This window comes from Triticum urartu, chromosome 4A (genome assembly GCF_056163025.1).
Source record: "Triticum urartu cultivar PI428250 chromosome 4A, HENAU_Tu73, whole genome shotgun sequence".
In the NCBI taxonomy this organism is placed as follows: Eukaryota; Viridiplantae; Streptophyta; class Magnoliopsida; order Poales; family Poaceae; genus Triticum; species Triticum urartu.
The window spans coordinates 560,137,802-560,209,890 of NC_141876.1; the positions used below are offsets into that span (position 1 = coordinate 560,137,802).

Below are 72,089 nucleotides of genomic sequence, written 5' to 3' on the forward strand. Positions count from 1 at the left end.
TACCATTTCTAGTTTGCACGGAGCATTTCCCTCATTCGCAAAAAAAGAAGAAGCATTTCCCTAATAGAAAAAAAAACTTTGCACGAAGCACGACTTTGCCTCCTCCTCGATCCCACACTCACAGCCCAGCCCATTGCCGTAGGTGACCAGCCACCCACACGCGACACGAGTCCTCCCATCGAGGCGAAAAAGGAAAAACCCAACTCCACTTCTCTCCCAATCCCAAAAGAAGAGAAGAAAAGTGGGGAAGAAAAGTGCAGACCGCGGCGTCTGTCTTCCACCTCCGAATTCGCCCCCCAAACCAAAACCAAATCCCTCGACAAAATCCCCAATCCCCGGCCATGGCGCGCCGCGCCCCCCGCCCCCGCCGGACGCTGGAGCTGCCAGACGACGTCATGGAGGAGATCTTCCTCCGCCTACCGGCGGACAACCCCGCGAGCCTCGCCCGCATCGCCGGCGGCTGCAAGAGCTGGCGGGCCATGGTCTCGGACCCCAACTTCGCCCCCGCCTACCGCAGGCTCCGCGACGCGCCGCCCATGCTGGGCTTCCTCTACAACTACCGCTCCACCGACGACGAGGGAGCGCCCTACTGGACGTCCCACTTCCGCGCCGCCGCGGCCCTCCCCCCGCGGGTGCGCCGCGACCGCAAGCACTGGCGCGCTCTCGACTCCCGCCACGGCCTCGTCCTCTTCGACACCCCTGACGGTGACGGGCACCTCGTCGTCTCCGACCTCGTCACCGGCGAGCGCTGGAAAATCGACGGCCACCTCACGTTCCCGGATGCGTGTAATGCTGCAGTGCTCTGCGCCAGGGACGGATGTGACCACCGTGATTGCCATGGCGGCCCTTTCCTGGTGGCCTGCGTGGACTCCGTCGTGGCAGGGGACCGGAGGATAGCCAGCGCCATGGTCTACTCATCAGTTACTGGCAAGTGGATCGACCCGACCTTCCTCGAGCACCCGAATGTCATCGATGGCAGGGGGCACAGTGCTGTGCTGGGAAATAAGGTCTATGTCCCCTGTGTGGAGAGTGGCAGTGTCGTGGAGTACAACACGCGTGAGAACAAGCTATCTGTGATCAAGGCGCCATTTGAGGTCCAGCACCACAAGATTGAGCTCATGGGGGTGGAGGATGGAATGCTGCTGTTTGCGTCTGTGGTGAAGCCTAGGCTCTACCTATGGTCGATGGAGGCTGGTCCCAGAGGAGCTGCGGGACGGGCACGAAGCAGGTTCATCGAGCTCGGGCCGTTGCTCCCTAGTACTGCCCTCGTGGACAACACCGAAGTGTCGGCGGTTGGTTTTGCGGAAGGTGTTGGTGTCATCTTCATCAAGACAAGGGTTGGGTTGTACACCATTCAGCTCAAATCAGAACAAAGCAATCAGGTGCACAGAGGGTACATCAATAAGGTCATGCCCTACGTGAGTTTCTACACTGAAGGTACAGATAATTGCTTCCAAACATGCACATTAAGTCAAGAACGCTAAGCACACCATCGACTACTATTATTGCTTGTAGCTTAGATAGTTGAATAATTTAAGGCTGAGAGTTCCTAGTGTGGTATGTGATTCCTAAACGTCGGTGACTATGTAGAGTTTTTCTGCATAACTAGATAGATATCTGTATGTGGGTCTGCTCGCGTTTTTCTGGTTTTTGGGTGATTTGTAGAGATTAGGAAGTAGGAACCCATTCTTTGTGCTGTTATACTATTCATTCAGGTGTTGAGTCGTGCTGCAGACCTGGGTGATTATACGCAACCATGAGTAACCCGTGATTTTTCATGCCATGTTGTCTTTGTGTCTATAGAGGCCAGAGAAAAAGATACAGTAGTCGTGTGGAATTGGCGTTGGGCAGATTAACTAGGCAGCTGACTAAAGAATTCCATGGTGGATGTATAATTGGTGATTTATTTTTCATTGGCTGCGCTATTATATGTTATGCTGATTGGATTTACTAGCCGGTAAGCCTTAGTTAAACTTTGCTGATCATGTCCTAAGATTGGCAAGAGCAGTTTGCAAATCGGTCAAGTGATCAGAGCTTTGCTGTGAGCCAAGAGGTCTCTGGCACCCAAACACCCATGTAGTGTTTCGGATAGGATAACCTAGTCCCAGGCATGCACTTGTCCATGAGCCTGCTCGAATGAAAGAGATGATTTCATTGTTGCGTACTTAGAGCATTGTAGGTCCAGATTGAACCGTGTTGTGATGTGGATGCTTACTGCTATCGCTTCGTTGATTTGGTCAGCTAGAAATGAAATGACTTTGAGAGCAGTGTGCTCCTCTCTACTCATCATGTCATCTTATGAAGCCTTGTCTCTACATGAGTTTCTACACTGGAGGTACAGACACGCACATTAAGTCATGAACACTAAGCATACCATCGACTACTATTATTGCTTATAGCTTAGATTGTTTAATAATTTAAGTCTGAGAGTTCCTACTGTGGTATGTGATTCCTAAATGTCAAAGAGTATGTAGAGTTTTTTCTTCTATTTTTCTGCACAAGTAGATACATATCTGTATGCATGTCTGCTCCTTTTTGTCTAGTTTTTGGGTGACTTGTAGAGATGTACTAGGAAGTAGGAGCCCATTCTTTGTGCTGTTATACCATTCAGATGTTGAGTCGTGCTGCATACCTTGGTGATTATAGGCAACCATGAGTAGCCTGTGATTTTTCCTGCCATCTTTGTCTTTGTGTTGATAGAAGCCAGAGACAAGGATACAATAGTTGTGTGGAATTGGCGTTGGGCAGATTAACTAGGCGGCTGACCAAAGAATTTGATGGTGGATGTATAGATTTATGTTTCATTGGCTGCTCTATTAGTCTATTATATATGTTGCGCTGATTGGTGTTACGAGTTGGTACGCCTTAGTCAAAGCTTTGCTGATCAGGCCCTAAGATTGCCAAGAGCAGTTTGCAAAGCAACTAAGTGATGAGAGCTTTGCTGTGAGCCATGAGGTCTCTGGAACCCAAACATCCTTGTGGTGTTTTGGATAAGATAACCTAGTCCCAGGTATGCATTTGGCATTTGCCCACGAGCCTGCCCAAATGAAAGATACGGTTTCATTGTAGCATTGCACGTAGGTCCAGATCGAATCGTGTTGTGATGTGGATGCTTCCTGCTATCACTTTGTTTATTTGAACAGCTAGAAATGAAATGATGATTTACAATAAAGGACTGTGGGGTTTTTACCCTACAGTAAATATTCAAAAAAAATGAAATGATTTTTGAGGGCACTCTCTTGTCATCATGTCATCTTATGAAGCCTTGTCTCTTATGGTGCAGCATGGGAGCCTTTGCCAGCATCTGATGAAGCTTAATGCGCAGTTGTTGATGCTACAATGATATGACCAAATGGCGTCAGGACCTGGGTTTACTTTTTCTGCCGAGGAAGAATTTGAAGTGAACTTGAGCCTCATTCACTGCCGGTTGTGTTGAACAGTTTGTTTAGTGTGGATGTGCTTTTGTCCTATTTGTGCTTGTGCCATAAACTTGAGTTCGTTCATTCGTCCGGGTTGGGTGCGGCTCAAACTGTCCGTCAGGAGAAATTTTAGCGATCGGTTGACGGTTTTGTGGCATGAATTGGTGCAGATTTCTCCTTCTCTATCTTTGGCTGTTAGAGACGATGTTGGTGTCTTGAAAGGTCACTCTCCTGAGATTTATGGTGTGGAATCTCTCTATTCTATGCAGTAAGAAATTTCAGGGAAGCTAAAATCCCCACCAGGGTTCATTTGTTTCTGTCTGTGGCTTCACGCTATGGACAATTTCTCACTTGTTTGTTGAATGGCCTGTGGTCAAGCTGTTATTATGCCTTGTAGAGCTGTACTGTGGACTCTTTGGAAACATCGCAGTGATCTTCACTTTGACCCTTTGAGTAAGGTGGTGAACACAGGAGCATCGCGTACTCGGGAGGTGGAGGCCGCTGTGCCTGGAGAAAAAAAGGCAGCCCCTGACTCTGATGAAGATGGAGAAAATGCCCTGATGAGGTGAGTCGAACGCGGTTGTGGATTCAGTTTTTCTTTTTCTTTTCTTTTTGAGAATAGTTTCTGCAGTAGCAATTCCCCACGACATTGCATCAGCTGAACCTGTGTTCTTTCTGGATGTAAAGACAGATTTCATTCAAAGGATATGGTCCTTTGAGTAAGCAAAAATATCATTAGGTAGCCTTTCGTTTCGTCCTGCAACTCACCTTTTTTTTTTGCGAATAACTGACCGCTAGTGCTGCTGCACAACCAGGCATCATAAGCGTTGAATAGTTGATGTGCCGAACTCGCTCATTAGCGCTCGGCAGTCATCTATGGAGCACCGGGCCCGATGCTCCATAGTCGGAGGAGGTTCAGAATTGCTTGTACCACTTCCAGGGAATCACTTTCAATCATGATGGGAGTTGACACCCTCTTCTTGGCCCAGTCGTAAACCGAGTAACAGGGACATCAATCACGTATTGCTTGAAACCACAGGAAGCCACTGGGCCCAACCCCTCCCGCGATGAGCCCGCCACCTCCGACACAGCGTGGCTGCAACTCGCCGCCGGCGCTGGTCGACGACGCGATGCGCGAGATCTTCAAGCGCGTCCTCCCGGACGACCCCAGGAGCCTCGTCCGCGCCACCGCCGTCTGCACGAGCTGGCACGGCATCCTCTCCGACGCCGACTTCGCCCGCGAGTACCGCGCCTTCCACGGGGCGCCGCCCGTGCTGGGCTTCCTCCACAACACACGCCACAAGAGGCCGTGCGAGAAGGGGAGAATCAGAGACTACGAAAAGGAGCACGTGGTCTCCAACTTCGTCTCCACCGCGTCCTTCCGCCCGCCGGCGTGCCACGAGCGCCGCCACTGGCGCGTTCTCGACTCCCGGCACGGCCTCGTCCTCTTCCACACACCTAAAAGGGACGAGGACTTCGCTATCTGCGACCTCGTCACCGGTCGCCGGTGGGGAGTCAAGGCTGACCCCGACTGCGCTGACATCATCTGGAATGATTGGTCTGAAGAGGATGAAGACGAGGGCATAACCTGGAATGCCGCGGTGCTATGTGCTAAGGACGGCTGCCATCACATCTACTGCCATGGCGGCCCTTTCCTGGTGGCCCTCGTCGGCTCCGACGAGGAAAAGACCTTTGCCACCGTCTACTCATTGAAAACTCGTAAATGGAGTGACATTGTCTCTGGTGAGGAACCTCATGCCATCGAGACGACGGGGCACACTGTCGTTGTGGGAAACAAGGTCCATTTCCCCTGTGAGGAGACCGACAGTCTTGTCGAGTATGACATGGCTGGGCAAAAATTGTCGGTGATTGCGCTAGCTGAAGAAGAGGATGATGACCTGCCGTGGCTTCACCTCATGGGTGTGGAGGACGGGATGCTGATGTTAGCGACTGTGATGAACTTTACACTCTGCCTATGGTCAATGGAGGCTGGTCCTAGCAAAACTGCAGTATGGGTGCGAGTGTGCGACACAGGGTCATCGAGCTCGTACCGTTGCTCCCTGCTAGTGCCCTCATTGGCGTGTCGGTGGTTGGTTTTTGCGGAAGGTGTTGGTGTCATCTTCGTGACTACAAAGGCTGGGCTGTACACAGTTGAGCTCAGTTCAGGCCGAAGCAAGAAGGTGCACGGGGAGACTTTTTTCAGAGAAGTGATGCCCTACACGAGCTTCTACACTAGAGGTGCATACTAGCCTCATACTGTTTTTCAAACATGCACATTAAGTCATCAACACTAAGCACACCATCGACTGCTATTACAGTTCTTTTGCTTGTAGCTTAGATTTATAGATCATTTTAGTTCGAGAGTTTCCAAGACAATGTGCGATTTCTAATCATTGATGAGTATATAGTTTTCCTTCTCATGTTTCTGCATAACTAGATATATATTTGTCTGTAGGTCTGCTGATTTTTTTGGTTTTCTGGGTGATTCTAGATATGTAGGCATCCTCCTTTGTGATGTTATACCATTCTGATACATACAAGTCAGAGGGAAAATAAATATAGTAGTTGTGTGGAATCAGCCTTAGGTAGGTTAACTAAGCAACTGACCAAAGACCTTCATGGTGTTGGGGATGTACGCTGCACTGACTGCTCTAGCATAGATGCTGTGTTGATCAGGTTCAATGAGTAGGTTAACTTCATCGGAGCTTTACTAATCAGGCCCCTGTAACACTAGGTCATTACTGCCTAGAACAGTTTAATTATCAGAGCTTTGCTCCAAGAGGATTAGTGTACCCATAACCTAGTCCCATTGCTGATAAATTAACCGAAGGAAAAAAGATGGTTCCGTTGCTATGTACCTCCAACGGGATGCATGCTCAGTTGCTCCTATGGCTCGGTTGATTTGGCCAGCTGAAAATGAAATGATATTTTCTCGAAACATAGACGACTTTTTTGACTCATCCATTAATTAACAAGAAGAGAGTTGCCCAGTTAATTGACGGAAAACCGGGCGAAAACCGTCATAAACTTGCCCACTCATGGGAACTACTCCCTAACTATGGAGCCACAGGACCCCCAACAAACACACCCAACACAGAACAACTGCAACCTCCAAAGACCCCCCAACAAACACACCCAACACAGAACAACTGCAACCCCAAAGACCCCCAACAAACACACCCAACACAGAACAACTGCAACCCCCAAAGACTTGGGTCACACTAATTGAACCCCATCGACCAACAACAACTCGAGAAGGACATAACAACAGAGACAACAAACACATCTGATCTGAGCCCACGTTTGCAGCCTAGACAATTATGTCATGGAAGCACCTGCGCTTCCCCATTATCGCTCTTGCCATTGCACTTGCTAAATTTCTTCTTGCGGATGCCAACTTGAGGGCGAGCATCATCCTTCTTGCATTTGTCCCTCGATGTCTTCTGCTTCAAGAGACATCCAATCATTTTTCCGATTTAGCATCCAAGTTAGATAGCTATTCAACAAGCTTGATGGCGAAAATGTTTCTGAGGTTAGGCACTGAAGCTCCGACCACAAGAACATCATCCCGCCCGATGGACCCAGGCGACTGCGTGCCAGCAACTTCTAGAGCAGCACCGTCCTCATCAGTGGCCACCTAGCAAGGCTCCAGAGGAGGTGAAGTGGGCGCCCAAGCCACGAGTGAGGGCACAAGTGAGTCCACCTTCTTGGTGAAGTTGTCATCAACCAAGTGGCTCCCAGAAGCAAGCAGTACATGCCGGCTGCAACAAAATCATGAACAACATATACTACAACCACGATCAGGCGCCTCCAGTTGCTCACATGACAGAGGCGAATAATCTCCCTCGCACGAGGTCGTCGGTGAATTCACCTTCATATGCTCCACTTATGGAGGCGTAGTAGGGCTTAGACATAGCTCCTGAAGTTCAGGCATGATTGCAGCACCAAAGCCACGAGAACAGCGATGGGCTCACCCTCAGAACACAGTGGACAAGGCAAACATCGACGAATTATCGCCAAGACGAGGGGGAAACAACCATAAAGCCTTGCCCCCTTGTCTTCCGTGGAGCCAACACCTGTAACACCAGGAGTACACGATGTTGGAGCAGTTTACAACATAGCCGGCATGGGGGAGAGCCTGCTCAGAGTAGCCTCCACCCCCTCCAGAATGCTCCCAACCTAGGCTAGAAGCCTCACAGCAGCTTGGACTGATCTTCAAGACCCACAGTGAAGCGCGTCCGAGGGAAGCGTGAACTTCATCGGACCTTCACAGGAAGCTGGACCTTGATGATGTTCGATGTCGATGTTAAGGCGGGACATGCACACAACAAGGAATGCCAATGAGCTAAGTGGACACTAGGGGTTGCGGCACTCGCGCGCATGGTGACCGTTCTCCAAACAGTGGGAGCACCGTAGGCTGCAAACAACCGCACGAGTGCCCAAGAGCTCTGCAGCATCTACCATGAAGCCAAGCGAGGATGAGATGCGGAGCCATTGTCAGGGCCAGCGATGCCAGACGCCTCGGACCATGCCGTGACAGCACATACCGCCAACGCCCGCTTGTCACGGTCTCATGTCTCATGCCCCATACGAAGCTGAGCGGATGGAGCAGAGTATTTGGTAGTTGGTGGCGTCTGTGGGACTAGCTCCTCATCGTCACTAGCGAGGGAGTGCGAGCCGCAGCTGAGGGCGGCGTGGCAGGCGGTGGAGCTGGGTTGGCTGTCACCGGAGGGAGATGGTCATGGGGCCGCTGCTGGAGGGCAGGCGGCGGCGCTGGGATGACTATTTGCTGGAGGGGGCTGTGTGCCGGGCTTCTTCATCCGCCCTCCGATTGCATCAAGTCGGCCAACTACAGGGGGGCGGAGAGAAGCCTTGTCTGGTGGCTGGTAAGTTCCTCTCCCCCCTTATTTTTTTCTTTCCCCTCTCCCTCTTTTTTTCCCTAGAGTTAGACTGTGTCCGTGTACATAGAGTCTAGGGTTCTTGATTTTAAGTTAGGTTACCCCATGTAAGACTCCAAAATCTAACCCCTTGTAGCTACTTTCATGCATACTGACATTGAACAACTTTCATGCACACTGGTATTGGACTTCCAGAATATGTATAGTGTGTGCATACATTGGTGTCCACCAGATGTCGTAACTTTTTATCTGAAATTTGACTTCCCTAGAATGCACCATGATAAATGCTTATGGGATGAGAATTCCAATAGCTGTACACCATTGATACTTCACCCTCTGTTACAGTCAACTATTTTTACAGTAAGCTACACATATTGTTATTGAATAGATCTAAGCATCTGCTATGTATGCTTACATTCAGTGACACATATTGAACACTAAATTGTTGAGAAGATACTACACATATTAAACTGATAGCTTGGTGGGTTTATTTCACAAGCAACCAATGAACAAGACCTGTATTCAGATATGTCAGTTCTATCTATCTATTTATTTATTTAAGCAAGTAGCATATGGAAGGAAGGTGGCATGGATCCTCTTGATGCCATCTTTTGGTACTAGTTGATCCACTGATTATTGTGCTTGTTAATCCAATTTGGGAGGTTACTGAGTAAAAACATGCCATTATTTGGTATTAGTCGATTAACTGATTATTGGTGATAGAAAAAATGTTCCATTGTTTGTTTGTTGCTTTTCTTGTTGGGATGCAAGTAGATGTAGTAGATAACAAATCAGAAGTCCATTTTTAACTTTGGTTGTTGATAATAATAAAACCAAGTTATGTAACTGCAACTTGTTAACAACTGCTCCTCCTAACTTTGGTTGTTGATGCCTCTGATGTTGTGTTGGTATGTATGCCTGCTGGTTTGGTTGCTGTATGCATATTGTATAAAATGCCATATTTAATAACGGCTTGTTTGTGCCACTATTTTTTACTTTGTGGCTGTCACTTCTCTTTGAGATCACAAACATGTACTACCTCTGTACACTAATCTAAGACGTTTTTACGTCTTACATTAGTTTACAGAGGGAGTACTACATAACTTGCCTGTATTCCTTTCAAAATATGTAGTGGGCGTCCTTTGTGAGAAACCAACTGCTAATGACTGTTTAATTGCATAGCAGCAGATAAACCGAAACTATCTTCACATCTATTCTCCTACACGAGGATGTTGCAGAAGAAGGGCGAAAGTACCGCAACCTAGATCGATTCTTGTGTACTTTTCGGTGGAGAGGCTTCATATTTATTTGCTGGATTTTTGCCCATGTCATGGTTGTAGAGATATTGACTCTAGTTTGAAGGATCTGAGAATTTTTCACATGGTTTCGTTGCTATTTGACACTCAGAACTTGAGATATTGTCGCAATGGTCACATGTCGATTATGTTCAAAGTTCGGAGCTTTAGCTTGGAGAACAACAGTTCTGATTGCTATGCTCGCTTATTGTGAACCACTTATTATGCTGCTGTTGTTCCGAACTGCTGCTATTGATGCCGAAATACAAGAGGATTAAATGCATTATAAGTGACATGAATTGCATGTTGAGAGGTATTTGGTCCCCAAGGGGAATGGGTGTAGGGTGAGGGTACTCTGCAGCCGAACGCAGCCGCAGCATGGGGGCGATTTCCAGCCTCCGATGAAGCCTCACGCGCAGTTGGTTGTGGTACAACGATATGACCAAATGTGGCCGAGACCGATGGATCTCTCTACTGTTCCTGCCAAGGAATGTTTTGAAATGAACTTGGGTGTCTTCTGTTGCTGGGGGTGTTGGACGGTTTGGCTAGGGCGGATGTGCATTTGTACTCCTATTTGTGGTTTTGTCTAAACTGAAGTTTGTTAGGCTTTAACCCCATGAGGGCATCTCAGTTTCACCTTGCAACACGATCTGAGTAGCATACAAGGCTGGCTACAGTGGCGTGGCTGAGATGGCTATTTATTTTCAAGGATTACCAATTTTACTAAAAGAAAGAATCCTTGTTTTACAAAAGGCTCTTGAAAACAAATCATGAGCATAATCTTATTGTTTCCGTTCCATAATTCTTGTGGTAGTTTTAGTTCAACCATCGTCTTTGTCTCACAGTGATAAATTCCGAACATCGCCGAATAGAGGTTGTGGCCAAGTTGGTCATGCATTGTTGATAATTGCGTGTGCATCCGCATGAGTTGAGTTGACGATGAGCTCGACCGCGTTGGGTTGGTTCTCCCATTTCGAAATCGAGGGTGGATCGACTCGACTCACCTTTACAGATTCAGGATATCGTCAGTGGATAGGGCTGGCATGTCAAGAATTTACTCAACAAGAGGATGCGACGGGGATCGACACTATGCTATGGTAGAGTAGCACCGTAGCCCGTAACCGGCATGCAGAACGTTGTAAGCAAACCAAACCCTTGAGCCGTGATTGCTCCATTGATTCCTCCTTGGTATCGGCCCAAATTTGGATCGTGTTTGCGTCGGCGCGAACACTGCATGGACGCATGTGACGCCCGCCCTTGTCCCCTCTGACCCGCTCGTCGGTGGCACAACACCCATTCTCCCCTTCCCCTACACACTTGACACCTCCAGCCACGCCGCCACCGCTGTCGCCTCCCACTGCAGGCCGCACCGACGCTGCCCAGGCCGTCGCTGGCATCCACACATTTCCCCCACCTCGACACCGCATCTGATGCCCACTTTTGTTGGCGTTGGTAGTCTCTTTTCACCACCGCCGTAGCACCTCCACGGCCATGCCACCACATCGACTTCACAGCCGCCTACCTAGCTCCAAGCCTGTCGGCTATGCTCCACGACAGCCTCCACTTTGACAGACGTGCTGCTTGTGCGGGGGAGATGCGTGGGGCTCTTCACCGTCCGGCTTCTCGACCACTATTTTGGGGATCAGGGTAATGACACCAAAGTTCAAGCGCACCATGTCGAGAGTCCCAATATAAAATTCATGGAACATCGGCTTGACCAGAAGCTAAAACTGCATCCAAAACTTCTGGAAGAAGGCCACTGACAGGCTGCCTGGGCCAGGTAGCTAGACTTCATGTCAGCAATCCCCTACCCATCTCCTCCGGCAAGAAAGGCAGAGATAGTTCCAAATTCTCAGTGCCAGAAACTTTGGCTGCTCTTGGCCAATAATCATCCGCCGGAGAAATCCATAGCAGGGTTCCGTCGTGAAGAGCTCCTTATAGAAGGAGTAAATGTGCATCACGATATCTCCTAACTACTCAACGAGGACATCTCCCTTCCACAAACAAGGAATAGAGCATTTGCACATCGCGCATTAGCAATAGCTTGGAAATAGGCGGTATTAGCGTTCCCCTTGTAAGAGTCAATTCCGACACCCCCGCCCCCACCGCCTGATGCTGCCAAAAAAGCTCTTCACCCTTGAAGATCTCCATAAGAGAGGCTTCGATGGTGTATTGCACGAGCCAGTCATCGACAGAGATGTCAACGCCGCCGACAATCAAATCCAACGCCTTGATCCGGTCAAGCACCAAGATTGCCCCCACCAACGCGTGAATTGTCACACTGATTTGTCATAGTGATGCCAAATGTCGACAACATAGAACACCCTTGGCGGAGCGGCAGTCGCCTTCGCCCACCTAAGCCGCATTTCTTCCACAAAACCTGATGCAATAGCCCCAAGGTTTCAAAGTGGAAACACTTCGATCTAGGAGGCACCATCCCGGATGAGAAAAGCAGGAGTGAGTGATCAGAACCAAATTCTGGTAACCACCTTTAGGGAGCTTAGCGGAAAAGCCACCTCGCACTGAACGGACACAAGGACCAAATCCAATACACTCTGAATTGGGTTGAGCTCTTTATTAGTCAAGAAAACCTAGCCCCTACGCGAGCGATCTCGCGAAGAGCCATCTCCACAATGTAGTCATTGAAAAGATGCATGTGCGGAAGGGCCACAATAGTCGAGCTTCTGTCCATGCGCTGCCAAATCAGGTTGATGCCCCCCGCCATTACCACCAAGACGGGACTTCGATCAACCTTGGCCTTCAGCTCCGATAAAAAAAACTGAAGACTGCCTGTGGTCAGCCGGGCCATAGACAATTATCACCTTGCAACAAAGTTTCAAAACATCTCTAGGCCAGGGACATGCTAAGAAAGAACTCCCCACGATCCATATCCTCCACTACGAAAGTGACCTCCTTGACACCCAGCAGAATGGCCCCCGCCCCGAGTGTGAATATCGAAGTCGATAATTAATTAATAAGTCTTTCCAAATCAACGGATGACCTTCACTTTATCTTACATACGCTAAGATCGCTCGGTTGTTTTGTTTGTACTATATGCTAGCATATAGCACAGCTAAAAGGAAGTACGTACTATCTGTCAGAAAGTGCCTATGATGTCCAACAACGAAGTGTAGGTGCCAGTGATGGCAACAAACGCCCCAAGCAGCAGGATGCCGACGATCGCCGCGACCTCGACACGGCGCAGGCCTTTGGCTTTGTAGATCTTGAGGTAGCAGAGGCAGGGGAAGAAGACTGTGCCCATGACGCTGAGGAAGGAACCGATGAAGGACATGAGGAACCCGAAGAACGGCACCATGGACGCCACCGCGACCGTGCTGATAAGAACGGTGGTGCTGACAGCCACCCTCGCCGACCCACTCCCCGCGAGCGAGAGCCTCTCCTCGATTGCCGACGTGATGGGCGCGACGAGCAGCGCGTACTTGGTCAGCGGGTTGATGAGAGTCATGACGATGGCGATCTTGGTGTAGAGCCTCCCTGATGGCAGGTTGAGCGTCACCTGCGACTGCACGTCCTCTCCGTAGATGAGGTAGCCCAGCACCGCCGTGAACCCGTAGTTGAGGCTGCAGAGCACCGAGGAGATGAGCAGCACTTGGGAGAAGCGCTCGCGGTTCTTCATGGACGAGTATATCGTGGGAAAGACGACATGGCCGGTGAAGCAGACGAAGTAGAGGCCGAGGGAGGCGGGCAGGCCGGCGAGGTTGAGGACGTTGCCGTTCGTGCGGAACCCGGATTCAGAGACTCCGGCCCAGATCAGCGACGCCGTCAAGGCCGCCGACGCGACGAGCCCGAGCGCCGACACGTAGGCGAGCACACCGAGGTTCCTGAGCCAGGTGGTGGGCAGCACGACGGCGCCAGCCAGGACGATGAAGAGCTGCTTCCCGCGCAGCCGGTAGCCGGGGAGCAGCTCCACGCCGGCGCCGGGGAAGAGCTTGTCGAGGTTGTCGCCCTCGAGGACCAGGAAACTGATGGCGACGAGGTAGAGCTCCACGTACATGAACACGGCGACGGTTCTTCGGCCGGCGGCGCCGAAGGCCAGCTGGCCGACGTCCGGGTAGGTGGCGACGGAGCCGTCGGCGCGCATGCAGCGCGCCATGAGCGTGCCGGTGTAGTAGCAGACGGCGCCGACGAGGGCGAAGAGCGCCAGGCTGAGCCACCCGCCCCGCGACACCGCGTACGGCATGGTGAGCACCCCGATGCCCGAGACGGCGTTGGTGAGGTTGAGGCACGTCCTGGAGAAGGAGGCGCCGGCGCTGCGATACGGAGGGAGCTGCGCCTCGGCGTCGCGGTCAGCTCGCTGCCCGGTGGCCGTGAGAAGTGGCTCGCCGAGGGGGCTCGCCGTCGCAGCGAGGCGGCTCGTCGTGTGGTCTTCCATCTCTGAACAGCCACAAGATGCAGTCGATCGTTCGGACGATTGATGCTGCTGTGCTGCCTTGCCAGGCTACGCGCGGCCGGGGCTGTTTATAGTGGGTGCTGGTTTATGAGACTTTGGCACGTGACGGTCTGCCGGCAGTTTGCCAACGCATGCAACGATGACTCCAACATCGGCCAGTCAAGAGATTTTGACACGCCAAAGTTACACAATCTATCAAGAGTTTTTCACCTTTGCTCCACTCATGTGTGGTCCATGCAACCACATGTGAAGGAGTACTTCACCCTCGTCGCGCCGCTACATTCACGTACGTGCTAGGACACGGTCGATACATATGCATGTGGGCTGACGCTTGCATGTTCGTGATAACGGTGCGTTTTCAATCCGGGCACATGCATGCATGCAGGACAACCGTGTAACTCCTTGTACCCACAAAAGAGACCTAGCCCGTTTTAGAGAGGACGTGAACAATTTATGATTGGATCCCTATAAAGGTGGTTGTACCTTTAGCCCACGGTGCAGCAAAATCTGTCTTTGCTTAGTGTTCGGCTATTCGTGGAGTGTTTTCTTACGGGTACGCAACATTGAGGCTCTCTGCTGGGTAGAGTACCTTCTAAAAACCACTCGGCCTATTTACTGGTACACGCGGTGCCGCCGGGTCTTTGCCGATTATCGCTAGAACAATACTTGACATAGGCAACAAACTCCGTATAAATTCAAATAGAATACCCAGCACCCTTTCAGCTCACGCCATGTTCCTACCTCCCAGTATATATCTATTAAGCTACTAAGCACCATAAGTTTGAAGCCTCTTGTTTTTTTTTTTTTGAGAAAACTCATCAAGCTTTTTATTCCAAAGCAACGTTCATAGATACAACTGTTGGGTCATGAGGATTTCCCAACCACACATGTCTACCTAATTGTAGGTTACAAGAAAACTTGGCAAGTTTATGAGCCTCATAGTTATAGTTTTTGTGCTCATGAATGAAATTACATAACTGAAAACTACTTTTACGACCTATTATTTCATGTACTATAGCAGCATGGAGTCTTCCCGTCCCCCTGTTGATGTCGTAAACCACTCCTTGACAGTCAGACACAACTGTGATCTTATGCAGATTAAGATCCTCTGCAAGAGATAGAGCTTCCCTGCAGGCGAATGTCTCGAGCACCACTGGGCCAGTCACTCCCAGGTACACCACCGACGAGGACCCAAGGCATAGACCCTGACTGTCTCTACAGACAGCCGAAACTGGTCCTCCTCTTTTGTGGCGGGTGACCGCGCCGTCAACATTAATCTTCATACAGTCTTGAGGCGGGGCAAGCCACCTTTCTTCAGTGAAACGGGGAGATCGACAGACTGCAGTAGGCGGCATGGTCGGCTTTTGTAACTGCTGCAGCTCATGTAAGTAGGAATCCACAAAGGCGGTGGTTTGGACCGGGCTCTGGAATATGGCCTCGTGGATTGCTTTTCGCCGAACATACCAAACTGACCAGAGTGTCACTACCATCCTTGTGAACAGGTCATGACTCATTGTAGCATATAGTTCGAACATCTAGTGCTTGGCGTTTGGTTCTTTATTGGCTGTCATCTGTGACACGAGTTGCTCATCTGAGAGAGCCCAAATACAGTGTGACATGGTACACGAGAGGAGCGCGTGTCTCCATGAGTACTCGCAGCCACACAGGGGACATGCATCTTGGACGGCCATGTTTCGCTTGTGTAAGACATCCGTAGTCGGAAGCGAATGCATCGCCAGCCTCCACATGAAAACCTTGACCTTGGAGGGCACTATTAAATTCCAAAGTGATGTCCAGGATTTACCTTCAGCTTGTTCGTTGGATGTTCCACTTCTTAGCTCGAGCCAACTCTCTCGCTGAAGCTTTGTTTTGATCATAAATTTATACGCTGAACTCACCGAGAATCTGCCCTTGCTGTCCGGTGCCCATGCCCAAAAATCTTCAGTGTTTCGAGTGCATACCGGAATGCGCAAAATCGCCTCTGCATCAATGGGTAAAAATATGGAGCAAACCAACCCTACATTCGAGGAAGCGTTGGCTGGCTGTAGCAGGTCCGAAACCCTCTTTGGAGGATTTGGTATAAGCGAGGTTATCGGCCTTGGCATTGTTTCTTTGGGGATCTAGTTGTCTTGCCAAATACTTGTGCTTTGGCCGTTACCAATTCTAAGTATTACACCCTGCTTGAGCATACCCCGACCGTCAAGAATAACTCTCCATATCTGGGACAGGCGCGCTCCAAGTTCAGCCTTGAGAATTGATGCTTGTGGAAAATATGACGCCTTGAGGATACTTTCACTAAGAGATGAAGGTTCTTGCAGCAACCTCCATGCTTGCCGTGCCAATAGTGCAAGATTGAACAATTCCAAGTCCCTAAAGCCGAGACCCCCCCAGGTATTTAGGTCGTGTCATCACCTCCCGTGAGACCCAAACTGGTTTTCATTCCCCTTGCTTGCATCCCCACCAAAATTTGCGTATGATTGACTTGATGTGATCACATAAACCACGAGGGAGTTTGAAGCAAGACATCGAGTATACGGGGATGGCTTGAGCTACTGATTTTAAAAGAACCTCTTTACCTCCCGTTGACAGACACTTGCTCATCCATCCCTTTACTTTGTCCCAAACACGATCACTCAAGTACTTGAAAGTGCCTTTTTTCGAATGCCCAACATCTGTCGGCATCCCTAAGTATCTATCACTCAAAGACTCATTTGGCACTTGAAGATAACCCTTGATAGCATCCTTCACAATCTGTGGGGTCTTCTTACTAAAAAAATACAGACGACTTCTCCTTGTTAATTCGCTGCCCTGAGGCCATACAATATGTATCCAACAGGTTTGATACCTCCTCAGCTCCATTAATGCTTGCCCTGAAAAATAGCAGGCTATCATCTGCGAATAAAAGATGGTTCACCTCCACTGCCGTCGGTGCCACCTTAATGCCGCAAAGTTGGGATGACTGATTGTGTGAATTTAATAAGCACGAAAGGCGCTCTGCTGCCAACAAGAAAAGATATGGAGAGATAGGATCTCCCTGACGGATTCCTCGTGTGGGTTTAAATTCTTCTAACTTGCTTCCATTAAACATTACTGAGAAAGAGACTGAGCTCACCATATTCATGATTACTGAAACCCATGGTGCTGCAAACCCAGTTTCTCCATAATTGCTTTTAGATACCCCCATTCCACTCTATCATAAGCCTTCATCATATCGAGCTTTAGAGCACAAAAATTATTCTTCTTGAATCTATGTCGCTTCATGAAATGCAAACACTCATAAGCTGAAATTATATTATCCGTAATGAGCCTCCCTGGAACAAAGGCCGACTGCTCTTCTGATATGATCTCCGGCAAGATAACCTTCAGACGGTTTGCAAGCATTTTTGAAGCAATTTTGTAGAACACATTACATAGAGCTATGTGACGAAATTGAGATAGCAAAGTGGGATTTGATACCTTGGGTATAAGGACCAACAGGGTATCATTCAAACATGCTGGACTCTCCTCCCCTCGAACGATGCCCAAAACCGCCTTTGTGACCGTTGGACCACAAACGTCCCAATGTAACAGAAAGAAGTGCGCTGGGAAACCATCCGGACTAGGGGCCTTGGTGGGGAACATTTGAAAGAGCGTCGTTTTAACTTCCTTCTCGTCACATGGTGCTAGCAGTTGCTCATTCATGGCGTCTGTGGCCTTCACTGGGACATGTTGTAGCACCTCGTCCACTCCTTGAATTCCTTCCGAGGTGTACATGAGCTTATAATAATCCCGCGCTAGCTGAAGGAAATATGCCCTAGAGGCAATAATAAAGTTATTATTTTATTCCTTATATCATAATAAATGTTTATTATTCATGCTAGAATTGTATTAACCGGAAACTTGATACATGTGTGAATACATAGGCAAAACAAAGTGTCCCTAGTATGCCTCTACTAGACTAGCTCGTTAATCAAAGATGATTAAGTTTCCTAGCCATGGACATGTGTTGTCATTTGATGAACGAGATCACATCATTAATTAGAGAATGATGTGATGGACTAGATCCATCCGTTAGCTTAGCATTATGATCATCTAGTTTATTGCTGTTGCTTTCTTCATGACTTATACATGTTCCTATGACTATAAGATTATGCAACTCCCGAATACCGGAGGAACACTTAGTGTGCTATCAAACGTCACAACGTAACTGGGTGATTATAAAGATACTCTACATGTGTCTCCGATGGTGTTTGTTGAGTTGGTAGATCGAGATTAGGATTTGTCACTCCGATTCTCGGAGAGGTATCTCTAGGCCCTCTCGGTAGTGCACATCACTATAAGCCTTGCAAGCAATGTGACTAATAAGTTAGTTGCGGGATGACGCATTACGGAACGAGTAACGAGACTTGCCGGTAACGAGATTGAACTAGGTATGATGATACCGACGATCGAATCTCAAACAAGTAACATACCGATGACAAAGGAAACAACGCATGTTGTTATGCGGTTTGACCGATAAAGATCTTCGTAGAATATGTAGGAACCAATATGATCATCCAGGTTCCTCTATTGGTTATTGAGCAGAGATGTGTCTCGATCATGTCTACATAGTTCTTGAACCCGTAGGGTCCGCACACTTAACGTTCGATGACGATTTGTATTATGAGTTATGTGATTTGATGTACCGAAGGTTGTTCGGAGTCCCGGATGAGATCACAGACATGACGAGGAGTCTCGAAATGGTCAAGACATAAAGATTGATATATTGGACGATGTTATTCAGACACCGGAAGTGTTCCGGATAGTTTCGGATAAAAGCGGAGTGCCGGAGGGGTTACCGGAACCCCCCTGGGAAGTAATGGGCCTTAGTGGGCCTTAGGGGAGAGAGAGGGCAGCAGCTAGGAGGTGAAACCCCCCAAGGGGAGTATGAATAGGACTAGGGGAGGGTGGCGTGGCCCCTCTTTCCCTCTCCCTCTCCCTCTCCTTCCTTCTTCTCCTACTTGGACTAGGAAAGGGGAGGACCGATTCCTACTTGGAGTAGGATTCCCCCCTTGGGCGCACCCCTTGTGGCCGGCCGGCCTCCTCCTCCCCTCCTTTATATACGGGGAAGGGGGGCACCCCATAGACACACAAGTTGATCTTTATCCGTGTGCGGTGCCCCCTCCACAGTTTTACACCTCGGTCATATTGTCGTAGTGCTTAGGCGAAGCCCTGCGTCGGTAACTTCATCATCACCGTCAACACACCGTCATGTTGACGGAAGTCACCCTCGGCCTCAGCTGGATCAAGAGTACGAGGGACGTCACCGAGATGAGCGTGTGTAGATCGTGGAGGTGCCGTGCGTTCACTACTTGATCAGTTGAATCGCGAAGACGTTCGACTACATCAACCGCGTTACTAAACGCTTCCGCTTTCGGTCTACGAGGGTACATAGACACACTCTCCCCTCTCCTTGCTATGCATCTCCTAGATAGATCTTGCGTGATTGTAGGTAAATTTTTTGAAATACTGCGTTCCCCAACAGTGGCATCCGAGCCAGGTCTATGCATAGATGTTATATGCACGAGTAGAACACAATGAGTTGTGGGCGATAATAGTCATACTGCTTACCAGCAACGTCTTACTTTGATTCGGTGGTATTGTTGGTGAAGCGGCCCGGACCGTCATTACATGACCGCATTCATGAGACTGGTTCTACCGACGTGCTTCGCACACAGGTGGCTGGCGGGTGTCTGTTTCTCCAACTTTAGTTGAATCGAGTTTGACTACGCCCGGTCCTTGTTGAAGGTTAAAACAGCACACTTGATGAAAAATCGTTGTGGTTTTGATGCGTAGGTAAGAACGGTTCTTGCTAGAAGCCCGTAGCAGCCACGTAAAACTTGCAACAACAAAGTAGAGGACGTCTAACTTGTTTTTGCAGGGCATGTTGTGATGTGATATAATTTGTTGTATGAGATGATCATGTTTTGTTAAAGTTATGGGCAACTAGAAGGAGCCTTATGGTTGTCTCTGTATTGCATAAGATGCAAGCGCTATATAATTGCTTTACTTTATCGCTATGCGATAGCAATAGTTGCAAAAGCAATAGTTGGTAAGACGACCATGTGATGACACGTTGATAAAAATCAAGATGATGGAGATCATGGTGTCATGCCAGTGACGATGGAGATCATGACGGTACTTTGGAGATGGAGATCAAAGGCACAAGCTGATGATGGCCATATCATGTCACATATTTGATTGCATGTGATGTTTATCTTTTATGCATCTTATTTTGCTTAGTACGGCGGTAGCATCATAAGATGATGCCTCACTAAATTTCAAGGTATAAGTGTTCTCCCTGAGTATGCACCGTTGCGACAGTTCATCGTGCCGAGACACCACGTGATGATCGGGTGTGATAAGCTCTACGTTCACATACAACGGGTGCAAGCCAGTTTTGCACACGCTGGAATTACTCAGGTTAAACTTGACGAGCCTAGCATATGGAAATATGGCCTCGGAACACTGAGACTGAAAGGTCGAATGTGAATCATATAGTAGATATGATCAACATAGTGATGTTCACCATTGAAAACTACTCCATCTCACGTGATGATCGGACATGGTTTAGTTGATATGAATCACGTGATCATTTAGATGACTAGAGGGATGTCTATCTAAGTGGGAGTTCTTAAGTAATATGATTAATTGAACTTTAATTTATCATGAACTTAGTCCTGATAGTATTTGCAAATTATGTTGTAGATCAATAGCTCGCGTTATAGCTCCCCGTTTATTTTTGATATGTTCCTAGCGAAAAATAAGTTGAAAGATGATAGTAGCAATGATGCGGACTGGATCCGTGATCTGAGGATTATCCTCATTGCTGCACAGAAGAATTATGTCCTTGATGCACCGCTAGGTGATGGACCTATTGCAGGAGCAGATGCAGACGTTATGAACGTTTGGCAAGCTCGGTATGATGACTACTTGATAGTTTAGTGCGCCATGCTTTACGGCTTAGAAGCGGGACTTAAAAATGTTTTGAATGCCACAGAGCATATAAGATGTTCCAAGAGCTGAAATTGGTATTTCAGACTCATGCCCGAGTCGAGAGGTATGAGACCTCTGACAAGTACTTTGCCTATAAGATGGAGGAGAATAGCTCAACCAGTGAGCATGTGCTCAGAATTTCTGAGTACTACAATCGCTTGAATCAAGTGGGATTTAATCTTCCAGATAAGATAGTGATTGATAGAGTTCTCTAGTCACTATCACGAAGTTACTGGAACTTAGTGATGAACTATAATATGCAAGGGATGACAAAAACGGTTCCCGAGCTCTTCACGATGCTAAAATCGGCGAAGGTAGAAATCAAGAAAGAGCATCAAGTGTTGATGGTTAACAAGACCACTAGTTTCAAGAAAAGGGGCAAAGGAAAAGAAAAGGAACTTCAAGAAAGAATGGCAAGCAAGTTGCCACACCCAGGAAGAAGCCCAAGTCTGGACCTAAGCCTGCAACTGAGTGCTTCTACTGAAAGGGACTGGTCACTGGAAGCGGAACTACCCCAAGTATTTGACGGATAAGAAGGATGACAAAGTGAAAGGTATATTTGATATACATGTTATTGATGTGTACTTTACTAGTGTTCATAGTAACCCCAGGGTATTTGATACCAGTTTAGTTGCTATGATTAGTAACTCGAAACAGGAGTTACAAAATGAACAGAGACTAGTTGAGGGCGAGGCAACGATGTGTGTTGGAAGTGATTCCAAGGTTGATAAGATCACCATCGCATATTCCCTCTACCTTCGGGATTAGTGTTGAACCTAAAATAAATGTTATGTGGTGTTTGAGTTGAGAATGAATATGATTGGATCGTGTTTATTGCAATACAATTATTCATTTAAGTCAAAGAATAATTTTTGTTCTATTTACATGAATAAAACCTTCTATGGTCATACACTTAATATAAATGGTTTATTGAATCTCGATCGTAGTGATACACATATTCATAATATTGATGCTAAAAGATGCAAAGTTGATAATGATAGTGCAACATACTTGTGGCACTGCCGTTTAGGTCATATTGGTGTAAAGCGCATGAAGAAACTCCATGCGGATGGACTTTTGGAGTCACTTGATTATGAATCACTTGATTCTTGCGAACCATGCCTCATGGGCAAGATGACTAAGACTCCATTCTCCGGAACAATGGAGCGAGCCACTTACTTATTGGAAATAATACAAACTGATGTATGCGGTCCGATGAGTGTTGAGGCTCGCGGTGGGTATCGTTATTTTCTGACCTTCATAGATGATTTGAGCAGATATGGGTATATCTACTTAATGAAACATAAGTCTGAAACATTTGAAAATGTTCAAAGAATTTTCAGAGTGAAGTGGAAAATCATCGTAACAAGAAAATAAAGTTTCTATGATCTGATCGTGGAGACGAAATATTTGAGTTACGAGTTTGGCCTTCAGTTGAAACAATGTCGAATAGTTTCGCAACTCATGCCACCTAGAATACCACAGCGTAATGGTGTGTCTGAACATCGTAACCGTACTTTATTAGATATGGTGCAATCTATGGTGTCTCTTACCGATTTACCACTATCGTTTTGGGGTTATGCATTAGAGACAGCTGCATTCACATTAAATAGGGCACCGTCTAAAAATCCATTGAGATGACACCGTATGAACCGTGGTTTAGCAAGAAACCTAAGTTGTCGTTTCTTAAAGTTTGGGGTTGCGATGCTTATGTGAAAAAATTTCAGCCTGATAAGCTCAAACCCAAATCGGAGAAGTGCATCTTCATAGGATACCCAAAAGAAACTGTTGGGTACACCTTCTATCACAGATCCGAAGACAAGATATTCGTTGCTAAGAATGGATCCTTTCTAGAGAAGGAGTTCCTCTCGAAAGAAGTGAGTGGGAGGAAAGTAGAACTTGATGAGGTAATTGTACCTTCTCCCTTATTGGAAAGTAGTTCATCACAGAAATTAGTTCCAGCGATTCCTACACCAATTAGTGAGGAAGCTAATGATGATGATCATGAAACTTCTGATCAAGTTACTACCGAACCTCGTAGGTCAACCAGAGTAAGATCCACACCAGAGTGGCACGGTAATCCTGTTCTGGAGGTCATGTTACTTGACCATGACGAACCTACGAACTATGAGGAAGCGATGATGAGCCCAGATTCCGCGAAATGACTTAAGGCCATGAAATCTGAGATGGGATCCATATATGAGAACAAAGTATGGACTTTGATTGACTTGCCCGATGATTGGTGAGCCATTAAGAATAAATGGATCTTCAAGAGGAAGATGAATGCTGATAGTAGTGTTACTATCTACAAAGCTCGAATTTTTGCAAAAGGTTTTCGACAAGTTTAAGGTGTTGACTACGATGAGATTTTCTCACTTGTATCGATGCTTAAAAGTCTGTCTGAATCATGTTAGCAGTTGCCGCATTTTATTAACTCTGGCAAATGGATATCAAAACTACATTCCTTAATGGATTTATTAAAAAAGAGTTGTATATGATGCAACCATAAGGTTTTGTCAATCCTAAAGGTGCTAACAAAGTGTGCAAGCTCCAGCGATCCATCTATGAGCTGGTGCAAGCATCTCGGAGTTGGAATATACGCTTTGATGAGTTGATCAAAGCATATAGTTTTATACAGACTTTTGGAGAAGCCTGTATTTACAAGAAAGTGAGTGGGAGCTATGTAGCATTTTCGATATTATATGTGGATGACATATTGTTGATCGGAAATGATACTGAATTTCTGGATAGCATAAAAGGATACTTGAATAAGAATTTATCAATGAAAGACCTCGGTGAAGCTGCTTACATATTAGGCATCAAGATCTATAAAGATATATCAAGACGCTTGATAAGACTTTCAGTGAGTACATACCTTGATAAGATTTTGAAGAATTTCAAAATGGATCAGTCAAAGAAGGAGTTCTTGCCTGAATTGTAAGGTGTGAAGTTGAGTAAAGACTCAAAACCCGACCATGGCAAAAAAATAGAAAGCGAATGAAAAGGCATTCCCTATGTCTCAGTCATAGGTTCTATAAAGTATGTTATGCTGTGTATCAGACCTATTGTATACCTTAGCATGATTTTGGCAAGGGAGTACAATAGTGATCTAGGAGTAGATCACTGAACAATGGTCAAAATTATCCTTAGAGGACTAAGGAAATATTTCTCGGTTATGGAGGTGATAAAAGAGTTCGTCATAAAGAGTTACGTTGATGCAAGCTTTGACACCAATCTGGATGACTCTGAGTCTCGATCTGGATACATATTGAAAATAGGAGCAATTAGCTAGAGTAGCTCCATGCAGAGCATTGTAGACATAGAAATTTGCAAAATACATAACAGATCTGAATGTGGCAGATCTGTAGACTAAAACTTCTCTCACAGGCAAAACATGATCACACCTTATTACTCTTGGGTGTTAATCACGTTGCAATGTGAACTAGATTATTGACTCTAGTGCAAGTGGGAGACTGAATGAAATATGCCCTAGAGGCAACAATAAAGTTATTAGTTTATTTCCTTATATCATGATAAATGTTTATTATTCATGCTAGAATTGTATTAACCGGAAACTTGATACATGTGTGAATACATAGAAAAAACAAAGTGTCCATAGTATGCCTCTACTAGACTAGCTCGTTAATCAAAGATGATAAGTTTCCTAGCCATGGACATGTGTTGTCATTTGATGAACGGGATCACATCATTAGACAATGATGTGATGGACTAGAACCATCCGTTAGCTTAGCACTATGATCGTTTAGTTTATTGCTATTGCTTTCTTCATGACTTATACATGTTCCTATGACTATGAGATTATGCAACTCCTGAATATCGGAGGAACACTTAGTGTGCTATCAAACGTCACAACGTAACTGGGTGATTATAAATATGCTCTACAGGTGTCTCCGATGGTGTTTGTTGAGTTGGCATAGATCGAGATTAGGATTTGTCACTCCGATTCTCGGAGAGGTATCTCTAGCCCCTCTCAGTAATGCACATCACTATAAGCTTTGCAAGCAATGTGACTAATAAGTTAGTTGTGGGATGATGCATTACAGAACGAGTAAAGAGACTTGCCGGTGATGAGATTGAACTAGGTATGATGATACCGACGATCGAATCTCAGGCAAGTAGCATACCAATGACAAAGGGAACAACGTATGTTGTTATGCGGTTTGACCGATAAAGATTGTAAGTGCATCTAGTGCCCCTTAGTGATTTTGGTGTATTGAAGACTTATAGGTTAAGGGACTAATGTGTTTGTGAGTGTACATAGGTCTATAAGTCTATGAGGAGTTTGATATTTACAGGAAAAGTCGACCCCTAAAAATGAATATCTTCGACTGAAGATTTTGGTATTTCTGAAGACTTTGAAAGTGAAGAAATTGGTGTGTCCGTGAAGACTTGATATTCATGCGAGGAATATGAAGCTTGAAGACTTTCGTTTTCATAGTTTTGTTTCTCTCTTTCTTGAGTCATAGGAAACACTGTACTGTTAAAGGGGGTCGAGGAAATACTAAAGAAAAATTTCCATGTGATGCTCAACTCAAAATCCTACACCTACCAATCCCTTCGAGTGAAGCCATTGGAAATCTCATACAGTTCAGTCAATTTCTTTAGTGACAAAGACGAAGTTCTTCTGGTCTCTGAGGAATTTGTCCTGACTAAGGAGTTAGGAATTCGCCAGTGCGGATTGCCTACACAGTGAGGAACATGATAGCCCTGAGGATTTTGCTACTCAAAATTCCGACCGTTGCTGTGCTATGCGCCAGTTGTCCCAAAATATCTATCCACCTAACGGTCATATCATTGAAGGGCACTTATGTCTTATCATGTCGGGCTGCTCCCTAGGCTATAAATAGCCGCCCCCTACAACCACTAGCTGGTTGGCTGCTTCGAGAGAAACTGACACTTGTCATTTGAGAGCAACCCATCCTCTGAGGACTTTGAGCGAAAATCATCAAGTGAGGAAAAACCAAAAACCCCAAACCCAAACACCTACAAACCCCAAGTGATTGAGCATCACTGAAGATATTGATCCTGAGTGGATCCGACGCTTGTTACCTTTGAAGACTGTGCTTCTTCCAGACGGTTAGGCGTCATGGTCTAGAGCATCCAAGAGGAATTGTGGATCGCCGAGTGACCGAGTTTGTGAAGGTTTGGAAGTCGCCTGAAGACTTACCACAAGTGATTGGACGAGGTCTGTGTGACCTTAGTTCAAGGAGAATACGGTGAGGACTGGGTGTCTTGGACTAAGTGTCCTTGACTCGGTGTCCGAGACTGTGTGTCCTCGAGTTTAAATACTCAGCCACTCCAACCAGAAGTACAACTGAGACAGCAGTTGGAACTGATCTACCAAATCATTGTCTTCACTAAGCTTACTGGTTCTATTCCCTCAACTCTTTCATTTCCTCATAACTGTGTTGTGTGTTTGTTCATATCTGTGTTTGAAGACTTTGACTGAAGACTTTCTCAATTTCCTCAGTTCAATTTCTTCAATCTGTTTGTCTTCATCCTGTGTTATCATGTGCTTACGCTTCCTGTACTCTGTGCCTGTCTTTATTTCATCATGATGACTATGCTTGTATTCTGTTATGTTTACTTTTGAGTACTTATTCCGTTGCTAGTAGTTCTTTGCTAAGGAATTTCCTCACCGGCAAATTCCTCAGTGAAGAATTTCATAAAAATCGCCTATTCACCCCCCTCTAGTCGATATAACGCACTTTCAATTGGTATCAGAGCGAGGTACTCCCTTGTTCTGTGTGATTTTGGTTTAACAGCCTGGAGTTTTAGTTATGTCGACTGCAGGTACGACGAAGGTGACATGCCCCATCTTTGACGGTCACGAGTATCCCAAGTGGAAGGCCATGATGAAGAAATGCCTCATGGCGATGAACAGCGAGTTGTGGACCGTCACAGAGATTGGCCTGACTGATCTGTGCAAGATGGCGGATGCTGATGACATTCGCAAGTATACTCTTCTCAACCTCATGGCGAAGGATGTCATTTGCTCCAGTCTGTCACAAAATCAGTTTAGGAATATCATGCATCTCGATCATGCGAAGCTCATCTAGGACAGTCTCTCTGAGGTCTATGAAGGTCATCGAACCTGTCATGATCCTTGGTTTGAGGACTTCAAGGAATCTCTCAAAACGATGACATTCGAACCAGAATCATCATCTTCTGCATCATGCCTCATGGCAAAAGATGCTGAGGATGATCAACCTAAAGCCACTGAGTGGGTCCTCGATAGTGGATGTACAAACCACATGACTGGTGACAAGAATCTATTGATGGATGCTCCGTTATCTCCGTCGCATCTGAAGCATATCATCTTTGCTGACAAAGGCAAAAGTTAGGTATTGGGTCTAGGTAAGGTTGCGATTACAAAGGATCGACACATGGACAAAGTCATGCTTGTTGAGTCCTTAGGATACAACCTTATGTCTGTCTCAATGCTTTGTGATCTTGATATGGTTGTTGTCTTTGGCAAGTACCGTTGTGTTGTGGTTATGGAAGCTGACAATTCCAAAGTCTTCGAAGGCTTTAGGAGAGGAGATCTGTATATTGTTGATTTCTCTACAGGACCACAACCAGCCGTGTGCTTACTTGCAAAAGCTTCAGAAGGCTGGCTCTGGCATCGACGACTTGGTCATGCAGGCATGAGGAATTTGCACACGCTTGCAAAGAAGAAGCATGTCATTGGCATCGAGAATGTCAAATTCCTCAAGGATCACCTATGCGGAGCCTGTGAAGCTGGGAAGATGACGAAGGCCAAGCATCCAGCGGAGACTATCATGACCACCACTCGCCCGTTTGAATTGCTTCACATGGATCTCTTTGGTCCTAATCATTATTCTGCTATTTCAAATGAAGCATCTCAATATGGCTTTGTTATTGTTGATGATTATTCTCGCTATACATGGGTACACCTTGTTACTTACAAACATGAAGTGCAGGAAGTCTTCAAACGATTTTCCTCGAGGGCTTCAACCAACTTTGGTGTGAAGATCAAGCACATCATAAGTGACAATGGCACTGAGTTCAAGAATTCTGGTCTCGATGACTATCTTGATGAACTTGGTATTACTGATGAGTTATCTGCTCCCTACACTCCTCAGCAGAATGGCGTCATGGAGCGCAAGAACATGACTCTTGCTGAGATGGCTCGCACTATGCTTGATGAATACAAAATGCCTCGTCGTTTCTGGACTGAGGCAATTGATACTGCGTGCCACATCATCAACAGAGTATATCTTCAAAAATTCTTCAAAAAGACTGCCTATAAACTCCTCACTGATAAGAAACCCAATGTAAGTTATTTCAAAGTCTTCGATGCTAAATGTTGGATTAGAGATCCTCATCACAACTCAAAATTTGCACCGAAAGTACATGAAGGTTTTATGCTTGGTTACGGAAAGGACTTGCACACCTACAGAGTCTTCAACAAAATTCTTCACAAAGTTGTTGAAACTGTAGATGTGCGGTTCGATGAAACTAATGGCTCGCAAAGAGAGCACCTACCTACTGTGATAGATGAACCAGCACCTGAGGAAACTATCAAGTTCAAGGCTACTGAGGATGTCATTCCTACTGAAGAATCTGCTGAAGAATTCATTCCAGAACATGAAGAACGTCGAGCTAATGCACCTAAAGAAAATGGTGCTGAAGAAAACGTTGATCAAACTCTTCAATGACAACCAGCTCATCCTCGCATTGCAAAAGAAGTGCAAGTTGAAAAGATCATCAATGACATCAAAGCGCCAGGTCCTCTCACATGCTCAAAAGCTTCACATTTGTCTAATTTTTGTGGGCAGTATGCTTTTGTCTCTATTACAGATCCCACTAAGGTAGATGAAGCATTTCTGGAGCCTGAGTGGATTCAGGCCATGCAAGAAGAATTACATCAGTTTGAGCTCAACAATGTCTGGGAACTGGTCAAACGTCCAGATCCTCGCAAGCACAATATCATCGGCACAAAGTGGATCTACCGCAACAAGCAAGATGAAAATGGCCTTGTGGTGAGGAATAAGGCACGACTTGTAGCTCAAGGCTACACACAGGTTGAAGGAATTGATTTCGATGAAACTTTTGCACCTGTTCCTAGACTTGAGGCTATTCGCATATTAATTGCTTATGCTAACCATCATGATATCACTTTATATCAAATGGATGTGAAAAGTGCATTCCTCAATGGTAAGCTTGAGGAAGAAGTATATGTTGCTCAACCCCCAGGTTTTGAAGATCCAAAGAATCCTGACAAAGTCTTCAGACTCAACAAGGCCCTCTATGGCATCAAGCAGGCCCCACGGGCTTGGTATGATACCTTGAAGGAACTCCTCATGAAGAAAGGCTTCAAACCCGGTTCACTCGACCCTACTCTTTTCACTAAATCTTATGATGATGAACTGTTTGTGTGCCAAATATATGTTGATGATATTATCTTTGGCTGTACTGACCAACGTTATAGTGATGAATTTGCCTATATGATGAGTGAAGAATATCAAATGTCTAGGATGGGAGAGTTGAAATTCTTCTTAGGTCTTCAAATTTGTCAACAACACAATGGCATATTCATATCTCAGGAGAAATACCTCAAGGATGTACTGAGGAAATTTGGCATGCAAGATTGCAAAGGCATCAAAATTCCTATGCCCACAAATGGCCATCTGTGCACTGATGAAAATGGTATTGACTTTGATCATAAGGTATACCGCTCCATGATAGGTTCCTTATTGTACTTATGTGCATCTAGGCCAGATATAATGCTTAGTGTTTGCATGTGTGCCCAATTTCAAGCTACATCGAAGGAATCACACCATAAGGCTGTGAAGCATATTCTTCGATATCTAGCTCACACACCAACACTTGGATTATGGTACCCCAAGGGCTCGGCTTTTGATCTTGTTGGATATTCTGACTCTGATTATGCTGGTGATCGTGTGGATCGCAAGTCAACATCTGGTACATGTCGTTTCCTCGGACGATCTTTGGTCTGTTGGTCCTCGAAGAAACAGAACTGCGTATCACTATCTACTGCTGAAGCTGAGTACATTGCCGCTGGTTCTTGCTGTGCCCAATTGCTATGGATGAAGCAAACTCTCAAGGACTACGGCGTCAACATGAAGAATGTGCCTCTCTTCTGTGACAATGAGAGTGCCATCAAGATTGCTCACAACCCAGTTCAGCACTCGAAGACAAAGCACATTCAGATTCATCATCATTTTCTTCGTGATCATGTGTTGAAGAGCGACATTTCTATTGAGCATGTGAAGACTGAAGAACAGCTAGCCAATATCTTCACAAAGCCCTTGGATGAGAAGAGATTTAGCAAGTTGCGGTGTGAGCTAAATATCCTAGAATCTTCAAATGTTCTTTGAAAAGGACACTCATCCTAACACTTATGCAAAATTGATGACTTAGATGTGCAACACATGAAGAAATATTTTTCTTCAATCAATGAAGAATAACACTCTTAGTGTGAAGAAATTAACAAAGAATTTGATTCTCAGAACCCTACGATAATTGTACGCGGTGTCTGAAATCATCATTCTTATACGGTGGGTCATGCCACCACCAAAAGTTGAAATTCCTCAATTATTCATATTCTTCAACTTTGCATAGCCTTCACTGGTTCCGTCGTTTTTCTTCATTGGCTATATATATATGAGTTTATGTCCTCTACAACATTCACTTATTGCTATTTCTTCAAGTTGGTTTTCTGCTAAGTGAATGCGATCGGACCCTTCCCCTCTATGCTTTACTCAACCCAAACTGTTCACAAATTCTTCATGTGCGTTCTATTTGAAACTCGTTCAAAATCTTCACTGTGTCCTTGTCAGCTGAAGAAATTGCGAACGGAACTTTAAAACCTATCTTATCTAAGTTTTTGGCTTTGCCGCTCAAACCGTTCCGCATCCCACGATACACTTATCCACTCACCCATGATCTAACACGATCTCCACCTCTCACTACGTGGGTGACACATGTCATGCGAATGAGAAGGGTCAGGGGCACGTTCGTCCAATTTCTTCGGGCGAGCAGTTTTTCACCGTGGCTATAAATACCCCTCCTTCCCTTCCTCACTTCTTTTACTCCGCTCGACCTCTCTCTCCAGCTCGAGCTTCTCAAACCCTAGCGCCGCCGCTACTTCATCGCCACCGGTGAGGAAGAGCTTCACTGCCTCGACTTCGTCGCCGACGTACTCGCACCGACCACGGAAATCTTCACTCTGCCGCCGCCGTAGCCGTCTTCCTCTGCCAAGTTAGGGCGTGGAAGATCTGCACAGACGAACTTCACATCTCCTCACTCCAGTTCGTCGTGTTCTTCGTCCAGGGTAATTAAAAGTTACTTTTACTACCCTCGTTGATTCAAATGATTATCTTCAAAAGTGTTTTTCTTCATAGATTCACACACTAAAACACCTCACATATTATCCGTTCTTGATTCGTTTCTCTAAGCCATGATTTTCTTCAAGATTCCTCAAATGTGTGGATTTTTAATCTACACATCTTTGGAACCTAAGACAAAGAAAGCTTAGCGAAATTCTTCAAGACTCATCTAGTCAACTTCCTCAAACTTGCTCTTTTTGAAAAACCTTCTGAGAACGCATATGACCTCTCCAAATTCCTCGTAACTATACTCTATTCACAGGTACACATGTCAGCTGCTGAATCACTAGGTTCTCATCAACTTAACTCATTTGCAGCATTCCTCGAAGAAAAGTTGCATACTTCTTCAGAGAATTCGATTGTTCAAATTCCTCAACTGAAGAAAATGGCTGATGGTAAAAGGCCACAGAAGGGAGGAAAGAGGCCTGAGGTAAATACAACGTTTGAGATCCCTGATGACATATATGCTGGGTACTGCACACCTACTGAGGAAACCAAGAATGAGCGCAAAGTGCGCAAACAGAGGATAGAGAGGAGATGGGCAAGAGAATGGAGGGAGTACAGATATGTCACTCCTAAGTACATGAATAAATTCGCACTCAATCCTCCATGCCCAAGAGCTCCATTGGCACCTGGCTAAATAGCAGATCCCACCAGCCTCAAGCGCGGTGAGGACTATCCTGATGAATGGGCCAAGCGCCAAACCAAGTTGGCTAAGAAAGCCAGAGAAGCAGTGAGGAAATTCAATGAAGACTCTGCCGCTGCTGCTGCCTTTGCTGAGGCCTCTGCTGTCAAGCCAAAGAAGGCTATGTCTAAGAAGCCTGCACGCAGGCTAAGTTCCTCAGCAATGCCCTCACGGCCAGAATCATCAAAGCCCTCACGGCCAATTCCTCATGCTGCTCCTGTTCCTCCAAAGTCCTCAGCTCCTCCGCCAAAGCCTTCAGCTGTTCCGACCAAATCCTCAGCACCTGTGCATCTCGCTTTGTGCCAAAGGACTGCCGGTATCTCCATTGCCTCAGGTGTCTCAGCTAGTTCCTCAGCTGCACCAAGTTCCTCAGCTGGCCCCTCACTTCTGAAGACAAAGGCCACTGCTGGATGAGGTCCTCGCCCAAGTCCTCAAAAGAAGCAAGTCGCTTTCCAAGTGCCGTCTGATGAAGACGAAGCTGATGATGAACTTGCAGAAATCATCAGAGACAGGCAAGTCAGGGCCGCTAGAGCCAAAGGATCAGAAGTGCCACTGCTTTTGGACCCCAAGCTGATCCTCGACTACATTGATGATTGGCACAAGGACCCCAACACTCCCTTGCCTGACTTCAAGCTGACTCCTGGCCAGAGTCACATGCTGACCCACTTCATTCAAGAAGAAAAGTGGAAATTTGAGAAGGCCAGGCAGATCAAGAAAGCGCAGTACAAGAAAGAGCTCTATCTGAAGAAAAACGTTGTCTCTATGACAACTGAAGAACTTGTCGCAATTCATACTGAGATTAAGAAACTCAATGATAACTTTGATGCATATCACTCTGATTGGCTTGGAGCCAAGGTTCGTTTTGTGAAACTTACGGATAACTTCACTTCCAATGTTGCAGCCCCAACGCAACAGGAAAATCCTCAAGCTGAAGCATCTGCTCAGCCTACTGAAGAAAATGCTAGCACCGCTGATGATAATCAGGCTGCTGAAGATAATGTGAGTTCCAGGGCTGATGACTGCATTCCAGCCGCTGAAGAAATTGCCAGGGCACTCACTAGTGGTGTGCCTGAAGAAACTGAAGAACTCAGGGCAACTGCATCAGTTTTGCCTGAAGAAAATCAACCAGATTCCTCAGCTGCTCCTGCACCAACTTCAACTCCAATCCTTCCATCTGCATCAGATATAAAGAAGACCAAGGCTGCAGAGCATGCTGCAGTGAAGAAAAGGAAAGCATCAGCTGCTTCAGATTCTTCAGCTCCGAAGAAAATGAAGCCTATGACAAGTTCGTTTGCAAATCCGATTGATGCTGTTCCCATCTCAACCAGACCATCAAAGGACCTTGTTCCTTTTGATGAAGAATATGTGATCCCCAGCGGATCTGATGAAGAAACTCCTTGTGTTGCTTCGTCTGAACCATTGGATGAAGAAATTGAAGTGGATGTGATCCCTTCAACACCTATCATCTCCTCGCCTATGCCTCAGTTCACAGCTGAAGAGGCTGGCGTTGAAGAAATGGAAGATGAAGATGTGGACATTGGCTGCTCCACACCCATAATCAGTGATGAATTCTGGGAAAGTTAGCATCCAAACTCACCCATGTTCACCCCTCTATAGCAAATTCCTCAGTCCCCCACACAAACTGTACACATGGGCTCTGAAGAAACTCATCCCAATGCATCTGTCCATGAGGAAATTCCAGCCACTAGCGCTGAAGAAACTGCTGCTCCTGAACAACCAACGACGCAGACTGCCACTGAGGAGGAACCAGAAATTCGTCAGCCTGAAGAACCTGCGATTGAGATTCCTGAGGTCGTATGCAACTCACTGACACTCCTCTGCCGAAGCCAAATGATCCTTTCTCACGCAAGCAAAATTTCAAGGCTGATGATTTCTTTGGCGAGCACGTATTCTTCGAAGATTACAACCCATATGACTCTGCTCGCATTAGGAAGAGGCGTTTCTGGACTGCTAGTCAAGCCAATTTCTATTCCTCAGTGATGTCCAACAAGGAGAAGATCTTCTACCATGAGCATATTCCTCACGTGGATATGGAATCTCTGCCGTGCTTCGCACCAGTCCTCAGTGTTCTTCACGATGCTGGACTGCTCAACTTTTGCTCTGACATCCGCGATTGGAATGAAGAACTGATTCTTCAATTCTATGCAACGTTGCACATCACCGGAGATGCTGAAGATGTGAATTCATGGGTGCTGGACTGGATGTCTGAAAACACTCACTACACTGCACCAGCCTCTGAATTGCTTCGTGCTCTACCACTCAGCCCCCCCTTGAAGAAGCTCGCTGCATCTACAGTGAACCTGAGCTCACACATCATTACATGCAGGTGCTGATGAAGCCTTTGAAACCAGGTCAGGCACCTCGAACCAAATTCCTCGTGAAGGAATTGCTGTACGTGACCAGAACTGTCTATCGTATTCTTACAAGGACAATTAGTCCCATCAAAGGCCACGACTCATCTGATGAGGAAATTGTTGGCATCATGAAGAATCTAGTATTCAACATCGTTCATGGAATTCCTGTCAATTATCACGATTTCTTCATGAGGACTATGGCCAATGTTGCACTGTCTCCGTTTGAGCTGAAGCCTTATGCACCTTGGATTATGAGATTCCTCAGGACAAGGTCTTCACTCAACTACAAAGCTGGTTTCCAGAATCACCTCAGCTACTTGCCCCCAATTGAAGTCCTCAAGCAGACATATTCCTCAGTTGATGGAAAGGGCAAGGCACCAGCTGTAATAGATGAAGGCATTCGTCCATTGGATGGTCAGTTTCGCAAAGCTGCATCTTATTCCACCAATGATGACTCTGCCACACATGACTCTGCCAATGCACCTAAGTCCACTCCTCAAGCCACTGCTCCGCGCGTGATGACTGACCGTGAACTTCTGCTTAGTCTTCACCAGAAGGTGGATCGAAATCACAAATGGGTTAAGCGTCAGTTTGGTTCATTTCTTCACAACATGACTGCCACACACAATGCAGTGAAGAAAAACCACTAATACCTCCATCAAGTCTTCGGTCGCACCTGGGCAATCCTGTCACATCTGTATGGTGAAGAAGATCTGAAGAACATGGGTCTCAAAGAAGATTTTGACTGGTCTGCACCTCCACCGAAGAAATTCAAGAAGGTCCAAGTTCCTTCTCTGGTGGCCAGCTCATTTTCTTCATCGCGCGACACTGATGAACATGAAGATTTGGATGACACTGCGTCAGGCCTTACATCAACCATTCGATGACAAAGGGGGAGAAATATGAGTTAGTCTTCAAGCGGGTCTACTATATGGGTGTTTTTTTATTTGCTAAGTTACAACTCTCGTTCTTCTGAAACTTTATTGGATCGAGTTGTAATCTTAAACACGATGGTGCTCTGATACTTTTGATGCACTGTGCTCTGATACTTTTGATGCACTATTCTGCATGCTTATTCCTCGTTAATATTATTGCATGCATGCTAAATTTCATCAGGCACCATATTTCATCATGCATTTCAAATTCTTCATATTATATGTTAAATGCATGTATGAATTACAAGATATAGGGGGAGATCCCCATGATTCAACTCTTCAAGTGTGCAATGCTTCAAAGGCAAATTCCTCACTATGCACATCTTCAGGGGGAGTTCTTCTATATCTTGCAATCAAATTCCTCAATATCAGTAGTTACACTTCATATGTTTATCCCCGTTGAAAACTTAACCTATATTGTCATCAATCACCAAAAAGGGGGAGATTGTAAGTGCATCTAGTGCCCCTTAGTGATTTTTGTGTATTGAAGACTTATAGGTTAAGGAACTAATGCGTTTGTGAGTGTACACAGCTCTATAAGTCTATGAGGAGTTTGATATTTACAGGAAAAGTCGACCCCTAAAAATGAATATCTTCGACTGAAGATTTTGGTATTTCTGAAGACTTTCATGAAGACTTTGAAAGTGAAGAAATTGGTGTGTCCGCGAAGACTTGATATTCATGCGAGGAATATGAAGCTTGAAGACTTTCGTTTTCATAGTTTTGTTTCTCTCTTTCTTGAGTCATAGGAAACACCGTACTGTTAAAGGGGGTCGAGGAAATACTAAAGAAAAATTTCCATGTGATGCCCAACTCAAAATCCTACACCTACCAATCCCTTCGAGTGAAGCCATTAGAAATCTCATACAGTTCAGTCAATTTCTTCAGCGACAGAGACGAAGTTCTTCTGGTCTCTGAGGAATTTGTCCTGACTAAGGAGTTAGGAATTCGCCAGTGCGGATTGCCTACACAGTGAGGAACATGATAGCCCTGAGGATTTTGCTACTCAAAATTCCGACCGTTGCTGTGCTATGCGCCAGCTGTCCCAAAATATCTATCCACCTAACGGTCATATCATTGAAGGGCATTTATGTCTTATCATGTCGGGCTGCTCCCTAGGCTATAAATAGCCGCCCCCTACAACCACTATCTGGTTGGCTGCTCCGAGAGAAACTGACACTTGTCATTTGAGAGCAACCCATCCTCTAAGGACTTTGAGCGAAAATCATCAAGTGAGGAAAAACCAAAAACCCAAAACCCAAACACCTACAAACCCCAAGTGATTGAGCATCACTGAAGAGATTGATCCTGAGTGGATCCGACGCTTGTTACCTTTGAAGACTGTGCTTCTTCCAGACGGTTAGGCGTCATGGTCTAGAGCATCCAAGAGGAATTGTGGATCGCCGAGTGACCGAGTTTGTGAAGGTTTGGAAGTCGCCTGAAGACTTACCACGAGTGATTGGACGAGGTCTGTGTGACCTTAGTTCAAGGAGAATACGGTGAGGACTGGGTGTCTTGGACTAAGTGTCCTTGACTCGGTGTCCGAGACTGTGTGTCCTCGAGTTTAAATACTCAGCCACTCCAACCAGAAGTACAACTGAGACAGCAGTTGGAACTGGTCTACCAAATCATTGTCTTCACCAAGCTTACTGGTTCTATTCCCTCAACTCTTTCATTTCCTCATAACTGTGTTGTGTGTTTGTTCATATCTGTGTTTGAAGACTTTGACTGAAGACTTTCTTAATTTCCTCAGTTCAATTTTTCAGTCTGTTTGTCTTCATCCTGTGTTATCCTGTGCTTACGCTTCCTATACTCTGTGCCTGTCTTCATTTCATCATGATGACTATGCTTGTATTCTGTTATGTTTACTTTTGAGTACTTATTCCGCTGCTAGTAGTTCTTCGCTAAGAATTTCCTCACCGGCAAATTCCTCAGTGAAGAATTTCATAAAAATCGCCTATTCACCCCCCTCTAGTCGATATAACGCACTTTCAAAGATCTTCGTAGAATATGTAGGAATCAATATGAGCATCCAAGTTACGCTATTGGTTATTGTTCGGAGATGTGTCTCGGTCATGTCTACATAGTTCTCGAACCCGTAGGGTCCGCACGCTTAACGTTCGATGACGATTTGTATTATGAGTTATGTGATTTGATGTACCGAAGGTTGTTCGGAGTCCCGGATGAGATCACGGACATGACAAGGAGTCTGAAAATGGTTAAGACATAAAGATTGTTATATTGGACCATGTTTTTCGGACACCAAAAGTGTTCCGAAAAGTTTCGGATAAAACTGGAGTGCCGGAGGGGTTACTGGAACCCCCCAGGGAAGTAATGGGCCTTAGTGGACCATAGGGGAGAGAGAGGGCAGCATCCAGGAGGTGCCCCCCAAGGGGAGTCCGAATAGGACTAGGGGAGGGGGGGGGGGCGGCCCCTCTTTCTCTCTCCCTCTCCTTCTTCTCCTACTTGGACTAGGAAAGGGGGGACCGATTCCTACTTGGAGTAGGATCCCCCCCTTGGGCGCGCCCCTTGTGGCCGGCCGGCCTCCTCCTCCCCTCCTTTATATATGGGCGAGGGGGCACCCCATAGACACACAAGTTGATCTTTAGCCATGTGCGGTGCCCCCCTCCACAGTTTTATACCTCTGTCATATTGTCGTAGTGCTTAGGCGAAGCCCTGCGTCGGTAACTTCATTATCACCGTCACCACACCGTCGTGCTGACGGAACTCACCCTCCGCCTCAGCTGGATCAAGAGTACGATGTACGTCACCGAGCTGAACGTGTGCAGATCGCGGAGGTGCCGTGCGTTCGGTACTTGATCAGTTGAATCGCGAAGACGTTCTACTACATCAATCGCGTTACTAAACACTTCCACTTTCGGTCTACATGGGTACGTAGACACACTCTCCCCTCTCATTTGCTATGCATATCCTAGATAGATCTTGCATGATCGTAGGTAATTTTTTTGAAATACTGGGTTCCCCAACACTAGCTGCTGCATCTCTGTAAGATCTTCGGTTACATGACCATCCAGCTTTTGAAGAGCCTTGATCAAGTTTTTCCGTCTATGCATAGATGCCCTTGGGTGGAAGAAGTGGGTATTATGATCTCCCTCCGATAGCCATTGTACTATGGATCGTTGTCTCCACATAAGTTCTTCCCGCAAATATAGCTCGATCAGTCCATCATTGATCTTAACCTCCACATGACTCGGTCCAGCTCTGTCCGGACTGCTACGCAACCTTTCCAACTCTTTTTTCAGCATTCGGATTTCACCTCGAACACTACCGAATGTTGCTTTGCTCTAGTCTCCTAGGTTACCCCAAGTGCTTCTAGCTTAGCTCGGACCTCCTCGACCGTCAGTTCGTGACCACTCGGCTGCCAAGCAGCTCGGACGGTCTATTTTAAATCTGCATGAGTGTCCCACATAGTTTCATACCGGAACTGTTTAGCTCCCTTGTTGTGCGTAGCACCCAGCTGCACAAGGATAGATGAATGGTCCGAAGTCGCTGCTGTCAAGTGTTGCACTGATGCCAGCGGGAATTTCTCACACCAATCCACCGTGGCAAGTGCTCTGCTGAGTCGAACCCTAGTGAAAGTGCCTCTTGCTACCTTCTTTTCATAGGTCCAACTTGTTCCATTAAAGCCTAGATCCATCAAGCCGCAGATATCAACCACATCTCTGAATCCCTGGATTTGTGACTGGCTTCTACTACCAATCCCCAACATGCTCCTCATGACTTAATACTTCATTCAAATCACCTAGGCAAATCCAAGGTAAAGTTTCTGTAGTTGCTAGATTTTTCATGGCGTCCCATGTATTGTGGCGTAGATGAGTCTGCGCCTCACTGTAAAAGCACGTCATTCTCCACGGGGCACCCCCAAGATCATTTTTTTGCATCTAAGTGGTACCTCGAGTAACCCATGTTTTCCACTTCTATTTCATTATTCCAAAACATAACCATGCCTCCACGTCTACCCATGGGGTCAACACCAAAAGAACAATCATATCCTATCGTGCTTGCTAACTTTTCAGCTCGAACTCTACTGATTTGAGTTTCTACAATGCAAAGTACTTTAGGGGCAAACTTTATCACGAGTTTGCGAAGCTCTTGAATTGTCGGGGCGTTGCCTATCCCGCGACAATTCCAGCAGAGAAGATTCACCGCCAGGGAGGCCGCCAAACGCCCATCAAAGCCTTTTACACCACCTGTTGCTTTCTTCAAGTTCCCTGAGCGGTTTTCCTCTGGAGCTACTTTATCTGATAGCAAACTCGTCTTGGGCCTCTTCGGATCCTACTTGGGAGGCGGGCTTGGAACAACATCCTCCCTTTGGCCTTCTCAACAAGCACAAGCTCCATGCCCGTCGTTGCCGAAGGGATGACCACCTCCACGGAGCCACTCTTCCTGCTAGGGTCAACCACCTCCATATCAGCATCCTCTTTCCTCTTGCTAGCAGTATCCTCAGCAAGGTTTTCACCCTTGGGCTGGTTCTGCTGCCTCTTCTGATTATTGTTGTGGCGCTTTGTAGCCCAAGCAGTAGTAGCTAGTGACTGGAGGTTTTTGTATATTAGTGCTGAAGGAGGATGAACTCCATCACCATGTTCTTTGAACTCATGACCCATCATCCCACAAACTTGGCACCAATCCGACAGTCGCTCATACTTAAACGCAAAGATCTCATGCTCCCCTGCGCGAACTATGGAAGTTGCTTTCTTCAGAGGATTGCGCACATCCAGACGCACTCTCATACGGTAAAAGTTCCCCTCAAAATCAAAGGATGAGGGAATCAACGAACTCGCCAAGCTTCGAAGGCAAAGCCTTGACTTTACCATGATACGCAATGGGAAGGTCGATGATCCGCTCCCATATGTGGAACTTGAATAGCTCGATAGTCGTCGGCTTGGTGTATCGATCATATGGTGTAATTTTCTCCGGATTACCTCTGAAGTGTCAAGGGCCTCCTTGAGTTACTGTCTCCCAATCCCCTAGACAATTAAACTGCATAATGAACAAATTTTCCTCCAAGGTTTTGATCTTAACCGTCCTTGCCAGATCCCAAGCCGACCTCATGTTATGGAAGAACCAGTACGTGCTAAAGCCCTTATCCATGTGCACCCTGACCAAGATCATCCATCGGAGGTCCTCTACCGGTGGCGCATCATCTTCTTCAAAGATCACATCGTCCAGGTCGTCCTCTCCCAAGGCCAGCTCCTTCATGAGATCATCAATCTTTCCCTTGGACTTGTCTCCCGACGCTGAAGAACTACCCTTGTTTGCCACAATCAAACTCGAGATCGATCTCAGAGATGTGATCGTGATCTAAAACTCCGAAGACTCCTCTCGTTCCTTACCCCGTCCAAGGCCGGGAAACAGCACCAGGCCGTCCCTTGATCAGCTCGAGAAAGAGGATCGGAAGCGGTGGAAGCCTGGGAGTCAAAGAATTTTCTCAATGTCGCCGCCGACGACGACAGGAAAGATAACTCTAATGAGAGGGAAGTTTTTACTATCCAAGATAAATTTTAAGTTTGTTTGAAGCCTCTTGTTGTATCTGGGGCTGTGTGGTTATATTATGGGGCTCGCCTATAAGTGAGTGTGTCCTTGGGTCGGTCATTTTTTTTTCTGTTTTGAGAATGTATTGTCTGGATTTTCCTTTTTAATGTGTTTTTACATGTTTTAGTAGTGTTTTTGGTTTTTTCTTGATTTTTTCTTTTACTGTTTTTTTCTTCATATTTTGTATTCTCCCTTTTGCATTTTAATTCATGAATATGTTGTAAAGAGTCATGAACATTTTTGGAAACAATGAACTTTTTTAGAAATCACACACACTTTTTTTAATTCATGAAAATCTTCAAAATTCATGATTTTTTATAATTTTATATACATTTAAAATTTGTAAACCTTTTTCAAATTCATGATTTTTTGAAATCCACAAATATTTTAAAATTTGTGAGTATTTTTCTAAAACTTGTGTTTTTCTAATTCAAAACATTTTCAAAAATTATTATTTTTAAAATACTAAACTTCTTTTGATTTAATGAACTTTAAATAAAAATACAGTAGTCGGTTTTTCTAAGCTTGAAGTGGAGCAAGCAAAAGAATAGGAAAGCAAGCGGAGCAGAGAACCGAGCTGAGCAAGCAAGAGCTTCATTGGTTCATGCATATGAGCGTTTATAGTAGCAACCCCACGGTTTCTACGTGAAATAAGAGCTCTCAAGGGGCTCACACAACAACCACTAGCATCTAACATCCACTTAGACCAAAATGTGAAAGGACAGCACGCCCATGCACCTAACATTAATATCTCGACTGTCCTCTCAAAACAAATATTGTCTCAAACAATAGCACAACACAATATATAAATAAAAAATTGTCAAAGCATAATTAAATCCAAGCTAACGTAGATAAAACCCAAACGAACTGACACAGTAACCTGTTAGAGAAAAAAGAGTTTGTTCCATGACAGAAGAACGGCGCAGTGAAGCGCGCGTTAGCCTCTATGTAAATAGATGCCCGGAAAACTCCAAGGTTTGCTTAGAGCATGTACTCCCTTAGAAAAACACTTCTCCAAAAAATAAACATTTTAGACTTTAGTTGTCGGGGGTTGGGTGCGACATATGCCAATGGATGGCTTATCATGGTGGGGGCGAGTAGAACATCGCCGGTGCCTGGAAACGGGATGAGGCGTAGACACGAACTCCGGCGTACTTTACCCAGGTTCGGGGCTCTCCTAGGAGATAACACCCCTAGTCCTGCTCCGCGGGGTCTCCGCATGATCACTAAGGCAAAGTGAGTACAAAGGTGCTCCTCGAGCTGTATCTGTTGACAGGATGAGGCTAGGCTGGCTCTCACTCTTCTCTAAGGTCTCGTCTAGTTCTAATGAATCGGAACCCTTTGCATGGGTGCCCCGGGGAGTTTATATAAGCCTACCTCCCGGGGGTACAATGGTAAACTGTAGGGGCGAGGGCCCAATTGTCAGTCTCTTCGCCCACGGGCCCTCCTACTGACTGCTGGGGCCCGCCGATTGGTGGGCCCAACCGACTGGCCGGGTACGGAGCCGACAGGCCGCACCCGCCGCTAGCGGGTCCTGCCGGCTGCTGATTACTGTAGCCGTGCCTCTAATGACGCAGGCTTGGTCATGGGGTCGTGGCTACAGTCCTACCGCGTGGCAGATGATTACTGTAGCCACTCCCCGTCTCGTCTGGTTAATGGTGTGGGAAACCAGTAGGAGGGGCAGGCCGACTCCCGGAGGCCGGTTCCCTACTGGTCCGACTTGGGGCGCTCTCGCCGTCTTTTGGACTCTCACTAACTGGTGGGGCCCGTCTTCCGTGGATCATACTGTCAGACGTCGTGGGTACAGGACTCCGCCACTGTTGCTGGAGTCAGGGATGGCATGGCACAGTGCTGTGCCGGACAGAGATCTCCACTGGTACGGTGCACTGTGCTCTGGCCATCCCTCGGAAAAAGGGGAGGGAGTGGGCTTCACTGTCGCCACTCCCTGTCCCATCCCCCTGATGAGGGCATGGGCTTCGTTGACGTCGTGGGCCGACTTCCCATGCCCGGCGACTCCTGAAGCCGCCAGTCGGAGTCAGCCGGTCTCGATCTCATCCGCAGGACTCGGACGCTTATGGGCAGCCGAACGTTCCTTCAGCCGCCCTCCCAAAGCCGGCTCTTCGTCCGTGTCCTGAGGGGCGCAGTCAGCCCCGAAGTCTTGAAAGGCTATGGGTCACGGGTTAGCCTACCCGTGACCCATTACTCCGACAGTAGTCCCCGAAGCTGATGAGGCGCCGCGATTAATCAGCCGAGGAGCCTCAGTAGCTTCATTCTCCGAGTATTCATGGTAACTCCGCCGGGCCGGCTGGTAGGAGTCGGAGTCGCCTGACTTTGACTTTTCCGAAAGTGCCTTCGAATCCCCTGGTGGGAACTCAGTAGCGTATGAGCTAAGCTTCCTGACCGCCACCCACTCCGTGCCCACCACGTGGTAACCAGTGGCCGGGCGAGCCCGCCTACCCATCCGCGAGATGGGACATGTCTGCAGGTGGGGTCCACCACTACCGCGCCTCGGCACGCGAGCGGATCCGCTGCGGCCGTGGGGGTGGTTGAGGTTCCCACGGAGTTACCGCGCGCAGTAACTTTGCGTGATAAACGTGGGGGGCGTGGGGTAGTGGGCACAGTAAATCCCACAACCGCCCCCTCGGCTTCGCAGCCCACTGGGCTGTAAGTAGGGGGAGGAGGTGAAGCGGCGGAGCACGCACGTCCCACCTCGTGAGGGTCCGCCTCGCGCGGAGGGGAGAGATCTCGCTGGCGCCGCAGGAGGGCGAGCGGGCCGTCTTCCGCTCGCACTGCCTGCGCGGCCTGGGCTTGCCGGCGAGCAACTTCTTCCGCTCCTTCCTTGAGTTCTACGGACTCCAGCCGCACCACCTCACCGCCAACACGGTGGTGTTGCTGTCCGCCTTTGTCACCCTGTGCGAGGGCTTCATCGGAGTTCTCCCCACCATGGAGCTCTGGGGGGTGTTCTTCTCCATGCTTGGTACCCAGGCCGCGGGCGTCCCGGCTCAGTGCGGCGCATTCATCGCCGTGCGGAGGTCGAGGGCCGACAACCCGTTTCCCTCCATCAGGCTAATCAAATCGGTGAAGATGTGGCAGCGGTCCTACTTCTACGTGAAGAACGTCTCCGCGGAGGGTGACTGGATCAACCTGCCGGCCTACGTAGCCGGCCCGCTGGCTGGGAGGCAGCCCAACTGGTCGCACCGGGCCCGGACGTTGACGCCTGCGGGAGCCGGCGCCATTGCGCGGTTTCGAGTACTGGCGCAGTCGGAGGGCCTGACCGGGCCGGACTTGCTGGCCGCCTTCGTGGCACACCGAGTGCTGCCCCTCCAAAGTCGCCCCCACATGATCTGCCAGATGAGTGGGCACCGAGACCCGAGCCGAATGTGCACCAAGGAGATGCCTCACGAGGAGGTAGCCTACATGGTGAACTACCTTGCGAGCTGCCACCTCAACGAAGAGTGGCAGTTCGGCAAGGAGCCATATTTGCGTGCCGCCCCTCCGCCTCTGGTGAGTCATTTCCCTTCTCTCTTTTTCTTTGATTTTCCTGACTTCTTTGCTATTGAGTCCGTCTTGCTTGTTCTGACCAGTCGGCTTTGGTCAGAACCCCCTCCTCCAGCCAGCAGCCGGCACCATGGGGCCGGACCGCGAGTTCCTCCCCGACCGAGCGGATAGCGATGTGGACGACCCCGACTTGGGGGCGGCGGCCCTGGAGGATGACGCCGAGGGGGGAGGCGACATGTCAGGCGGCCCGAGACTTGGGGCCAGTCTTGAGGACTGGCCTGATGATGACGAGGAGGTTGTCCCACGCCACCAGCCAGGAGCCGGCCAGCCGGGCACGGGCTCGTCAGCCCCGCCGGACGCTTAAGGCGGCGGCAAGAAGCACAGGGCCGGGACGAGCCTATTTGGCAGCCGGCCGAAGAAGCCCAAGGGCTCAGCCACGGCGACAAAGCGGGACGAGGCGGCCGCAAAGGCCAACCACTTCCGCAAGGTGGTGAAGACGCCGCAGCTTATTTCAGCGTAAGTACCACCTCCCTTCGTACCTTCATATTTCTTTATTGAGTCTGTCTGAAATTTCTTTACTTTGTTTCCCGGCTTTAGGGCCCCCCTCTCTCTTGAGAAGTCAGCCGCCGGCTCTATCGTGAAGTCGGCGGAGACCTCCTCCACCACCCGGCGTATTGATCCCGCCGACGACCTCCGGGAGGCGACAGAGCGGAACGTGCGGGAGGCGCGTGAGGAGCGGGAAGCCGCCCGCCTGAAAAAGGCGGAAGCCGACAAGGTGGAGGCCACCGCTCTGAAGAAGCTGGCGGAAGCCGAGGCCGCCGATGCGGAGAAGAAGCGCGCGGAGGAAGCCGCACGCCACCAGTCGGCAGTGTTTGTCGTCCCCTTGAACTCCGCACTGCCGCCACCGGAGTTCTCGGCGCTGACTGGGGAAGCCGGTGACGAGAACCCGGTCATGGAGAGGGATGCCGACGTCACCACCACACCGGAGGTCATTGTGCCGCCACCGCCACCCTCCGGAGGTGCGCCAGGCGGAGAACCGACGGACCCGCCAGTGCCGCCAACCGGAGGCGCGATGGTGACGGGCCTGACCCTCGAGGTCAGTACGCCGACGCGCCGCCGTCTCGCGAAGGCGGCCTCAGCGCCGCGTCCTCTGGAGACCGGGGCTGCGAGCTCCTCGATCCCGAACACCGAGGTGTCGAGCGCCGCGCCCAGCAGGTGGGTGCGGGGAGGCGGGACGGGCCCGTTGAACCGGACGCTCTTGGACGTCCAAGCCAAGCTCCGGGCCGAGGGCGACGCCATCAAGGAGTGCACCAAGGCATACCTGGCGTCACGAACGGCCATCCGGGTGCGCATCCTTTCTTTGCTTTGCTTCCTTATTTTTTTGTGGGGGCGCGCCAGCGCACCCACTGGGTGTAGTCCCCGAGTTTCGGGCCGGCTGTTGAGCAGGCGGCTCGGAACTCTAGTCAGCGAGTTCCAAGTACCAACGCTTTTTTCTAAAATTTTGATGCAGTATTACCACAATCTTCGCGTGACCTCCTTCAACGCCAATGTTCAGGAGCTGGCCAAGCGGACCACCGACTTGTCGGACAGCCGGGGTGAGTTTTCTTCTTTCTCTGCGGGGGCGCGCTGGCGCACCCGCGGGTTGTAGTCCCCGAGATTCGGGCCGACTGCTGAGCAGTCAGGCCGGATCTCCCCGGCGACCTTTCTTCTTTGCTGACGACTGACATCCCTCCCCCTCCTTTTTCAGAGACCAACGCTGCCCTTCAGCAGCAGCTGGGCGAAGTCAAAACCGCGCTACACATCAGGGAGGAGGAGTGCGGCCGACTGACGGAGGAGCGCGACCGGCTGGCTACGCAGCTGGCGGAGCAGAAGGAGCTGCTCCAGAGGGCCCAGAAGGAGGCGGAGGACAAGGAGACCGCCCTTCTCGCTGAATTTGCGTCCGAGCGCTCCTCCTGGACCGACAAGGAGGCGACGCTGGTCTCCGGCTTCCAAGCAATCGAAGATCTTGTCGATGGTGAGCTTCCACTTGTTTCCTTTTCCGGGTTGCCGACTGCTAGTCGAGTCGGCCTTAAGTTTTTAACTTTGTTTCTTTGCTCTTCTTCCTTAGCAGACTTCTTCCCTGGCCATTCTGATGCCGCCAATCAAGCCATCGAGGCTGACCGTGAAGCACGGAGGGCGGATGGCGCACAGGTCGCCGCCGACGCCCCCCGAACTCTTAACGAGCAGATTCTAAGCATCGAGGCCCGTCTTCGGCCAGCCCACCGGATGCTGCGCCGGCTTCAACGTGTCGGCGCCCTGGAGATTGCCGCCCTGTGGCCGGACATGCAGGCGCCACGCACCCCCAGTAGGACTGCCGACTGGCTGGAGGTGGCAGCCGGCCATCTTGAGGCCTGGAAGGTCTCTTCAGCCCGGGCTGGAGCCCGCCAGGCTTTAGAATTCGCCAAGGCGTGGTATCTTGGGCTGAGTTTAGCCCAGTTAGCCACGTTCCGGCTGGAAGCTCAGGCGGAGTTGGCAACGGTGGAGGACGACCTTATCAAGCATGCCGCGTCGATCGCTAAGTACACTGATACCAGCATCTTCGTCCCAGAGCGGGCTGAGAACGGTGAGGAGGCGCCGCGGGAGTGGTTCGGGCTTAACCCGGACGACAGCGAGGACTCGGCGGAGGTGATCGACTCTAGTGGTGAAGATGAGGCGAGGAGGAGGAGGGAGAAGAGGAGGACGCGCTAGAGGTCGAGGCAGACGGCCAGCCCCAGCCCGACCGTGCCTCTAGCAACGAGCCGCGCCCAACTGAGCCAGCTGTCGCCAGAGGTGATCAGGCGGAGACCAACCAGCCGACTGCCCCGGCAACTGGCACCGCCGATCCCTTCGGTCCTTCGAGTCCGTCCGCGGCTTCCTAGGCTGCCACTTTATCTTTGTTTTACCTGCTTAGTAGTCTCGATGAACTTGTTATTTTGCACAATTCCACCCACTGGGTGTATCTTGAACTTCTGCTTGATGATTTGGCCAAGGGCCTTTTTATGTAAATATTTATCCATATTCTATCTTTTCTTGCTCTTGCTCTTTGACTTTTCCTTTGCTGCCTTCCCTTAGTGGCCGTTTTGCTAGTCGGACAGCCGCTCTGCGGACTGCCGCTATATCGAATACTTGGCTTCTTTGAGAAGGCAAGTACTTAGTCTTTTAGAGTTTTTAGCAAGTTAATTTAGGAAACGGCAAGCCGGCTGCTAAAGAGTCGGTTGTAAAGGATTGAAAATCGTCCCTAAGCTGTGAGCGAGCTTTGAGTCCCTAGCCATTTTTCATATGGGCACCCATTCTACCTTACTCCTGTTCGCCGAACAGTCGCTCTGCAATCTGCGGCTTCTAACAGGAGACGGCTTAAGTGCCACACATTACTTGTCCAGCTGCAGGAAGTCATTTCATAGCTCAAGTCGGCGAGTCCCCGGGACGACTAGTCAAACCCGGTGCCAAGTGGTATAACGAAGAATAACATAGTCGTAGGCATAGCTCTTTATCATATAGATAAAAGAAGGCAGTCCCTGAGATCTTCTCGAGGGGCCCGAAGTCTTCGTATTTTAATACAAAAGGTAGCGTGATACATACTGCATTAACTGTAAAATCTCCGGAGGAGATTTGCATTCCATGGCCGATCCGTCTCTTTGCCGGAGTCGTCTCTTTTGCGTGCTCGGGGCTTCTGAGTGTCGATCAGGTAGTAGGAGTCATTGCCCAACACCTTGCTGATGATGAAGGGGCCTTCCCAAGGTGCTGAGAGCTTGTGCTGGCCAGCTGTTCGCTGAATCAGCTGAAGCACAAGGTCTCCTTCTTGGAAATATCGCGGCTTGACCTTCCGATTGTAGTATCGGCATAAGCTCTGCTGGTAGATGCTGGACCGACTGAGTGCCAACAGCCGGCCCTCTTCCAGCAGATCGACGCTGTCTTGACGTGCTTCCTCTGCTTCCTCCTCGGTGTACATGGTGACTCGAGGGGAGTCGAACTCTATGTCCGTTGGGATGACGACTTCGGCACCATAGACGAGGAAGAAGGGCGTGAAGCCGGTTGACTTGTTTGGAGTCGTGCGCAGGCTCCAGAGGATGGCTGGCAACTCATCAAGCCAGCAGCCTGCCGAGCGCTCCAGAGACTCGATCAGACGAGGCTTGATGCCGGATAGGATTAGGCCATTTGCTCGCTCTACCTGGCCGTTGGACTGCGGATGGGCAACAGACGCTAGGTCCAGTCGGATGCCCTGCGTCCCGCAGAAACGAGCCAAGGCACCTTTGGCAAAGTTTGTGCCATTATCGATGATGATGTTGTGCGGTATGCCGTACCGAATTGTGATGTCGGAGATGAAGGTCACAGCAGTCGGACCATTTAAACTCTTGATTGGTTTTGCTTCTATCCACTTGGTGAACTTGTCTACTGTGACCAGTAAATGAGTCAAACCACCTCGTGCTGTCTTGAATGGTCCGACCATGTCCAGGCCCCAAACAGCAAAGGGCCAGGCAATAGGAATAGTTTTGAGTGCCGAAGCCGGCTGATGAGGCTTAGAGTGGAACTTCTGGCACCCCTTGCATTTTTGGACCAAAGACTTGGCGTCTTCAAGAGCAGTCGGCCAGAACAAGCCATGGTGGAAAGCTTTGGCGACGAGCGCTCTCGAAGCCGCATGGTGGCCACATTCGCCTTGATGGATGTCTTTGAGGATTGCTTGGCCTTGCTCTGGCTCCACACATCGCTGGTGAATACCAGTGATGCTGCGCCTTACGAGCTCTCTATTGATGATGGCGTATGCTGCCGCCCGGCGTTGTACTTGCCGAGACGAGATCTCATCGGTTGGTAGCTCTTTGTTTACCATGAAATTGAGGATGGGATGGGCCCATGAAGGTGCTGCAATTTCTGCAACCGCCAAGACTGCGACTTGGACGAGGGCGGCTGGACCGGGGGGTGGCGGGCTAGAGTCGGCAACCGCTTGTTGTGTTGATGAAGTCCCCGGGCAGATTGGCGTAGTCCCCGGGCCAGGCTCTGAAGCCTCTGGGCCGAGCTCTGAAGTCTCCCCGCCGCTTGCTGCAGTCCCTGAGCCGGGTGCGACTACCATGATTCCCGTGCCATCCGCCGGAATGCTCGTGCCGTCTGCGGGGGATCTTGAGTCGGATCCGGCTACTTCTGGAGGAGCCGGCATGAAGATGGAGTCTGACTCCGGTGATGGCTTGACGGACGGCTTGAGGAGGCACTGGAGGGCGACGCCGGACGGTATCGCCTGACGGGTGGAGCCGATTCGCGCCAGGGCGTCTGCTTGGTCGTTGTCGTTTCTTGGTACATGGAGAAACTCGCACCCCTCAAAATATCCGCTGAGTTGTTGTACGAAGAAGTGGTAGCTTGCCATGTTTGCGTCCTTGGCGTCCCAATCGCCCGACGACTGCTGGACCACCAAGTCGGAGTCACCATAGCACAGGATCCGGCGAATGCCGAGCTCTTTGGCTAGCCGGAGCCCGTGAATGAGTGCCTCGTACTCGGCGACGTTGTTGGAGGCGGCAAAATGGATTTGCAGCACATACTTGAGCTTGTCGCCCTTGGGAGAGGTGAGGACGATGCCGGCTCCCAAGCCGGTGCGCATCTTGGAGCCGTCGAAATGCATTCGCCAATGGGTGGAGTCGGGCGCTGGCGGTAGATACTGGGTTTCGGCCCAGTCGACGAGGAAGTCGGCCAGCGTTTGTGACTTGATGGCAGTGCGAGGTTGGTAGTAGATGGTGTAGGGGGCCAAATCTATGGCCCACTTGGCCACTCGTCCCGAAGCGTCTCGGCTGCCGATGATCTCGGCTAGAGGAGCCGTGCAGACCATAGTGATTGGATGCTCTTGGAAGTAAGGCTTCAATTTCTTGGTGGTAAAACGCACACCATAGCACATCTTCTGGTAGTGAGGGTAGTTTTGCTTGGAGGTCGATAGTACTTCACTCAAATAATATACTGGTCTCTGAACTGGTAGTGCTTTGCCTTCCTCCTTGCGTTCTACTACAATGACTATGCTGACCACTCGGCTGGTGGCGGTGATGTAGAGGAGCATGGGCTCCTTAGGAGTCGGAGCCGCCAGGACAGGTGGAGTAGTCAGCATCTTTAGTTGAAAAATGCTTCGTCCGCCTTGTGGTTCCACTCGAAAGAAATGGTCTTCTTCATGAGTTGGTACAGGGGAAGAGCCTTCTCGCCCAGCCGACTGATGAATCGGCTGATGGACGCCAAACAGCCGATGAATTTTTATACGTCCAACAGTCGGTTGGGTACCTCCATCCTTTCAATTGCCTTGATCTTCACAGGGTTGCATTCTATGCCGCGTTCGGAGACCAGGAAGCCAAGGAGCTGGCCGGCTGGTACTCCGAAGACGCACTTCTCCGGGTTGAGCTTGATCTGAAATCGGCGCAAGTTCTCAAAGGTCTCTTTGAGGTCCTCCAGCAGTGTTCCACGCTTCTCCGTTTTTACCACCACGCCCACATAAACATGAGTGTTTCCGCCGAGCTGCTTGAGGAGGCACTTTTGCATGCATCGTTGCAAGGTGGCGCCGGTGTTCCTTAAGCCGAACGTCATGGTTAGGTAGCAGAAAGCTCCAAACGGCGTGATGAAGGCGGTCTTCAGTCTGTCGACCGGGTTCAACTTGATCCGGTGATACCCTGAATATGCATCCAGGAAACTCAACAGCTCGCATCCGGCTGTGGAGTCTATCACTTGGTCAATCCTTGGCAAAGCGAACGGGTCCTTGGGGCATGCTTTGTTGAGGCTAGTGTAATCAATACACATTCGCCATTGCTTGTTCTTCTTCAGTACCAAGACCGGGTTGGCCAGCCATTCTGGGAAGAATACTTCCATGATGAAGCCGGCTTCAAGTAGCCGGGTTATCTCTTCTCCAACAACTCTCCTCTTCTCCTCTGACAAGCGGCGCAAAGGCTGTCTGACTGGTTTGGCATCAGATCGGACGTGTAATTTGTGCTCGGCGAATTCCGTCGGGACACCTAGCATGTCCTTGGGGGACCATGCGAAGATGTCTCAATTCTCACAGAGGAAATCGACGAGCTCGCCTTCCTATTTACTGTTGAGGTGGGCGCCTACGACAGCGTACCTCTCTGGGTGCTCTGGGTCCAAAGGTATCTTCTTTGTTTCCTTGGCCGGCTTGAACGAGCCCTCAGCTTCTGACTCTCTGGGGTCAGGCGGCATCTCTGGCTGCTTGCCTGCCATTGCCACAACTCGATCTAGCAGCCGCTTCTCAGCTGCGATCACGAGGGACTCGGCCAGCCGACTGCTCTCTGACGCGCAGGCGGACGACTTCTTGTAGTCGCCATTTATGGTCAGGATCCCCTTGGAACTCGGCATCTTCATCTTGAGGTAGGCATAGTGGGGGACGGCCATGAACCTGGCCAGGGCTGGCCGGCCAAGCAGTGCATGGTATGGGCTCTCTAGGTCCACCATCTCGAACCATATCGACTCTCGGCGGAAATGATCTTTGTCTCCGAAGAGGACATCGATCAAGATCTTGCCGATTGGCGAGCAGGAAAGGCCAGGAACTATGCCGTGGAACACCGTCCGACTGGACTGTAGTTGCCTCTGCCTGATTCCTAACTTCTCCATGGTGTCTCTGTACAGGATGTTGATGCTGCTGCCGCCGTCTATCCGGACTCTGGAAAAGCGAGCAACTCGCTTATCCGTGGCAAAGGTGGTGTCCAAAACCAAAGCGTAGGAGCCGGGTTTGGGCATCACTTCTGGGTGGTCAGCTCGGCTCCAGCTGATGGGCTTTTCAGACCAGTGCATGAACTCTGGGGCGTCAGTTGCTACTGCATTCACCTCCTGCTACTGCAGTCGCCTGCTGCGTCGATCGTCGGCCACACTGGTGAACACGACGTATGCTCCCTGCTCTTCTGGGTACTCGTCCTGTACTGCGCCGACTGGTCTGACCGCCGGCTGCTGGGGCGGAGGAGGCGGCTGCGCCGCAGGTGGAGGAGGCAAAAGCCCGTCTCCCCAGGCTATCCTAGTGAGCCAGTGGCATTTCCAAGTGGTGTGGTCGGACGGCTTCGCACCACTGTGGAACTTGCAAGGTCCATCCAGAGTCTGTTCATATGAGAAAGCCGGCTGCCAGTTGGACTTGCCGCCCTTCTGGCGCTTGGGCAGGGGCTGCCCTTCTGGCTGCTGATTTTCGATTGTCGCCACCTGCCGGCTGGTGGAAGTTGGCGGTGGGGCTTTGTGCTTATGGTCGTTCTGTGGTTGACGTCGACTGGTGTCTCCGGCCGGGGTTCGGGGAGCCTGAGGAGCCACTTTGTCGGTTGCGCTGACTTGAATTTCCGTCTTCATGGAGGAGTCGGCCATGGCGTACTTGTCTGCTATGATCAGCAGCTCATCGAGGGTTTTCGGCTCGTCACAGAGAAGCTTGTGCTTGAGGAGGGTGCCCTATCGGCATCTCGTGGTGAAGTACTCGATGGCCTGCACCTCGTGCACGCCTTCGCAGGAGTTGCGAAGCTCGGCCCAGCGCGTGAGGTAGTCGCGGGTTGACTCGCTGGGGCCCTGCACACATAAGGAGAGCTGGCGAGGCTTGGGAGGCCGCTTGTACGTGCTGGTGAAGTTGCGGACGAAGGCTTCGGTGAAGTTGACCCAACTGTTGATGCTGCGTGGCCTCAAGCTACTTAGCCAAGTCCGGGCCGTGCCTTGGAGCATGAGCGGAACGTACTTCACTGCAATACGCTTGTTGCCGTTTGCTATGCTGACAGCCGTGGAGTAGTCGACCAGCCAGTCTTCCGGCTTCACGGAGTCGGTGTATCTGGGTGTGTCTCTGGGGAGCGTGAACCCTTTGGGAAAGGGCTCGTCTTGGATGCGGGGGTCGAAGCACGGTGGGCCCAACTCATCTTCTTCTTCAAGCGCCAGGGATCGATGGAGACGGTCGATCCGGTGGCGGGCGTCGTTCTCTCCAACTCCCTCTCGGCGGCCAAGGCGGTCGCCGAGCGTCGGGTGATCAACAGGCGGTGGGGAAACTCGCCTTTCCCTCTGAAGGGGAGGAGGCGGAAAGTCATCCCGTCGTTCCACTGTTCTTGGGCGACCGTCTCGGTCGCGCTCTATGGTGATGCGAGTCTGACTGCGGCTGGCAGCCGGCTCCTTGTCTTTTCTTCCGCCGAAGCCGCCAGTTGGCATCCGAGACTCCGCGCCTTGGTCTCGGCGCGGAAGCAGGTTGTCATTCCGTCGGCGCGGCGCATCAGTGTGGCCGCCGGCCTCGTTCTGCTCAGCGGCCGCGTCAAGGAGTCGCTGGACGCGCTCCGTCATCAAGCGATGTTCTTCGCCCTCGAACTTTTCCAGCTCGTCCGTCGCCGCCTGGGCAGCTCGAATGTTCTCTGTAGGCGTGGCGTAAACGGGGCAATTCGCCTCGAACAGATCGGCGATAGCCGCGCCGCGCCGCTGGACCGTGCCAAGGCGGCTAGGCCCAGCCGCAGCCGGCGTGCCGCCCACAGCGCGGTCCATCTTGTGTTGGTAGGCTTCTGACAGGCGTCTCACGCTGGCCAGCTTTTTGGCGCCTTCGACTAGCTGAAGGTGGCGTGCCTCCAGCGTCTCGGCGTCGGCATCTTCGGGGATGGGCGCTGCCAGGTCTTGCAGCGCCGCGTGGAGCGGGTCATAATCACCCCCGCCGGAGTGCTCGCCATGATCGATGGCAAGCACTTCTGTGACGGTGCTTCCGCCGCTCTTCGCGCGAGGAAGCGGCTCGTCGTAGACCACCGCGTTGGTGGGGAACGTGTCAAGCGACACGGTGTCGGAGTCGACCAACATCGGATCGATGGAGCCTACGGACTCCAAGTCCCCAGCTGGCTCGCTGGCGACGTGGAGTTGATCGAGGAGGCCTGCGAGGAGGCTCTCGAGGCCGCTTGTGCCCGCGTCGGATGCGGGCTCGTCGGAGAGGCGGACCTCGCCTACAAGATCGGCGAGGCAACTGGCCGCGCAGGCGATTTCAACGCCATGCAGCGCGTCGGCGCAGACTCCGTCTGGCGTGCCGGGCTGGCTGCGCTCGCCAGGGAGGAAAAGGGTTCCTGTCCAGAACAGGTCTCCGGACGACGGTGCACCTAGACCCACGGTGGGCGCCAAATGTCGGGGGTTGGGTGCGACATATGCCAATGGATGGCTTATCATAGTGGGGGCGAGTAGAACGTCGCCGGTGCCTGGAAACGGGATGAGGCGTAGACACGAACTCCGGCGTACTTTACCCAGGTTCGGGGCTCTCCTAGGAGATAACACTCCTAGTCCTGCTCTGCGGGGTCTCCGCATGATCACTAAGGCAAAGTGAGTACAAAGGTGCTCCTCGAGCTATATCTGTGGACAGGATGAGGCTAGCCTGGCTCTCCCTCTTCTCTAAGGTCTCGTCTAGTTCTAATGAATCGGAACCCTTTGCATGGGTGCCCCGGGGGGTTTATGTAAGCCTACCCCCGGGGGTACAATGGTAAACTGTAGGGACGCAGGGCCCAATTGTCAGTCTCTTCGCCTGCGGGCCCTCCTGCCGACTGCTGGGGCCCACCGATTGATGGGCCCAGCCGATTGGCCGGGTACGGAGCCGACAGGCCGCACCCGCCGCTGGCGGGTCCTGCCGGCTGCTGATTAGTAGCCGTGCCTCTAATGACGCAGGCTTGGTCATGGGGTCGTGGCTATAGTCCTACCGCCTGGCAGATGATTACTGTAGCCGCTCCCCGTCTCGTCTAGTTAATGGCGCGGGAAACCAGTAGGAGGGGCAGGCCGACTCCCGGAGGCCGGTTCCCTACTGGTCCGACTTGGGGCGCTCTCGCCGTCTTCTGGTCTCTCACTGACTGGTGGGGCCCGTCTTCCGTGGATCGTACTGTCAGACGTCGTGGGTACAGGACTCCGCCCACTGTTGCTGGCGTCAGGGATGGCATGGCACAATGCTGTGCCGGACGGAGATCTCCACTGGTACGGCGCACTGTGCTCTGGCCATCCCCCGAAAAAAGGGAAGGGAGTGGGCTTCACTGTCTCCACTCCCTGTCCCATCCCCCCTGATGAGGGCATGGGCTTCGTTGACGCCGTGGGCCGACTTCCCGCGGCCGGCGACTCCGGAAGCCGCCAGTCGGAGTCAACCGGTCTCGATCTCATCCGCAGGACTCGGACGCTTATGGGCAGCCGGCCGTTCCTTCAGTCGCCCTCCCGAAGGCGGCTCTCCGTCCGTGTCCTGAGGGGCGCAGTAAGCCCCGAAGTCTTGAAAGGCTATGGGTCACGGGTTAGCCTATCCGTGACCCATTACTCCGACATTAGTATCTAATATTTTTTTACTTACACTTTATACCCTTGCACATTGCCTCTTTTAGACTTGTAAATTTTCTTTTGCTAGACGGTCTAGCTAAAGCAAATGGTTGATTTTTTTCTTTTGCGGGAAAAAGCAAAGGGTTGATGTACGAAATGTTGTGCCTGTGACAGATAGAACTTCAGAGAATATCATTCCTATATTTAATTCCTATGGGATATCGACACTCCATACTTCCACCTTCATATTAAAAAGTGTTCCAATATTTTTCTGCACTTATGGATTATCTGGTCCCATATGAGTTCACAAATAAGAAATAAGTGCATCTCATACTTGGTCACTTTGTACTTAAATATTTAAATTCTTGGGGTACCTTCATATAACAACCAAACGATCCCAAAGAGCATTTGTGTACTTTTTTTTGCGGAATCAAAACTTGTATTACTCAATCAACCCATCATTACAGTTAAGTGCTACAAATTCCAAAACTTAAGGAGGACCCGACTCAATACAGGTCATGGTTATCTTGTGAATTCTACCAAAAGTCGATAAACTATCACTCGCTTTATTCTGCGACAGCGAAACATGAGTAATACAAGATTGACAAAGACTTAAGAGATAACGAAAATCTCATTAACTAGGAAACATATGCCGAACGGTCATTTCCACCACATGTGATCATAGACACAGCTTCTGAAGAATCCATCTTGATTGCAATAAGTTCCGTTCGTTGACGCGAAGAAGAGAGCCCCTTCATACAAGCACATAACTCAGCAGCCTCCAATGCATCTCTGCACGAAAACAGCGCTCTACAAGCCAAAAAATAATTGCACCTGAAGAATTTCTCAAGATCATCCCAGCTCCAGCATCATCACTCGTGACGAAAGACCCGTCTTTGTTTAGTTTGGTCCAACGATACGGCAGCCTAGCCCACCGCGGCCCCACTGCATCTACTCTCGCGGTCTTAGTGACATGATCCAGAGAGTGTTGTTGCCGCTTTCTTTTTCCCACTCGCACAAACAAAGGTGGAAGATGAAGCATACAATTTTTCCGGCATACGAACGCCTCCGCCGCATGAACGGTGCCTCGGCCGCATAAACGGCCTCACTTTACTAGGCACATACATGGGCACGGCAACACACCTCAGTCTAACCAGAGGAACTCTCTCACAGCCAACCAGGCGCATACCACGGTTCCGGTGGAGACTACCTCATCTCTGGCTTCTAGACTTGGCTCATACCGGCGCCGCTTCAAGCAGTACATGAGGGGCTTTTTATACCCGATACACACACGCACACATGAGCAGACCACGGCCACACACCGGCCACTAACACACGCACGAATTGATCACCCGGCCACTAACCCCACTCCACAAAGCTAGCTAACAACCTGCATGCATCTAACAAACTCACGCACGCACACGAGTCGGTTAAGGCACACATAGCTAGCTTATCCACACAACCATATGCATGCATTGTCAAAGTAATGATTATCCTAACATTCTTCCCTTAATCTTGACTTGCCGTGGTCGGAGTTGTTGCAACTCTCGTAATCGTCGTCGTCGTTGTCACGGCCATCTCCGCCCGATGCCAACACGCATCTCCGTGCGTGCAGCGACGCACCATCCTCTCGCTGTGCCCGAGCCGCAGTTGCTCGCTCGACGTCGAAGCCGTGTGCCACCACCACATCCGGTCCCGCCGTGTGTCGCCGTCGCCTGCTGCCACTGCCGAAGCCCGCAGCTCCGTGCGCTGCCGCGCCGTGTCTCCGAGCCACGCTCCACTGCGCGTCCATGGCCGTCGCGTGTTCGAGCCACGCGCCACTGCGCGTCCACGGCTGTCGCGCCGAGCCACCGCGGCCTCTGCGCCACAACGCAGGTCCTCCACGACCTTCTCGTCTCCACGACCGCCGCTGCTCGACTCGCTATGCACCGCAGCCGATGCCTTCATGTCTGCCGCGCTTGCCGTGTGCGCCGCGGACGCCGCCGCACGCCACGGCGCCCGTCGAACCTTGTGGCTCTGAATACCAATTGTTGTTGCCACTCTCTTTCTCCCACTCGCACAAACGAAGGTGGAAGATGGAGCACACAATTTTTCCGCCGCACGAACGGCGCCTCGGCCGCATAAACGGCCTCACTTTACTAGGCACATACACGGGCACGGCAACACACCTCAGCCTAACCAGAGGAGCTCTCTCACAGCCGACCAGGCGCATACCACGGTCCCGGCGGAGACTACCTCATCTCTGGCTCCTAGACTTGGCTCATATCGGCGCCGCTTCAAGCAGTACATGAGGGGCTTTTTATACCTGATACACACACGCACACATGAGCAGACCACGGTCACACACCGGCCACTAACACACGCACGAATTGATCACCCGGCTACTAACCCCATTCCACAAAGCTAGCTAACAACCTGCATGCATTTAACAAACTCACGCGCGCACACGAGTCGGTCAAGGCACACATAGCTAGCTTATCCACACAACCATATGCATGCATTGTCAAGTAATGATTATCCTAACAGAGAGACATAAGCTTTCCCCTTCCCAGGATCAACATGCACATTGGATTTAATGGTCATCAGGGACTCCATGTAGCTCTGCAGAAATCTGATTGAAACATCCATTGGTGGGGCAGGTTTAGAATGAACCAACTCATTGCGCACATACCAGCTCCTCCAAAAAATCATCAACAACATACTTCGTTCCAGTGCACTCATCGGCGCAAGGGCTTGTAAAAGCCATTCATTCCCAATATTAACGAACGTCTGGATGTCTGGTAACCTCCATATTTTATACCCATTGACAAGTACAGATCCCGCCCGTACTGACACCTAATAAATGGATGAAAATTGTCCTCCGTTTCCACTCCACACACTAGGCATCTGCTTGTAAGCTCTAAGCCAATTATGTGCTTGTTCCTCCAAGTTGATAGTCCATCCGTTGCCACCCTCCATGCAAAGTTGGTCACTGTTGGCGGTGCACCACACTTCCAAATAAAAGAGACTGGATTTTCTACTCCCGAGTGCACCTACACCCGCATGAACAGTACACTTGAAAAAAAATACAAAACAAAATTGAAAAAATCTGAAATTTTGGGACATCAAACTAGATCAAAAGTTTTTGCTTCTTGCAAAATTTCATGACCAAATAGCATTCGAGGAGCCCTCAGCAAAAATAACAAAATCTGTGTTCAAAGTTTTGTTCACTTTTTAGGAGTGATTTTGTTTTTTTTGTTGAGGGCTCCTCAAATGTTATTTGGTCACGAAATTTTGCAGAAAGCTAAAACTTCTGATCTAGTTTGATGTCAAAAAAAAACAGATTTCTTTTACTCTGTTTCATTTTTTTTCAAGTGTACTGTTCATGCGGGTGCACTTACACCCGGGAGCTGCCACACCTTTCCCCAAATAAAATCCCAACAACTCCTTTGTCCCGACGGCCACGTGCTAGACGAGACCGCACTCCCTCTGTGTAGCTCCTCAAACGCCATCTGATAAGCACTTTTAACTGTAAAAGTTACCCATCTTCTACAGACCCCATGCAATAACGTCCTCACCCAGTTTTGGGGATGCTCTTATTTTCAAAATCTCGTCAACATCCATTGGAACAAAATATAGGGTGAGTAGCTGACTATTCCAAGAGCCATTGTTTTTCAACAAGTCTGAAACAAAAGGAATACGACATAACCCTTGCCGTGAAATAGGTTTATACGAGAATGGCCGAGGTATCCAATTGTCGCGCCACACTCTTCTGCTTCTTCCATTACCAACTCGCCATATCAGCCCTTTCTTTAGTAACTCTAGTCCATGACCGATGAGCTGCCAAGATGATGAAGCATTACCCGCGAAAACGGTATCCTCAAGTTTACCTGCAGGATAGTATCTTGCTTTAAGTACTTGAGCGCATAAGCTGTCAGGCTTAGAAATAAGTCTCCATGCTTGGCGAGCGAGTAAGGCTTAATTAAATAAGCGAAAATCCCGGAAGCCAACACCACCTCTGTTCTTGGGCTGCATGAGACTCCACCACCTCGAAAGAGCGAGCCTGCGCCACCGACGCCGAAACCTTCCTAATCCTCCACATAATGATGTCTGCAGTTGCACTTGCATTGATGGATGAATTCAGAAGGTAAGACTTGGATGTTGCAATTCATGGTGCCTGAAACAAGCTCGGCAATTTCAGCACAACCTTTTGCATGCCTATGGATCCACCTAGGGATGTCATGGACTGATCTTCCATTGCCAAAGAGCCTTGGCCCCCTGTGTTTGAGCTGGAGCTGGGAGGAGATGGGAGGTCGGTGCGGGAGCCGGGAGGAGGCGAGGGGAGTTGCGGCATCTCAGAGATGCATACAGGGATGCTTGTGATGGCGAGGCTGATTCCGAAGCCGTCAATGAGGTGGGCGAGTAGGGAGGCTGTGTACGAGAGCTAATGGCCGCGGTGGACAACAGTAGTGAGGTGGCGGCGTGGCAGCCGTACATGGTGCACACCGCTCCATGGCGGCGGCGGATGGTGCCCAATAAGAAGATGCCTAAGATTGCGAGAAGTGGCGAGGCTTTACCTAAGACTGCCCTCAGGCTGGGCGAACCGCCTAAAACTGGCCTAAATGCCGCCTGAGATAGGGAGAAAGAGCGGTTTCTGGAAACTCCTGGCGTTTGTGCCATTTTCTACCTAAATCTGGGCGCTTTTTGGGCGATTCCCAGACGTGCCTGACTGTGTGGCCTAAACCTTGGCTAGCTGCATGCATGCACCCGTTCGCTCGGTTCTGCTGGTTATTCTTATTATCTTACACTGTTCTTCTTCTTTTTACGGGTGATCTTACACTTTTCTCCTGAGAGATGGCTGACAGCCTGAGACCCGTTGCAACTGGAATGCGGCATAAAAGGAGGCGAGACAATTATGTACTAGAAATCATGGTCGATCACTAAGCACGTAAATCAATTCAGAAACTTACTGCAAGCTTGATCCTCAAGTGGCATTGCACGAGAGAGAGAAGTGAAAATAGATTCACAAAATTTGGAAAAAGGAAAAACAAATTTGTAAATTTTTCACAAATTCTATCGGCATTAGCGTCGGGGCGTCGGAGGCTGGAAGCACCGGAGCCGTTGAGGTTGAGTCGAGCAGGGCGCCGCCGCTGCATGCACTTGCAGCCAGTGGAGAGTGGACTCAAGCTTGCTTACGTCACGTGTAGGGTTTCATTTTTGGGCTTTGCCATGCGGTGGACTCGTTACTAGTGGGAACGACTTCGGAGAGAGTACACGGGCTGGGCCAGACTGCCCTGCAGGCTCATTCTACATTTTCGTATACGTCAGAAACATAGTATTTCATATACACGTTCAACATTTTTTAAATACATGATTAACATTTTTTGAAAAATATTTTTTATGTCTAGTTATTTCCATGCACATTAGTTTTTACCTAATCATAATCCACCGTCATCCAAATTACCCTCGAAGTCGACGATAATTACCCACCAATGCCATTCGTGAACCGGAACTAAAGGCCCTTACGAATCGGGACTAATGGCTGATTCTCCACTAGTGTTTTCAGTTGCCCCTTTAGCCAGGGGTTCCGGTGGAGTATTGGTGTGGAGTGGAACACTGATTTAAACATTCATATGATGATCATGGATGCAAAGAACAGATATAAATGGGACTTCTTCATGAAAATTCTTATCACAGGATGCTGGCCCATTTGGAACCAAAGAAATGATGAAATATTTGAAGACACAAGATGTTCCTTACTACAATGCAGGACCAACTTCACAAGACACTTCAAAGACACAATGATTAGGGCTAGCCCAGTATTAAGGAGGGCATGATTTCTTGGATAGATAGTATGTAATATTTATTTATGTAATCATGCTCCTTGCTAACTGACAGTAACTGACATTATCATGCCACCTTATAACTCTTTTTAACCCTAATATATAATGAAAAAGATCACATTACGGAGTTTTTTGATGATCTGACCTCAACACATAATTCTATTATAGTATTATTAAATTTAATTAATAAAAATAAAAATAAAAAGGTTAGAGAAAATGTGGCAACACTTTTTTTTCGAGAAACATTTTTTGAGGGAGAAAATATGGCAACACTTTATTTTTTTAGAGAAACATGATGGCAACCTTCTGAGATCTGAACTATGCGGCAGAGAATGGGCCATGCTGTACTCGACTAACCCACCAGGTGATGGTCCGAGATGGCCCGGCTGCGCATAACGTTCATCTTACCCTTGTCCCTCTCCAGCCCAGCCCATCACTGCCATTGTTCCCGGTTTTCGTTGCGATTGTGATGCAATAGCCCCAAGGTTTCAAAGTGAAAACACTTCGATCTATGGGGCACCCTTCCCCGACGAGAAAAGCAGGGGTGAGTGCTGAGAGCCAAATTCGGGTAACCGCCTTTATGGAGCATAGCGGTGTGACGAATCGAGACCGCCGCTCTAGACACCTTCCATGTTTCTCATTGTCGCCGTGTGTTTTATTTGTTTGTTGCATTTCATCATGTCATCATGAGCATTGCATCCACATGTTTTCATAAAACTTGCATCCGCTCGTAGTTCTCGCTTCTTCTTTGTCTCTGTTCACCTCCTCTCAGATCAACCGAACCGCTCTCTTCTCTTTTTTCCAGAGCCCATCAACCCCCCTTGCCTCCATGGCCTTTTGACAAACCCCTCGCATAACCGGGCAGTCGTGACCGATGGGTCCGGATCATCCCCAAACATCCGTAAAACATCTTTGGTTCATTGTTTGGACTTCCTAACCTATTGATTCTAGGCCGTCCGATTACGATCGGAGGGACCGAATAACCCTAAGCTAATCCACCTGCTATATAAATATCCGGGCAACCCTAGAGCCTAGCCGTCCCATCCATCCATTCCATTCCTGCAGCCGCCGCCGCCACTGTCTTGCATCTCCATCGGGATCCTCCCAGATCCACCTCCCTCCAACCAGCGCCCGAGCCAACTGCCCATCGCCACCATAGCCTCCGACAACCTCCCTTGTTCTCCGCGCCGCTCCAATCCCAGCCTGCTTCCACCACTCACCCAATCCATCCATCCCCTCAACTACAGGAGGCTGACCGCACCGCCGCCAGGAGGCTTTCAATGAGAGGAGATCCTCCCATGGATCCGAACTCCGCTGCCCGAGCCGCCTTCGCGCCCGACCCTGTCAACCTCGCGTCGCCGACCGCGCCCTTCGGCGACCAAGGCTTCCCTGTCCTCTCCATCGCCTCCTTCCCCACATCCAGCCACTGACCCCATCTGGATGTCGCCGCTGCTCCTGACCCCGAGCCACTGGAGCTTTGCCCCGCTTCTGCCTCCTCGTTCGAGCGCCACTAATGACCCACAAGTATAGGGGATCAATTGTAGCTCTTTTCGATAAGTAAGAGTGTCGAACCCAACGAGGAGCAGATGTAAATGACGAGTAGTTTTCAGTAAGGTAATGTCTGCAAGTGCTGAAATTATAAGTAGCAGAGTAGTTCGATAGCAAGATAATTTGTAACGAGCAAGTAACGATAGTATAGTAACAGAAGCGCAGAAAGGTAGCCCAATCCTTTTGAGGCAAAGGACAGGCCAAAACGGTCTCTTATGATAAGCAAAGTGTTCTTGAGGGTACACGGGAATTTCATCTAGTCACTTTCATCATGTTGGTTTAATTTGTGTTTGCTACTTTCATAATTAGATATGTGGGTGGACCGGTACTTAGGTGTTGTTCTTACTTGAACAAACCTCCTACTTATGATTAACCCTCCGGCAAGCATCTGCAACTATGAGAAAAGTATTAAGAATATATTCTAACCATATCATTAAACTTTTGGATCCAATCGGTCCCTTATGGAATAGCGCATAAACTGGGGTTTAAGTTTCTGTCACTCTCGCAACCCATCGTCTAATTGCTACTCCACAATGCATTCCCTTAGGCCCAAATATGGTGAAGTGTCATGTAGTTGATACGTCTCCAACGTATCTATAATTTTTGATTGTTCCATGCTATTATATTATCTGTTTTGGATGTTTAATGGCTTTATTATGCACTTTTATATTATTTTTGGGACTAACCTATTAACCGAAGGCCCAGTGCAAATTGCTGTTTTTTTTGCCTATTTCAGTGTTTTGCAGAAAAGGAATATCAAACGGAATCCAAACGGAACGAAACCTTCGCGAGGATCTTTTTTTGGAACAAACGCAATCTAGGAGACTTGGAGCGGAGGTCAAGGAAGCAGGGAGGCGGCCACGAGGTAGGGCGGCGCGCCTAGGGGGGTAGGCGCGCCCCGCCCTCGTGGGCCCCTCGTAGCTCCACCGACCTACTTATTTCGCCTATATATACTCTTATACCCTGAAAACATCTAGGGGAGCCACGAAACCACTTTTCCACTGCCGCGACCTTTTGTACCTGTGAGATCCCATCTGGGAACCTTTTTCAGCGATCTGCCGGAGGGGGATTCGATCACGGAGGGCTTCTACATCAACACCATAGCCTCTCCGATGATGTGTGAGTAGTTTACCACAGACCTTCGGGGTCCATAGTTATTAGCTAGATGGCTTCTTCTCTCTCTTTGGTTCTCAATACAAAGTTCTCCTCGATGTTCTTGGAGATCTATTCGATGTAATACTTTTTGCGGTGTGTTTGCCGAGATCCGATGAATTGTGGGTTTATGATCAAGTTTATTTATGAACAATATTTGATTCTTCTCTGAATTCTTATATGCATGATTTGATATCTTTGCAAGTCTCTTCAAATTATCAGTTTGGTTTGGCCTACTAGATTGATCTTTCTTGCAATGGGAGAAGTGCTTAGCTTTGGGTTCAATCTTGCGGTGCTCGATCCCAGTGACAGAAAGGGAACCGACACGTATTGTATTGTTGCCATCGAGGATAAAAAAGATTGGGTTTATATCATATTGCTTGAGTTTATCCCTCTACATGATGTCATCTTGCCTAATGTGTTACTCTGCTCTTATGAACTTAATACTCTAGATGCACGCTGGATAACGGTCGATGTGTGGAGTAATAGTAGTAGATGCAGAATCGTTCGGTCTACTTGACACGAACGTGATGCCTATGTTTATGATCATGCCTAGATATTCTCATAACTATGCGCTTTTCTATCAATTGCTCGACAACAATTTATTCACCCACCGTAATTTATGCTATCTTGAGAGAAGCCACTAGTGAAACCTATGGGCCCCGGGTCTACCTTACATCATATTAGTTTCTGATCTACAATATTTTACTATTTATTTTGCAATCTTTACATTCCACAACAAAAATACCAAAAATATTTATCTTATTATCTTTATGAGATCTCACTTTTGCAAGTGGTCGTGAAGGGATTGACAACCCCTTTATCGCGTTAGGCGTTAAACGATAGCTCTTGCTAGGAGGCAACCCAATTTTATTTTTTTCTTTACTTTTTGTTACTGTTTAGTAATAAATAATTTATCTAGCCTCTGTTATGATTGTGTTTTTTAGTGTTTGTGCCAAGTAAAGCCCTTAGGATCTTCTTGGGTGATTGTTGTTTGATCTTGCTGATAAAAACAAAAAGTATGCGCTCATGAAAATAATTTTCATTTTTTACCAGAGAGCGATAAAATACCAATTCCAGCTGCAGTAGATCAATATACAAATTATTTAGGTCTTCCTAATTTTTCAGAAGTTTTGGAGTTACAAAGTATTCGAAACCTCCAGATTTCTACAGATTGTTCTGTTTTGACAGATTCTGTTTTTCGTGTGTTGTTTGCTTATTTTGATGAATCTATGACTAGTATGGGGGGGGGGGGGGTATGAAGCATAGAGAAGTTGGAATACAGTAGGTTTAACATCAATATAAATAAAGAATGAGTTAATTACAATACATTAAAGTGGTGGTTTGCTTTCTTATACTAACGGAGCTCACACGATTTTCTGTTGAGTTTTGTGTTGTGAAGTTTTCAAGTTTTTGGGTAAAGATTTGATGGATTTTGGAACAAGGAGTGGCAAGAGCCTAGGCTTGGGGATGCCCATGGCACCCCAAGGTAAAATCCAAGGAGAACCAAAAGTCTAAGCTTGGGGATGCCCCGGAAGGCATCCCCTCTTTCGTCTTCATCTATTGGCAACTTTACTTGAGGCTATATTTTTATTCGCCACATGATATGTGTTTTGCTTGGAGCGTCTTGTATGATTTGAGTCTTTGCCTTTTAGTTTACCACAATCATCCTTGCTGTACACACCTTTTGGAGAGACACACATGAATTGGAATTTATTAGAATACTCTATGTGCTTCACTTATATCTTTTGAGCTAGATAAATTTTGCTCTAGTGCTTCACTTATATCTTCTTAGAGCACGGTGGTGGTTTCATTTTGAAGAAATTGTTGAACTATCATGCTTCACTTATATTATTTTGAGAGTCCTAAATAGCATGCTAATTTGCTTTGGTTATAAAACTATCCTAATATGATGGGCATCCAGGATGGGTATAATAAAAACTTTCATATAGAGTGCATTAAATACTATGAGAAGTTTGATACTTAATAGTTGTTTTGAGATATAAAGATGGTAATATTAGAATCGTGCTAGTTGAGTAATTGTGGAATTGAGAAATACTTGTGTTGAAGTTTGCAAGTCCCGTAGCATGCACGTATGGTAAACATTGTGTGACAAATTTGAAGCATGAGGTTTTCTTTGATTGCTTTCCTTATGAGTGGCGGTCAGGGACGAGCGGTGGTTTTTTCCTACCAATCTATCCCCCTAGGAGCATGCGCGTAGTGCTTGGTTTTGATGACTTTTATATTTTTGCAATAAGTATGTGAGTTCTTTATGACTAATATTGAGTCCATGGATTATACACACTCTCACCCTTCCATCATTGCTAGCCTCTTCGGTACCGTGCATTGCCCTTTCTCACCTCGAGAGTTGGTGCAAACTTCGCCGGTGCATCCAAATCCCGTGATATGATACGCTCTATCACACATAAGCCTCCTTATATCTTCCTCAAAACAGCCACCATACCTACCTATTATGGCATTTCCATAGCCATTCCGAGTATTATTGCCATGCAACTTTCCACCGTTCCGTTTATTATGACACGCTCCATCATTGTCATATTGCTTTGCATGATCATGAAGTTGACATCGTATTTGTGGCAAATCCACCTTCATAATTATTTCATACATGTCACTCTTGATTCATTGCCCATCCCGGTACACCTCCAGAGGCATTCACATAGTCATATTTTGTTCTAAGTATCGAGTTGCAATTCTTGAGTTGTAAGTAAATAAAAGTGTGACGATCTTCATTATTAGAGCATTGTCCCATGTGAGGAAAGGATGATGGAGACTATGATTCCCCCACAAGTCGGGATGAGATTCCAGACGAAAAAAAGAGGCCATAAAAAAGAGAAAATGGCCCAAATAAAAAAAGAAAAAAGGAAAATGAGAGAAAAAGAGAGAAGGGGCAATGTTACTATCTTTTTTCCACACTTGTGCTTCAAAGTAGCACCATGATCTTCATGATAGAGAGTCTCCTATTTTGTAACTTTTATATACTAGTGGGAATTTTTCATTATAGAACTTGGCTTGTATATTCCAATGATGGGCTTCCTCAAAATGCCCTAGGTCTTCGTGAGCAAGCAAGTTGGATGCACACCCACTTAGTTTCTTTTGTTGAGCTTTCATATATTTATAGCTCTAGTGCATCCGTTGAATGGCAATCCCTACTTCTTGCATGGACATCAATTGATGGGCATCTCCATAGCCCGTTGATTTGCCACGTCAATGTGAGACTTTCTCCCTTTTTGTCTTCTACACAACCTCCATCATCATATTCTATTCCACCCATAGTGCTATGTCCATGGCTCGCGCTCACATATTGCGTGAAAGTTGAAAGAGTTTGAAAAGGCTAAATATGAAACAATTCCTTGGCTTGTTATCGGGGTTGTGCATGATGGGAGCATTTTTTGTGACGAAAATGAAGCATGGCCAAACTATATGATTTTGTAGGGATAAGCTTTCTTTGGCTATGTTATTTTGATAAGACGTAATTTCATGGTTAGTATGCTTGAAGTATTATTATTTTTATGTCAATATTAAACTTCTTTCTAGAATCTTTTGGATCTAAACATTCATGCCGCAATAAAGAGAATTACATTGAGAATTATGTTAGGTAGCATTCCACATCAGTAGTCGACGTTCACATGACACCATTAAGGGAATCACAACATACATATTATCAAAATATCGAACACATATCAAACTCACATGATTACTTGCAACATGATTTCTCCCGTGACCTCAAGAACAAAGGTAACTACTCACAAATGATAAACATGCTCATGATCATAGTGGTATTAAATAGCATATTAGATATGAACATATAATCTTCCACCAAATAAAGCATATATTAATCAACTACAAGATGTAATCAACACTACCGGTCACCCACAAGTACCATTCTATAGTTCCGGTAACAAGATTGAACACAAACGATGAACTAGGGTTTGAGAGGAGATGGTGTTGTTGAAGATGTTGATGGAGATTGCCCTCCCCAAGATGGGAGAGTTGTTGGTGATGATGATGACGATGATTTCCCCCTCCGGGAGGGAAGTTCCCCCGACTAAATCGCTCCACCGGAGGGCAAAAGTGCTCCTAACCAAGTTCCGCCTCGAGGCGGCGGCGCTTTGTCCCGAAAGACTCCCTCCTTATTTTTTCTAGGTCAAAATGACTTATATACCAAAAGATGGGCACCGGAGGTGGGCCGAGGAGGGCACAACCCACCAAGGCGCGCCCAGGTGGGTTGTGGCCACCTAGTGGGCCCCCTTTGGTAGTTATTTGCTCCAATAATTCTTAAATAATCCATAAAAAATCTCTGTGAAGTTTAAGCTTGTTTGGAGTTGTGCAGAATAGGTGGCCTGGTGTAGCTTTTCCACGTCTAGATTTCCAGCTGCCAGAATTCTCCTCCTTGGTGTGTACCTTGCAAATTATGAGAGAAAAGGCATTAGAATTACCCCAAAAAGCATTATTATGGATAAAAACATTGTAAATAACAGTAAGAAAACATGATGCAAAATGGACGTATCAACTCCCCCAAGCTTGGACCTCGCTTGTCCTCAAGCGAAAACCAAAATCGAAAAACATGTCCATATGCTTTGAGAGAGAGGTGTCGATAAAAACAAAATACGGACATAGAAGCATCATGTTGATTATTATAACAGCAACAAAATTAAACATAGGACTTTTATCATATACTTCTCATGAATAAGTAATAGTTCATTACACAATCGAAGTATAAAGCAAAAGCTCTATTAGAAACCAACAAACTATGTTCTTAGTCAACTTTGCAACTACAATTCGTCATCTTTTCAGGAAGGGTCACTGCAACCTCTTGAGCACTGTGTTGGTTTTCCCTTGAAGAGGAAAGGGTGATGCAGCAAAGTAGCGTAAGTATTTCCCTCAGTTTTGAGAACCAAGGTATCAATCCAGTAGGAGGCCACACGCAAGTCCCTCATACCTACACAAACAAATAAGAACCTCGCAACCAACGCGATAAAGGGGTTGTCAATCCCTTCACGGTCACTTACAAGAGTGAGATCTGATAGATATGATAATAATAAGATAAATATTTTTGGTATTTTTATGATATAGGGTGACACCCCCGATTTGACCGTACACTAATCATACATGCAAACGTGTACGATCAAGATAAGGGACTCACGGGAAGATATCACAACACAACTCTACAAATAAAATAAGTCATACTAGCATCATATTACAAGCCAGGGGCCTCGAGGGCTCGAATACAAGAGCTCGATCATAGACGAGTCAGCGGAAGCAACATTATCCGAGTACAGACATGAGTTAAACAAGTTTTCCTTAAGAAGGCTAGCACAAAAACAACATCGATCGAAAAGGCAAGGCCTCCTGCCTGGGAGCCTCCTAACTACTCCAAGTCATCAGCGGTCTCCACGTGGTAGTAGGCACCCTCGGGGTAGCAGTAGTCATCAATGGTGTCGTCTGGCTTCTAGGATCCGTCATCTGGTCGCAACAATCGGGTATGGGGGAAAAGAGGTAGCAAAGCAGCCGTGAGTACTCATCCAAAGTACTCGCAAGACTTACATCAGATCTAAACTAAGTATGCATATGTATCAAAGGAAAATGGTTGTATCTATGGACTAAACTGCAGAATGCCAGAAAGAAGGGGAAAACCTAGCCTATCGAAGACTAGCATCTTCTGGAAACCACCATCTTGCAACAACAGGAGGGAGTAGAGTAGCATAAAGTAAAGTAGTAGAAGTGTTATCAACCTCGGCCAGAGATCCTTTCTCGACTCCCTGCGAGAAAGCAATCCCAGAGCCATACTATCCATTTCTCATCACAATCTATTTCTCATCACAATTATCCAGTTCTAGTTGTATCGATCGGGATATAAGTCCAAGTGTCCGTTACCGTAGGACAGGCTATCGATAGATGTTTTCTTCCCTGCAGGGGTGCACTAACTTACCCACCACGCTCGATTAACTCCGGCCGGACACACTTTCCTGGGTCATGCCTGGCCTCGGCCAAACAATACGCCGCAACCCGACCTAGGCTTAATAGAGAGGTCAGCATGCCGGACTAAGCCTATGCCCCAGGGGTCATGGGCCATCTCCCCGGAAACTCCTGCACGTTGCGTACGCGGCCGGTGAGCAGACCTAGCTACCTCCTTCAAAAAGGCAGGTGCTTACCAGTCCAACCCGGCGCGTGCCGCTCAGTCGCTGACGTCTATCAAGCTTCGGCTGATGCATACGACATAGAACGCCATACTATGCCCACGTGATGATTAGGAGCATGCGATAACGAGCAGAGACTCACGAAAGATGTGACCCCGTCGCCCCGTCTCGAGTACTTGCAGCAAGGGCTAAGAATGCCCGGCCACACCTCGTAAGTATCTCGCGGGCACCTTCCAGGTCAACCCGACTCCACATCACTCGCTATTAAGCTCGCGCGGGTACCCCTCAGGGCCAACCCATCTTTAGTAACATGGTTCAGTTTAAAGTCATAGTAACCATAGTAACTGTGTGTCTAACACCAAGGGAAAAACCCGAGGAATCACCCCAGTGAATCCCACTCGATGTTATCATCAAGGTGAACGTAAGAGGATCCACCCTCGAGGTTCACATTTGATGGGTTGCACAACAGAGCCGTAACGGAAGTGGTTAAGGAGGAAATCACCCTCGATGACCTCGACCGTATAGCTACACTCACTACAAAAAATACACTTCCGTGATGATACGTGTTTGTCACAGTAGGTCACGTTTTTTGTCATGCATGTACATCCATGACAAATTTATGACAGAATCAAGATAGTCATACCTGTGTTGTCGTAGAAGTGTTCCATGACATTACCAAAATTATCATCACGGAAGTGTCCACTTCCATGACGATAAATTGCGCATCACAGAAGTGCTTTCATCAAGGGTGACCGACACGTGGCATCCACCGTAACGGAACGCCGTTAAGCTATCGGGTCGGGATTTGGATCCGATAACCCGTTAACAGCCCCTACCAATGGGGATTTTCCACGTGTAAAATCATCATTAGCTAGAGGAAACACGTGTCGGCTCATCGTTGGGACAGATGTCATCCACTCACTGGACAGAAGGCGCCTATGATACGTCGACACGTGGCACGGCCCAACAGTGGCCCATTCCTATGAAAAGGCCGACCCGTTTGACTTGGTCAAAAGCTGGCGGGCCGGCCCATGGAAAGCCTGTTAACGGCATGTTCGCATATAGCCCATTTACAGCCCGCTAACCCAAGGCCCATTACGCCCTATCCGAATTAGGCCCAGTTGCGTCATCTGGGCCATCCAATATGATTCCAGCCCGTTTTCACTTCTGGCCCAATGTATAGCCCATGATGTCTTTCGGCCCATATGAGGCCCTTTGTAACTCTTGGCCCATTAGCGGCCCGTGCTGAAACTGGCCCGTAATGAACAGTGTATTACTTTACACCCATTAACGGCCCATGGTCAAACTAGCTCATAATGAACAATGTATCACTTTATACCCATTAACGGTCCGTTATTCCGTTGGGCAGTTTCCAGCCCAAGTTAACTTTCGGCCTTCTGAGGGCCCATTTATTCTTGGGCTCATTTGCAGCATTCGGTTACTTACGGCCCGTTACTGTCATTTTCTGCTTGTGGGCCAAATTCAGCCCGTCGTTACAGTCGGCCCATTTGTGGACCGTTAGTCTGTTGGGCCATTTTCATAGCATCACCAAATACGGCCTATTAACGGCCCGTTATGGTCAGCCCATAAAACGTACGATTTCCATTAAAGGCCCGTCTACGGCCCATTAAAGGCCCATACAAGACCCATAAATGAGTCGGCGGCCCATGGATCCTACGAGA

At 48.3% G+C, this 72,089-nt stretch overlaps 1 protein-coding gene and 2 pseudogenes across 2 annotated transcripts; 2 read left to right on the forward strand and 1 right to left on the reverse strand.

Annotated features, from left to right (window-relative positions):
* The first annotated feature begins 210 nt into the window (after positions 1-210).
* On the forward strand, positions 211-3,580 carry LOC125529715 (uncharacterized). Its single transcript, XM_048694140.2, has 2 exons — positions 211-1,437; positions 3,284-3,580. Exons 1-2 carry the CDS (start codon positions 342-344, stop codon positions 3,316-3,318), a joined length of 1,131 nt encoding a protein of 376 aa, XP_048550097.2. The 5' UTR covers positions 211-341; the 3' UTR covers positions 3,319-3,580.
* Positions 3,581-3,851: 271 nt separating this feature from the next.
* On the forward strand, positions 3,852-10,299 carry LOC125552768 (uncharacterized; annotated as a pseudogene). Its single transcript, XR_015601604.1, has 3 exons — positions 3,852-3,984; positions 4,235-5,657; positions 9,990-10,299. The product of XR_015601604.1 is annotated as an uncharacterized LOC125552768 (transcript).
* A 2,112-nt stretch (positions 10,300-12,411) lies between these two features.
* LOC125554189 (amino acid transporter AVT1I pseudogene) lies at positions 12,412-14,093 on the reverse strand (annotated as a pseudogene).
* Positions 14,094-72,089: the final 57,996 nt, after the last annotated feature.

Coding starts and splice junctions, on each gene's coding strand:
- LOC125529715 (XM_048694140.2), top strand. CDS start 342: ATGGCGCGCCGCGCCCCCCGCCCCCGCCGGACGCTGGAGCTGCCAGAC. Junction 1,438..3,283: donor CGTGAGTTTCTACACTGAAG/GTACAGATAATT, acceptor CTTATGGTGCAG/CATGGGAGCCTTTGCCAGCA.